Consider the following 66,215-nt stretch of genomic DNA (forward strand, 5'->3'; position numbering starts at 1 on the left):
CTGATGAGGGGTCACTCCACACTCCTTGGGACATCATCACGTCACTAACCACCCTCTCCCACCACTGAAACACCAGGACCAGCCTAAGACAAGTGCAAAAGTGCCTAAAACTCACTTTTTTTGGCAATGGTCACCCCTGTAAACGTGACTGACTACCTCTGTTGGACTTTCTGTACAAAATCCAATTTTCTCTCGGGTAATCGTTTACCAGGCTGTTGTAAACGATTACCAAGGCCTTTTTTCAACACTCTCAGTCATCCATTGCACAACTTGCTCCTTCTACTGATGAGGGGTCACTCCACACTCCTTGGGACATCATCACGTCACTAACCACCCTCTCCCACCACTGAAACACCAGGACCAGCCTAAGACAAGTGCAAAAGTGCCTAAAACTCACTTTTTTTGGCAATGGTCACCCCTGTAAACGTGACTGACTACCTCTGTTGGACTTTCTGTACAAAATCCAATTTTCTCTCGGGTAATCGTTTACTAGGCTGTTGTAAACGATTACCAAGGCCTTTTTTCAACACTCTCAGTCATCCATTGCACAGCTTGCTCCTCCTACTGATGAGGGGTCACTCCACACTCCTTGGGACATCATCACATCACTAACCACCCTCTCCCACCACTGAAACACCTGGACCAGCCTAAGACAAGTGCAAAAGTGCCTAAAACTCACTTTTTTTTCCAATGGTCACCCCTGTTAACCTGACTGACTACCTCAGTTGGACTTTCTGTACAAAATCCAATTTCCTCTCGGGTAATCGTTTACCAGGCTATTGTAAACGATTACCAAGGCCTTTTTTCAACACTCTCAGTCATCCCTTGCACAGCTTGCTCCCCTAACTGATGAGGGGTCACTCCACACTCCTTGGGACATCATCACATCACCCCCCACTCAAATTGTTATTCAAATCAACTGGTTTTGACATTGGTCACCCATGGTACCCAGAATGACCACTCAAACACCAACATCTTACAAACAAGCCTGCAACTTAGGAGACACAAAACTTGACCACATTCTGAAATCCACAAACCCACAACTCATAATAACAATTGTATTCAAAAAATAAAATATGAGACCAATTCAAACAAAAACTCAAATTTTATATCATTGAACTAAATCGGATACATTACACTTTGTTTTCTTAATCTATTTACAATTATTACAATTATCATTTACTTTCCATTAATCAACTAAATACACAAATCACTCATTTTTTATTCTAAGCACTATTGTTCCAGTGTATGGAGTCCTAAGTGCTCTTCCCTTGTAACGCCTTCGTGATCCAACCCTAACATACGTCTTCAAAGGTCGTTCATTTCCGTCAATGTCAGTGGGGGATACAAAACCAGTGTCGGACAATGGTCACCGAACCTTGCCATTCCGCACGATAACAGGAGACGAAAATGGACGGAGACAACACCACGCACACAGAACAATCACAGAGAAAGCAAAGTGAAGCGGCACGAAACGCGACCTTAGACCTTCACGAGAAGAGACCTTCGTTTCCAATGAAACAAACAAAAGGGGTATTTTCGGATTTTCAGTTAAAACAAGAGTTACGGACTTCCATTTCGAAGGTTTTTATAAAATATTATTTTTAAAACAAACCAATCAAACACCGACACGTGACATTGTAAAAAAAGTGTTAACAAAGCGTTGTTGGAATATTGCGGTCCTTATATATATGTTCCAAGAATAAAAACTTAAAGCATATGAGCTCCATGAAAAGTGAATGAAATATGCACCTACTAAAACAAAAGTAGAACAAAGTACAAGAAAGTACTTTTCTAGACTGAAAATAGATAGCTTTTTGGTTTATCTTATTATAGTGAAGGTTGCTCAAAAATATTTGCTACTGAAATAATTGTTACAATGTCCATATTTTCTTCCCATTTCGATAACATATGCTCATGGGTAGAGATAAAGACAAAAATGTTGATAGAATTGCTACCGAAAAATCGTGAGGAGCCATAGAAAACTAAGATACTTATTCGATTACTTAAGCCATTATAGTGAATCATCGAAAATATTTTTGTTAAAAGCAAAATATAAAATTAAAAAAAAAAATCGTTTGTTTTTCAAAATTCTGTAATTTTTCCCCTAAAATTTTCCACAATTTTTGTCTTTGAACTTTTAATTATCTATAATTTTTCTCCATGATTTCTTTTTTGTGATTTAGATCTTTAATTTTTAATTCCCTGTAACTTAGCCAACTTTTCGTTGCTTGAGAAAAATCCATGATACTCATGACTTGTTTTATGTTATTGAAAAAGGATAGCAGCTGTACAAATTAAGTGATAAAAATTAAAAGAAATTAAACAAAAGTTACATATAATTAAAAATTAACTGGTTAAAATTAAAAAAAAAATGCATATTTTATAAAACACAGGAACCAAAATTAAAATGAATAATAGTGAAATGAATAAAATAGTAAAAATCCAGCGCATCAATAACTATTAATTTTTTAAAATAAAAATAAAAATAATACTTTTCATTTATTATTATCAGTTAGGTTTTCACTCTAACTATGACTGTATTTTTCTGTCACAAATAAGGTTTTTTGGGACAGTAGGGACTGCGCCATTGATAGAATTTAGCTTGAATAACACATAGCCATAAAACATAAGCCAACCTAACTTAATCACGTAGCTTTCAAAGCTCAAACCACCTAACTGTATGTGACAACAATTTTCATCACAATATTTAAGGTTGTGGTTGCCATTACTTCCCCCACATGGACATCCATATTCTCACAACTTTTTCATATATCAATCTGGAATCAAATTCCAATCCCTTATTTCCTCATTCATCCTCTTTCCTTTTTTATTTTTTTCAAGTTTCTGCATAAAGTATTTACACGTCTTCAAACGATGTTTTCACTGCTTTCCTCTTGTACCAGGAAAAGAACTATATTCCAATTGATTAAAAAAGACAAAGAGATCAACTGTTTATATCATTAGTGTAACTTTTCTATATAATTAATTGATTCAAAAGCATTGCTTATATAATTGTTTGTTGTAAAAGTAATAAAGTTATTATAGCTTTTTAAAAAATATAAATTTTAAATTTAACTCAATTTTATAAATCAGCTACTAAAATAAATTTATATTTATTTTATTTTTGTTAACATAAAATTTATATAACTCTCAATAAATAAATAAACACACACACACATATATATATATATATATATATATATATATATATATATATATATATATATATATATATATATATATATATAATTATTCAATCTCGTTTCATATTTCTAGAAAGTTATAATCTTTTTCCATAATTGAGACAGATAGAAAGAAACAACGGAAGTAATTAACATATATGTTGTTGGATTAATACATCAGGCTTTCACCAAGAGAGCATAGAGTGCCACCAATAAAAGAGATATTACATCTGTTTTATAATTAACATGTTTTTTTTTTGGATAATCATAAATATGTACTTTATAATTCTATAAAAATATAAATATTTTATTATTTGTATATATTTCAAAGGCATCGATCGATTTTTTTTACCTATTTAAATTTTATATTTATATTGTAACATTTCAATCTTAAAATAAAACGATATGATATTTATAAAATATAACAGATTTGTTATCACTTAAAAATATAACACAGTTTTATACAATAAAATAATCCAAATAATAATTATATACATAAAGAAACTAAACGTAATTACTAGACGAACAAGAAGTAGCATCGTCCTCCACTAGCAATATTTCAACACCGAATCATCATCTACTTCATCAATAAAGTGATCATCAGAGAAGAAAACATACAATACACCAAGAACAACCAAAGAAAACATTAGGGTAAGGTAATGTTGAAAAAAAAACTTCATAAATAATTTCATGCATCACATATTACTTGAATATTAAAACATTTTATAACTCAAACATATAAATATTTGACTCTAAACTAAATTATTTGGATACTATATATGCTTGACATAGACGTTATTGAAAGTATGTACCCATGATAGTATTTATACTCTGCAGAGTTATAAACAAAAGTAACTCGACCTACTACCCATGAGGTTAATCTTCCCCTCCTAAGACTCAAAGGACTAGGGTAAAGACCTCCTGTTATTGTCTCTGCCATCTTATTCATCTTTTTACATGGGTTGAATAGTTGATAAAATATCAAGATACCTATTTACCGAGTTTCATCATCAAACATTCACCATAACTTACTTGAATACAACACATATCCTTCGGGTTTTTCTCACACCACATATATTTCATTCTCACAATCACATATATCATCCAATAAACATTAATATGTATTAACATTATAAATACTATCATAACTACTGAATCATGTGTGAACAACTACCATACATATTTGTTTTTTTTTGTCTCTTAAACTACCATATCCCTCTATCACAATAAGAAAAAAAAAGGGGGCTAATGGATAGTTCTTTTTATGGTTTAAATTTCTCAATGGAACTCCCATTAACTGTTTTAGGGTTATAGAATCTTTTCATCTATTTTTGAACTCAAGGAAAAAGATCAAAGTTTTAAGAAGAGAAATCGTGTTCTCATGATCCAGACATCAAACTTCTTATAAGGAAAGGAAAATATATATTATATTATTAATAATGCTCATAAAATAACAAATAAACACCATTATTTTTAATTTATGTGAAAAAAAATTAACAACCTTCAACAAATAAAATCCCTTATTTTTAATTTATGTGGAAAAAAATTAACAATCTTCTAGGATTGGGCTTGTATATAAGATTTCTTTTATAATAAGAATAAAAATCTTAAATTTCAGTCATTATTAACTAGTTAATTTAGTAATTAATCCGTTTGAAGCCATTCATTCGAGATTTTAAAAATTTAATTCTAATTTAGAACACTCTTATGTGTTATTTGGTATACTCTAATAAATAAAAAAGATAATAATATTTTGACAACATTTTTTTAACAACATTTTAACACTATCTACGTGTCATTCTGCGATTAATTTATGTTAGTGTTTATAATTATTATTATTGATTGTACAATAATTTTGGATCAAACATATAATAATATTTAGACGATGTTAAAATATTGTCATAAAAATATTGATAAAGTATCATTATCGAGTAAAAAAAGCTGTCTTTATAAAAAAAATAGTGGAGCAATAAGACAATGGGGGTTGGTGGCTATTAATAAAAGACACAACAAAGTAACTATAGATAATAGCTCACGTATTTACTTACACTATATTATAGCCTTTTTACTTTCATAAACTCACCGTCAAAGGGGTTGGTTATGTGGGGACAACTCATTCAATTATGTCTCAATAGTTACAATTTCAATCATTTAAAAAGAAAGGTCCTTTTTCATCTCCTTCCCAATATATTTATGGAAAGTATTATAGAAATTTTAAAATAGACGGCTATTTAATGCTAATAATACACTTTTACTTTTTATTAATTTTTAACCTGTATTTTTCAAAAGTAGTACTTGTAGTAAACTTTTATTCATGTTATTAAGTTTTGTTTTTATGTGTGAAAATTTTATCTAATAAAATAGAAGAAAATTATGTGTGCAAAGAAGTGTAGGTTCCCAGCTACCTCTAAGGAGAATAATAAATGTAAGAGCGGCTATAGATCTACACGTCAGGACGGTGCATGAGAATCATAAGAGTATGGGCCAAAGTCAATTCAGGAACAAATTAGTCTTCAAAATACGACTATGGATTTTTCATTTTCTACATTTTACTTTTCAAAAATAATTATTCCGTTTTTTCTAAATTTAATTTTTTCAAGAAATTTTATCTTTTATTTTCAGGAAATTGTTATATTTATTTAATGGGAATTTAGCTTTGATTTTTCTTCTTTTTAGAAAAATCTTTTTAGTAAAAAAGGTTATGTCAAGTAGAATTTAAGAAAATAAATATCAAAATCAAGTATTTAATGAAAAACTTTTATAAGAGGACATTTAAAAATAATTTTATTTATTTTCATTTCTTATTTTTTTAAAAAAATTTAAACAATAAATTATTTAATCTAAATCATTAATATATTGATCAATTAATATAAAGTTGTTTGAAACTTAATTAATAGTTTTCAGTTTGAGTTAGGTATTTTCGTTAACAAAACATCAAACCTAAAATCATAGTTTTTAAGAAGTTTTATTCAAAATAATAAAATTATTGAATAATCTTATAACTTTAACCCTGAATTTTTACTTTTAGCTTCAATTGTAAGCAATTTATCAATTTACAAGTCAAATACTATTCAAAAGATATTGTTTTTCTTGCATTAAATATATAATTTTATTTACTGTAATTTCTATCCTCCCTAAGACATTTAAATTGAATTTTGAATCTTCATGCACTACACTAAATTAAAAAAAAAAAAAGAACAACAAATTAATATGGTTTAACTGCGCCTATATTTTATCTTTCATTAAAATTAAGTCATAATTGAAAGTATTTTTGTAAAACCAATGGTGTGAGATAATCCGAATAGGTTCTTATAAAAAAAATAGTTATTTTTTATGCTTTCACTTAAAATAGAGTCAAATTATATATATATTTTAAAAAAGTGTTGAATATTAAACCTTAAGGTATCGAAGTGTTATATATATATATATAAGATGAAAGTCTAGCAAAGTGGGAACTACTCTTGTGTGGTAATTAAGGTACCCTTTTGAAATGGCTTCCTCTGTGACATCCATGTCTTCTTCTACCATCCTTCTCATTAGCATCTGCACACTGTCCTCAATTCTGTCAGTTCCTTATGCAACAGCATCTGAGGAAGGAAGGACAAGACCCTTTAAGAGGGTTTATGCCTTTGGGGATTCTTTTACTGACACAGGCAACACCAAGAACGCAGAAGGTCCAAGTGGCTTTGGCCATGTCTCAAACTCTCCCTACGGTACCACTTTCTTCAACCATTCCACCAACAGGTACTCAGATGGAAGGCTTGTGATTGACTTCGTGGCCGAAGATCTTTCTCTGCCTTATTTGCCCCCTTACCGGCACCGCAAAGGCAACGACACTTTCGGTGTTAACTTTGCCGTTGCAGGTTCCACAGCCATAAACCACTTGTTCTTTGTCAAGAACAACCTCTCCCTTGACATCACTCCTCAGTCCATCCAAACTCAGATGATATGGTTCAACAGGTACCTGGAAAGCCAGGAATGCGAAGAATCAAAGTGCAAAGACTTCGACGATACTCTATTTTGGTTTGGGGAGATCGGTGTCAACGACTATGCCTACACTCTTGGATCTACCGTCCCAGATGATACCATAAGGAAGCTTGCAATCAGCAGCGTCTCGGGAGCATTACAGGTAATATATTACAGTGGTTTTGGTTTTCTGATTTTTCGTCTTGATGAAGTAAAGTTGTAATTTGCAGGCATTGCTAGAGAAGGGTGCGAAATACCTAGTTGTGCAGGGTTTACCTCTCACTGGTTGTTTGACGTTGTCCATGTATCTGGCTCCTCCTGATGATAGGGATGAGCTTGGGTGTGTGAAAAGTGTGAACAACCAAAGCAACTACCACAACCTTGTGCTGCAAAACAAACTAGAGGAATTTAGGAAACAGTACCCCCAAGCTGTCATACTTTATGCCGATTACTTCAACGCCTACCGCACAGTTATGAAGAATCCGACCAAGTACGGATTCAAAGAAGTGTTCAATGTTTGTTGTGGATCAGGAGAACCACCTTACAACTTCAGTGTGTTTGGCACGTGTGGCACACCTAACGCCACTGCCTGCACAAACCCTTCTCAGTACATAAATTGGGATGGTGTTCACCTGACTGAGGCCATGTATAAAGTTATTTCTAGCATGTTTCTGCAAGGAAACTTCACCCAACCTCCCTTTAATTTTTTGTTGGCAAAAAAAGAGAGGGCGGGGTGAATGCTTCACCCAAGAATAATGTTTGGGATTTGGTTGTCCTAAATGCTTTGATGCATCTGATTATGTATCTATGAGGGAGGGAATATTAGGTTTTATCTGTTTTGCCAAAACTTGTGTCCACTGCATCATATATGAGAAGTTCAAAGAAGTATATGTTATGTCAGTATTTGTATTATCTTCATCTGGGATTCAATTTGTGCTGCTTAGATTAGATATATTCCTTAAGCTATTAAAAATAAAGAATTGCGGAGAATATATAGTTTCGTTTGATGGGTTTAAAAGAATTAAGGAGAAGCCTTTCAGTGCAGTAAAAATTAGAAACAAGAGTGTGAATTGAGCAGCAATAAATAGGAATGGTGAAAGGAATTAAAGATGAAGAATCTAGAATACTATTAATGGACCACATAACACTAAATTCATGCAAGTCTATTTGATGTCTGCACATGCTGGTTGTTCTGGACAGTTATCTCTCCTTCCTTCCTTACCTTTGGGAAAGAAATATAATTAAAAAATTATCATATGAAACCAAACCAGATATCCTAAAAACTTTCAACAACATTTAAAACTAACCTAAGTATACGGTAATAATAATAGTACTACCAAAGCAAAAATGTTTCCTTTGAAATTTTAATATAGTGAAAAACGAAAATCTAATTGCAAAATTAAATTTGCCGATAAAATTAAAATTGCAAAATACATGTCAATTCTTGATTCACTATAATGTCTCATGAGATGATTTTGCTTATATAAAAAAATTCAATGTCTCAATTCATTAGTAAAAATTTCACAATAAAGATATGGTTGATTTGTAAACTTCCCAGGTATGATTCTGTTTACAATCTCTACTTTTTTGTTCAATATTTATAGGAAAACGTTTAGTTATCATAAAATGTTTTTAATTCACACAAAAATTATACTAATGATTATTATTAAACCTAAGATAGAAAAAAGGCCAATTTCATTAAAAAAACTATAAAAAATAACTAACTTAGTTTTTCTTAAATCACACTTAATTATTATTATTACGGTTATATTATAACAACAATAATATCAATAATAGGAAGAATAAGATGAGCAAAAATAACAATGATAATTAATAAAAATACTTTTCTAAACATTTAACTGAACTTCATATTCAGTGTATTTAATGATGTTTGGTAATATCAAACATACATATTTACGAATTAGAAGAGTTGGGAATTGTTTAAAACATTAGTTGTAAGTATTACTCTCCACTTCACACAAGAATCGGTCCAAAAATGGTAGTGGATTTCGTCATCATCATATAAAGTACACATCTGACTTTATTATTTAGTTGTTACTAAGATTTTTCTTTCCTCCCCACTTCACAATCATACCAGAAAAGTATTAAGGGTAGCTTCATTTTTTGTTATATGTATAATTTATATATGATACATTTTTTCTGCATAAATGAACAATAGAATCTTTCATCCATTTGTATCACCGTGGCTTGGCTTTCACCAATCATCATGTGATCTTTTGAATCTCAACTTTTAAAATACAAATGATTATATTAAAAATATATATAAAAATAGAATCAGTATAATACTAAACTTTTAACTCATAAAAATAAGATGATAAACACAATAAGATCAGTTCATGCAGTAGTGCAATAACTGAGTGATGGACACACAATCAATAGATTGTTTGGAAGTAAAAATGACCAAATTGTATAAACAGATGTTTAGCATTTTTGTCTTCAACTAAAATAAGTACTCGTAGTACATAAGGAAAACAGCATCAGGAGTGTATTGGGGAAGATTATTCACAAAGAGATAAAGACGCAACGCATCTTCTCTGTTTATGGTTTGCATATCAATCACATCTCTACTACATGTTAGAACCCACAAATCCCCCGAATTAACTCTCTTTAAGCTTCCCCGGCAAAATGGACAAGATTCTGACCTTGTGTTCCTGCATCATAAAGTCATAAAAGATATACATTAACCGTTAAGAATAGGTTAATTTTGAAGGGGATATGAGGTTATGGTTACCAGTCATTGTAACAATTTATACACATAGCATGGCAGCACTTAGGCAAAACCATTTTGGTGGTGGATTCAAAGCAAATGCCACACTCATGGTCTCTCTCCAACTCATAATCTGAAGCCAGCCTCTTATCGTCCTTACTGGTTATCGTCTCAGTGTTGTCATCATTTTCTTCACCAATGTTAGCTTCTACCAAATCACCATGAAGTCGTTGGAGTGAAGGTAATATAACACCTGCATTTGTAGATTAATGAATGAAACTTAAGCACAAAAATGGAGAACACTTTGAGCGTTAATCGGAAACATATAGTTTAACTTAATGCAAATTTTTATTACATGCAGTAATATACTCAGTACTTACTGTAGAACTCCCTTATGGTTGCTTTCCTTCCACTTGAATACATATCTGACTTTCCGTTAGTGTGCACCTAAAAACAGAAATAAAAATGAGAAAATCGAAGAAAGAAGCCATCAATTCAGCGTAGAAAAAAAAGAAAGGGAGAGATACTAACCTTATACACAAGCACACGGAAAAGATTAAAATGGCTGGAAGGTAGACAGGAGCATGAATAATCCATCCATTGAAAGAAAAACAGAAAAATCGGTGCCAGTTTACTGTATACTAACTTCATTTGAAGGTAATCCTCGCCATTCCCCCTGGGAATGGAAGCTGCCCTGCGAACAATTGAACAATTGAACCCGTATCCTCTGTATGCTCAACCAAATCAACAGAATACGAAATAAAGAAAGAGAGAACTTACAGCACATTGGCATGCTGGATATCAGCCTCAAGTGCCTTGAGGGAATCCATGAAAGAGGGTGGTGAATGAAGTATTTGGTAATATTGCATTGGTGAAGGTATGAACTATATGATCTTAGGGTGGAGAATAAATGGAGTCATAGAACACAGAAAAATGGGATGGAAAATTGTTGGGAGTTGAGCCAGTTGACCAACAAACAGACAGAGAAAAAAGGCCTTTGAAGACGTCAGTGGCGCTTTATTGACCAACACAACCTTTCTATCATTCATTTATTCTATTCAACGTTCCCATTTCCTATCAAAATTCAATTTTTTTTTTCTTTACCTACAATTTTTCGACTAATGAAAATATTTTAAAATAACAAACAATTGCAAAATATAATGTTTTTTAAAATCTTGTGTACAATGTCTGCCCTTTTAGCACTGTATAATGTCCTAACCAGCCTTCACCAGTAAACAAGGAGTCCTTCTTTTCAGCAGAAGAATAAATGTTGCAGTTCAACTACCACCATCATTTTTGTCCCTATATCGTAGGTTCTTTGGAACTTTCTCTTTGGATTAAATCAATATTCTGAAATCGCTGTTTTCCTTTAACAGATCAATCTCTACTTTTTAATTAACAAAATTAATTTAGATCTTAATTTTTAACTTTTAAAAAGTTAATATAATATGACATGACGTGGTACATTTAGATTTTATATAATTTTTAAATTCAAATATCTTCTAATATTTGTATTAAGAAAGAATCCATTTTATAAATTTTACACTGGAGTAATTCCAAGCATAAATTACTTAAACTCATGTGTCATTTCATTCACACAAAGTATTGTCGGTGGTGTGTTTAGTACTGGGAGATGACATGGGAGAATGAGCGGATGAATTTGAGAAGATTTGAAGGTAATTTTTTATTGTTTATTTGAATGAATTTGAAAGTGAATAAAAATGTATTTAGAAGTAAAGTTTATGATAATTAGTAAAGAATTTGACTGATATAACAGATAAAAAAATTATATAATTGTAAAAATTATTATAAAGAGTGAAAAAAAATAAAATTTAATTTTCAAAATTTCATTATTATTATTATTATTATATTATTATTAGTTGGGGATAGTACTGTAAAATACTAACTTTTCTCTCCAAAATCCCCTCTCATATGAGAGATAGGATATTCAATTCATCCTTCAAGTCAATGCATCCGTTTAAGCCCAAATCGTTTCAAACGAACACCGTGATGCTTCGTAAATCCATCTTCTCCTATATGCGGGAATACTAAATGGTTTCAAGTAAACAGAGCATAAATTTTGCAAGAATTTATTTTGTATGTTTCGCCATCACAAACTTTTCACGAAAAGCCCAACACAGGAAGGCCATGGACCCATGTGGGACCCAAAACCCGAGCCCAGTGTACATACTTACACTTGGCAAGCTCAACCCATACCTCTATTCTGCAATGGCTGTCTCTACAATGTTCCACTCTTTTGCGCTACCCTGTCACCTTCGTCTTCCCAAAACCTTCTCATGCGCTTCACCAATGGCTACAACAGCAACGGCATCTCCGCGTGCAATTGGGAGCGATTGCGGCGTTTCAATCAAGGGCCTATTATACCCTGCACTCTCTTGTTCCAACACGCTTTACTTCAAATCAGCGTACAACGTGCAGATCGTAGTGGGCGACGACGAGCCCGAAGATAGAATCGTTTATCGCTTCAAGAAGGAGGTTCTCAAGGCTGGGGTGCTTCAGGAGTGTAGACATAGAAGGTTCTTCGAGAACAAACACGACAAGATCAAAAGGAAAGCTCGCCAAGCTTCTAGAAGAAACCGTAAGAGGTTCACCTTTTTACCTCTAACCCCTCACTTTTCTTTTCCTAAGAAATCAAATTATTTACGTTTATCTGCTCTGATGGATGTCGTGATGTGTCAGGAAGCCGCGGTCGAGAACTTTGGCAGAAAATAAACATGATTCTGAAAAGAAAAAGGATGCTGATGACGATGATGATACTGGTATTGATAATTGGGAACTACCTGAGGTAGATATTCCATACACTTGATGTTCATGTACAGGAACAAACGGAGAACAGAAAATATGACACTCTCTATTAACTACAATGTCAATCCCTCAAATTTTAGGTATTTGATTCCTTGTGTTCTACAGGCCTTGTACAGGGAAGTGACTTTAAATGATAAGTCTTGTATATATGAAAACTGATTACACCTGTTCTTAGTTGGTATGTACCTTTTTTTCAAACTTTACTGGTACCTGACTTGTTTAGACACTGAACATGTTAGTTAATGATGATCAAGACAAATGCAATTTCATATTATTTGATGATGAGTGAGGTAAATTTATACTTAATAGAAGGGAGATTTAACTGTTCATGGAGGCTAACAAAGTGAGCTAACTCCCAAACATGGCGATAATGTAGTTACTAGAACTCACAAATATTTGAATAGCCACTTGACTGTTGGGAGCGTTTGAAGCATGTAAATGTGTGATATAGCTTATATTAGTTTGCACATTAGCGACAGGGGAAAATACAGAAGCATGTAAATGCGTGATATAGCTTGTATTTGTTTGCACGTTTAACTCGTGTCTAGCAGAGTTTGCACATTAGCGACAGGGGAAAATACAGAAGCAACAAATACTTGCTTCTGTCTATAAAACATGCGTTGATATCTCCATCATTAGTTCTCCAAAATTCGTAACCCGGTTTCTGTATTTTTAGTTAAATTTGTAAGCATAAGATTTTTTATTTTTATTTTTACATTCGTGCAGTCAGGGCTGACCCATGTTATTAGCTGGAGATATGCCCTCTCTTACCAGAATGTGTTACATTATTATATGAACATATGTGATTCTTTAGTAACTCTTATAAAGTTTAATTGCATCTCTTGTCCATAAATTACAAAAGTGAAACTGCTGTCATATCTACACCTTGACCTAAAATTGTAAAACATTGAGTTTATTTCACATCTTTCTTATTTTGCACAGTACCTGAAGTAAGGAGTAAAGCTTTTCTGTATAAACAGGAGGCAAGGTTTCTAAGAACGAAGGTTTGTTTTTAGAGAGAAAGAGAACAAAGAGACAATTAGACTCACTCTAGTGTTTCACGAAAGTATCTTTCCACCTCTTTTAAGAAGAGAAAAAAAGACAGATAAAGTTGAAAATTATAAGCAGTACTACCCACAACAACAAAGTCGACAAATTATACTCTACTTATTGTGCTTAACACCTTGCCTTGCCAAGACATAGTTTGTAATTAATTCTATCCACAATTGTTCTAAGAAACTTAAACTTGGGAACACCTTTTTGGAATCCCGAAATACTCTGAATCCGCCAATTAAAGGATTTAAAGTCAAAGTCAATGAAGAAGTGACTTTTATTAACATTAATCCATTGTCTTGAAATCAAATCATACTTGTGTACAAAATGAACAAGGGGAGTTAAAGTTTTCTTATTAATTCTGCAAAAGATGGAAATATCATATGCATAAAGAACATTAGAAAGGAAACAAGTACATATGAAGAATATTGTAGTTTTGAATCAGATATTAAATACCTCTACGAAGAGCTTCCTATGCTGGACAAAATAAAAAAAGGGAAAAAAAAGGTCACCGTTCCTAACCCCTCTTTGACAAGGAAATTTATCCCACCACCATCCAACCATTGAGCCAAATAAAAAGAAAAAAAAAATGAAAAATGATGTTAATCCAGTTACAATAGTACAACGAAAACCAAATTGATTGAGCACCTGGATAAGAAAATCTCAGTTTAAATTGTTAAAAACTTTTTAATATCAATTTTGATAGTCATGTTACCACCATTAGCTTAGGGAGCATGTTAATGACCTTATAAGCAATGCAAATACAATATATAATTTTCTATCTTCCCTAAAACCATTATGCTGAGCACTAATCATTTTACTAGTAATGAAACCTAATCTATTAGCCAATATTTAGTAATAATTTTGAATCAAAAGTTGAAAATCATATTTATAGCACTTAGTATTATAAACTAAAGATAACACTAAGACGGCATGAGTTTGACTATTCTATTCTTATCAAGTTTATCTATCTCGTTTCCATATTCAATGAATATAAAAATTGTCTCATCCCATTCTCATAGGGTATGAAATTTTTGTTTCATTTCCATTCTAATTAGTGAGTGAATATGCCTGTATCTATGTCTATATCTGTATCCACATCCATATCCGCTTTACTATTCTAAATATTAATTAAAAATCTTTTACCAAAAAATAAAAATCACAACAAAGAAAACATTATTATGAAGTAATAAATGTCTAAAGGATACACATATTTTTTTTATCCAATTGTCAAATGCAAACAAATAAATTATAAATGCATAAATTAATAATATCAAATAACAATTAAATAAATCTTAAACAACAATAAAAAAAGAGTAAAAATGATAAAATACTTGTCTTAAAAGTAGATTATCAAACTAAAGATCAAAGAAAAACTCTTACAAGTTTTTTAGATTATTTTATAAATTAAAGACGATAAAGATGAATATAAGAATCAAAACATACATTGAATACAAGTATGAAAATAAATATATAATTATAGGGACATGTAATTTAGAAAAAGAAGAAGATATTATCTATAACCACACAGTATAAAAATTATTCATCCAAATCAAGATAAGTTTAAATAATGAATTTATTTGTCATCCTATCATCAATACAAGACTTTTTAAGAATAAGTTCATGTGTGAAAGACTCCAATCTTATTTGAAAACTTGTACCACAACATTATAAACATCACAACAAGAAGATGATAAAAATTGTCATTAAAACCATCAGGTCCATATACACGACTAACATTAAAACTGAAAACCACACAACTTTAATCTCATTATGTGAAAAGGAAACCATTAAGAAAAAAATTGTCCCGCTAAAAAACTAGACTAGGAACATAAGTAGTAATAAAATTGTTCATGGCATTGGGAGTACTATTATAAGTCAAAGGAGCAACATATAACTCTAGGTGGAATTCAAGAAGGTAATTTTCAATTTCAATTTTGTCTTCTATAAGTTGTCGCTGTTCATCAATCTAGAAATATGATTGAAAGCATACTTACTTTTGCCAATAGATTGAAAAAACTTAGTACTTCCATCTCAGAACCAATGTAACGTAGCTTTTCCTATCCAAAATCCAGCTTGGAAGTCAAATCAATGTTAAGAATTAATGGCTTATTTATTGGCCTGCAAGATGGAGTCAATTGGAATAAAATCGAACACAACCATCTCAGTCTGAATGTTAATAAGAATCTTTTGTTTGATTAAATAAATTTATATTAAATATCACTATAAACTTTCACATTTTAAATTATATTAACATTCAAAACCCATTTATTATTTGATAAGAATTCTTTGTTTAGTCATAGTAAATATATTAAAATAATAATAAAAAACCTGTTAATTATACATTGAGATTTAAATAAGTTTGATTTTGTATTGCGTGAAATATACACAGGACATCGGGATATCATAAGAAACCAATAATGCTTCACAACATTAATTAGTCTGCCTGAGAAGTGCGAGCTTTAAATTATTTAAAAGAAGTTCCAACCATAAAAATATCACTGATAGAATAAAACAACAAGAAATGGTGATTATAATTGCATTTGATTAAAGTATTTTTTATATTAAAATTGTTTGTAAAATAAGTTATATATTTTTCTTATGCTCCAGTGACTTATATTAGAGACATTAGGTTAAAACATTTGGAAGGTTAGCATATGATTAATTTTAACATTCTTTTCAATTTCATACACATTTTTTCTTATGTAAAAGTTCATCTTTTTCATCAAAAGAGAACAATTACTTCCAAATTTTAAAAGAAAAATCTGATTTTAATTATAATTAATTACACATTTAATTAACTATTGAAATAATTCAATTCTCGCAATTGTTTCAAATATTAAATTGAAAAACTCTAGTTGAATTTGTTTAGCTTGGACTAAAATGTTCTTCTAGAAAGATTTAAGCACACTATTACGTTAAAAAGCCACAAATAATTTTTAGAAAAACTATATAATTACGAATACTCCAATAAACAAAGAAGAATGTAATTTATTGAACTATAATATTTGAAATAGAAAAAGTATTTGCTAGTGAATAACAAATCAAAATAAAACTAGTATAGTTAGTTTATTAATTCCTCCATTCTAAACATAATATTTCTATATTTCATTTTTGTTTCATAATAATAATAATATTAACAATTAGGGGTAATTCAAATTGAAAAAGACATAAATGTACTGAAAATTGAGAATATATTTGTATAAAGTTGTGTACACTGATTTTAATAGTTACTATTTTACTATTTTGAAAAGAATGGAGTGTAATTCTGTAGTTTATAATTAATGATTATTATTTTGAATTTAAGAATTAGGTGAATTTAGGAAAGAGGTCCGTGGTGGTAACTTGTAACTTGGGCTACGCATCGTTTTGTTGCGAGCTATATATATCAGACAGAAATAAAGGAAAAGAAGACTGCATTTAGAAAAGTGAGGTGAAGGAAGGAAGCGCAGACGCAAACGGAAAAGCGATATCGGCAGTGATGGAAGGTGAAGAGGGTTCTCAGCAGCCACAGTTGGTCCTCGCCGACAAGCTCTTCCTTCTCCGGCAACCCGATGTGCAGGACATTGACAAGGTTCGCTACAAAGAGGATGTTTTTACTCACGTTAAGGAAAACGGTAACACACTCTCTCTGTCTAATCCGCTTTTTCTATCTTCTTCATCTCGTACATGTTATCACTCTTTTTTTCTGTTCAGATATGGTCCCTTTGTACGAAACCCTAGTCGCCGATTCCGTGTTGGACATGGATCGTGCCCTTTTGGATTCCATGCGAGCTAAAACTGAGGACGAGCTTAACAAGATCGACGAAAAGTGAGTTCCTCTCTCTTCATCCCTCGCTTTCGCTTTACCTACGATGCTTGCGCCGACCCCCGATTTGGAATTTGGGGTTTGAAATTTACTAGGTTAAATTGGGAATGTTCGTGAATCTGAAGGGGGAGTGATGAGGACCGGTACCACTGTAGGGTGTATGACGCTAATATGTTATTTTTATTTTCCAATTACCCTACCGTCTTATTTGTATTTTGGTTTCTGTTATTTCTTGTGCATCTTGCTATTTGTTGGTCTGCACCTTGGTAATGGAATTGAAAGAAGTGAGGTGCGGGATGCCTGACACTGAAGTATTTTTGAAGTTGTGAATCCGTGTTTCTCTTAAGATTCTTGCGACTTAAAGTTTTTTCCTCTAGCAAAGTTTATGGAGTTACTCAATAACGTTTTATGTGGAAACAATTTTTGTGTTGAATTCAATAGGATAAGTTAAGTTACATGACGCATTTGTTGTGGTTTGAGACTTGAGTGGAAAGAATATTTTATCATAATTTTAGTTTTAGAGGTAGGACAAGAAATTAATTGCAAGATAGAGATTGGAGACGACAATCCTTGGAAACCCATGGCTTTCACCGAAGTGGTAATAAATAAAGTATGTGGAATGCAAGTTTAGCAAGATTCAGAATAGCTGTATCTTATAGGTAATTATTTGATAACATACAATACCACAAGCTACTCATTTTAAGTATCTTGGGTACATACCGAGTTATGAGGAGATAGAGGGTGATGTTGATCACCAGATCTAGCAGGGTAGATGAAATGGAGGGATGCTTGGATGTGACTCGTGATAGAAGAGATAGTATTAGGAACACAACCATTGGATAGAATTCCCATTATGTAAAAAAAATGGTAAAGCCTCAGCTTTAGATGGTTTGGGCTTGTTTGGAGAAAATCTGCACGAACAACATTAAGGGGAGCTGACTGGATGGGAGATAGTCCAACAGTAGGTGGTAGGGATATGCTAAAGAAAACTGTAGGTCAAACCTTAAGAGGAACTTAGAGGTAGCTGGTCCGGCTCTGCGCATAGTATAGGAGAGAAATCTATGGCATCATAAGACTAATGTAGTTGACCGTTCCTAATGGAAAAGACTAGATTGTCATTGTTGTTGTATGCATGAAAGTAATGGTTTTTCTTATTCTTATATATTTAAAAGTTTATGTTATAGACCAAGTTACCAAAGGCTTGTGTGGCTATAAATGGCTGGCAAGCCCAAAATATAAATGATACATGTTGGATGGCATAGTAGTGACTGTAATTTAAGCAAGGGAATTGTTTTAATAGATGTAAATTCACTACACAGACATAAAGATGTGTAAATAATGTATTATGTAAGTTTCAAATTTTATTCTGCAGTGTTTCTTTTTCAGTGTTTTTCACTAAGAAAAAGCTGAATGACCATTGTACCCTGTAAAACATAAATTTGAAGGCTGACTGAATTGGAGCTGTCACATTACGATCCTTACCACTTGGCTGTAAAAGGTCACATCTACAGCATTGATTCTCTTAGAGTTGTCTCAATGCATGAAATTTGGCCTACCTCTGCAGCAGTAATGAATGGTCCACATTCCACATGCTTTCTGGGATAGATTGCTCTTGCTTTTCTAGGTTGAAAGTGAAAAGAAAGAAATTACGTTATATCCCCAAAAACTATGATACCAGAGGAATACAAAATGAATAGACTGGGATAGATGTATTCACTCATGCATTTTCCATTTATGTGGGATTCCTTGGAATGCAAACTATGATTTCTGGGGTCTGCTCGATGATTCTTGCAGTCATGATAATACATTTGGGTGCCTCTTTTTAGGATTGCTGATGCTGAGGAAAACTTAGGTGAGAGTGAAGTTCGGGAGGCTCACTTGGCAAAATCCCTGTTTTTCATCCGAATTGGGGATAAGGTATATAACTATTATGACCTGCTTATTTCACTTGTGCTACTTGAATTGAATTTTGGTAACACTTTTTTTATGTACCAGGAGAAAGCCTTGGAGCATCTCAAGATAACAGAAACCAAGACAGTAGCAGTTGGCCAGAAGATGGACCTGGTGTTTTATACTTTGCAGCTTGGTTTCTTTGACATGGATTTTGATCTCATTTCCAAAAGCATTGACAAAGCCAAAAAGTAATTTTTTGAATTCAAACTTGTGCTGTTATGCTCTCTGCCATATTTTCCAGTTAAGAGTTGTTTTTCTAACTCTTTGCAACATGTGGTGGCAGTTTGTTTGAAGAAGGTGGTGATTGGGAAAGGAAGAATAGACTGAAAGTGTACGAAGGCCTGTATTGCATGTCCACTCGAAATTTCAAGAAGGCTGCCAAGTTGTTTTTAGATTCTATTTCAACCTTTACAACATATGAACTCTTTCCTTATGATACCTTCATATTTTATACGGTTTTGACCAGCATCATATCGTTGGATAGAGTTTCCTTAAAGCAAAAGGTATGTTGATTCTTTCTTGATTACACTAATTGTCCTTTTCTTTTTACTGTGTATTATAAATTATTAACAAGTTCATTTGCATCAGGTGGTAGATGCTCCAGAGATCTTGACAGTGATTGGAAAAATCCCATATCTTTCAGAGTTTTTGAACTCCTTGTACGATTGCCGATACAAGTCTTTCTTCTCAGCATTTGGTGAGCAGACATCTGTCAAATCTCAGTAACTTTGAAAGTTTGATGCCTCAGTGGAGACACTTTGACTATGCATGAATTATTTTGCGATATAATTTAAGAATTTGTGGATATCATCCATGTTGAATAAGAACTTCAATGTGCCGATGGATAATCACTTCGTATCTGTTTGGACCCATTATTAATAGTATTGTTTCATTTTTAAATTTATTTCAGCTGGCCTGACCGAGCATATTAAGTTGGACCGCTATCTGCATCCCCACTTCCGATATTACATGAGGGAGGTCAGAACTGTTGTGTACTCCCAATTTTTGGAATCTTACAAAAGTGTGACAATTGAAGCCATGGCCAAAGCTTTTGGAGTGACAGTGGATTTCATTGATCTGTAAGTAAATGCATTTTACAAACCCAATTTTGGTTCAGTACTTGTTTAGTTTTTAGATGCAACGGAAAGTTACTAATTACAGTATGTGCTTCCAGGGAGCTATCCCGTTTTATTGCAGCAGGGAAACTTCACTGTAAGATTGATAAGGTTGCTGGTGTTCTTGAAACTAATCGCCCTGATGCCAAGAATGCCCTTTACCAAGCAACCATTAAGCAAGGAGACTTCCTATTGAATCGGATTCAGAAGTTGTCACGTGTTATAGATCTTTAGGCTATCTCTTGCATTTTAGATTCAAAGTTTATTGGAAAGGCAGGGATAATGACATTTTTAAATCTGAAGGACATCCTGTTGAATTCATTTCACTATGAGGGTGTGAGGCATGATATTTCTGTAGTTCTCATTTGATTTTGGTTCAGTAATGAACAGTCGAATTTACCGAATTTAAAATTGTCAATCAGTTTTCAATTATTTTGGTGATGAATATATTCAATTGTATGACTGGCCGTTTCGGCATGCACCCCAAACGCTTGATCATTTTGCTTGCTTGTAAAGCACACGACCCTTTCATTCCGTTACCCCATTTTTCCCTACTTTTGCTAGGTTGAAACAGGACATTGTACCCTATATTACCAACTCAGTGTGCCGCGAGATAAACAGCACTAGGTAAGCTGCTCTTGTTATCACCGAGTTCCCTTCTGTTTTTTTCTTCTTCTTAATGTTTCCCTACAGATAGAATCAGGTTAAGGCTACCATGCCAGTGCCTTAATTCCTACTACCAAAGTTGGTTATGTGTTCTGAACTATGTAATTCAAGATGATCTTGTTTACTTTTACGATTGCTCTAGAAAAAGTGAAAGTTATTTCGAACGAAAATTGCTTTGGTGAAATTATTAACTCAATAATTTTTTAAAGGTTAATAACAATTTTTTTGGAACTAAATGTAAAGAATTAACTTGAAGGTGTTTTATATATTATAAAAAAATTAATTATTTTCTTAAGAATGAAATGATATTAGCATTTTAGAATGGAGTACCAATAAGATGTGACATTGTTAGCTGATGGTGTATCATTTTAAGTATCTGACTGAAGATTCCAAATTAGGTTTCTTTTTATGGAAAATTAATATTAAGTTTGCACGAGCAGTAGATGCATTAAATAAAGTGAATATTCTGTTTGTTATATGGTGCTTTCGTATCAGTTCATGAAAGAAAACAATTTAAAATTATCTAAGAATCAACAATCTGTGCATAATCAAATGAAAAATGACTGATCACTCATCAAAAGGTGCATCATGAACTTATAAATGAAATATGTACTCTTATCCAATATAAAAACATAGTCATGTTCTAAAACAAGAGTAAAAACATAGTTATGCTATAAAACAAGTATAAAAACATAGTTATGCTATAAAACAAGTAGTTAAGTATAAAAACTAGATGATAATTTAAGATTTCTATTTGATTATACGTTTGGTGATACTATAATTACATTGGATACATTTTCTGAGAATTCTACTCAAATACGAAAAAATCGTAAAAAGACAAAGACAAATTGGGAAAGTCATTGCAAGAGAAACTTGTAAGCTTGCAAAGAATAGTTTTTTAATAAGTCTATAGACACGTAAGACCTACTTGAGAAGATTACGAGGGTTGTATTTCCAAAAGCGAAAATTCTTAATTATTCTATAAACAAAGTGTGCTCTAAGCTTACCTGTAAAACTCTATCTTCCAAATATAGTTGAATGAATATCAAAATTAGTGCTAAATTGTGTGTATCTCTCTTTAAGATATTGAAAGCTAATTAGCGAATCTTATCCAAAATCTATAATAGTGTGTTTTAGTTAAGTTCAAAGAGACTTATTCAAAAGATATTTCCACTTTTATCTGGAAAACAAGTAAAAAACTACTTTGATAGACTTACGAGTAACATGTTAAAATAGTAATATTAGTTCATTTAATTATATCAAAACATATTTGGTTAATTTAGAACTAAATATAGTCTCACCATACAAATGAAATTATATTAAAATCTTGGTGTTTTTATCTCTTGTCTAATTTGTCTTTAAACTTGTTTAAGGATGAATTTATTTTATATCACAGAAATATCAAATGAAGTTTAAATACGGCAAACAGTTTTAATTAACAAAACCCGACATCCCTTCTCAGTTTTTGTTCTTTACAGCACAAACTAATCCATCAGAAGAGGTTTACAAACATAAAGAAATTAATAAAACATAAGAAATAATTAAAAAATGTATATTTTTGTTAAAAATATCTAAAACCATTTTTAAAACAATTTAAAGCAATTTTGAATTCTTTATGTTTGTTTCAGTTCATTGAATTTTCCACTAGGTGAGTGTGTAGAGTGTACATATTTGCTACATCAATCCATCCGATTTATTATAGTTAATTTATAGAAAAAAAACTTAGAAGTGTTACATATTTATTAAGCAAATTAGTACAGAGGTGAGAAATGAAATGAGGAGGAGTAATTATCGAGAAGAGTCAGGTTTCCGACAGCTTTAGCCGTTGTTTTTGAGTGTGACAAAAACCGGGCTTGAAAGCAAGGTATATAAAAAAAAGCGAGTGTTGTTGTATCCATATACTAGTTTTATGGTTTATGAGAGCCACACACTCGACACTGAGTTCGAAAGGCAGCAATATATTTTATTTTATATGCGACATCGTACTCGTGGACGCATACCATGTTACCTCCCGTTCCTGTTCCTATTGCTATTGATATCAACGCTATAAAAGATAAGCTCTCCTTTCAGTTGCGACCTTTGCAACGTTCTTTCCAATTCTGGGTTCGAGCCATTGACATTTACACCGGATACAAGGTCTCTCTTTCTGTCTCTCTCTCTCTCTCTTGTATTCATTAATATGCTTTGTGTTTTCTTCTGTTTTCGCTCCAATTGCAATGTTCATTCATTGTTTAGGTGTTTCAAGTGAGAGTCAATTTCGTCAAAGATGTGCAGAAGCAGGAAGCAATGTGGGAACGACAGCACGAGCTTGCTGCCGATAAGATTTTTGCCTTGTGCTCTGACCTCGGTGGTTTCTTCCTCAAGGTGTCCCACATTTCGAAATCTATTTATTGTTTTTTCTTTCTCATTCCTCTTTTTTCAGTTTTATGTGTTCGGGGTATTTCACTCCTTAATCCTTTTTCTAATCGATTGGGTTTTCATTTATGGAGGGATTTTATTACTTGGCATTTTGGTTTTTGCATGGCCTTATTTTGGTTGATCATCCTATGGACTTGATGTGATGTTGGGTATGTTACAGATTGCCCAAATTATAGGGAAGCCTGATTTGGCTCCGGCTGCATGGGTGAAAAGACTTGTTACGCTGTGTGATAGGGCTCCTCCTACCCCTTTTGATGTGATGAAACTAGTTTTGGAGAACGAGCTGGAACAGGGTATTGATGATGTGTTCGAGAGGTTCGATGTTGAACCCCTAGGTTCTGCTTCCATTGCTCAGGTCGGTTTGAAACTTCTGGCAAGCTATCTTATTTTCATTGCCCTTAATAATTGGCATCATTTTGAATTGTGGTAGTATTCTTTTACCTTCAAGATAAAGTGTTTGTGCATCATTCAACTGATCTATTAGAAAAATCGTTATGGATACCAGTTTATTTTGCTATTGTTGGCTGTGGGAGGATCAGCTGCTGCTACTCAGGTCCCTGGAGGGGTCTGTGACTAGCTAGCTACCCATGGGGATTATAGGTACTTGTGAGGCTTCCCCAAGTGTTTCCAACACCTTAGTTATATCAGAAACATATTGTAACTTGTAAGGTTCAAAGGTTTTGGGGACAGGTGATACTTTGGGAAGGGGTATGCAGTATGCACATGCTTTGCAATGATTTTAGTGAGATTTCCTGTGAAAGTATAAGAAGATAATGTGAGTTCCTTCTGTTATGAGAGAATATTTTAGATTGGATTCATTCGCTGTGTACTGGGTTGCTTGTCTTCTGTGTGATGATTGATCAGTTGACGTGATACCAGGTTTAGCTAGTCCTCTTTGTAAAAGTCAGGTTTCATATGGCTAGCATGATGGTAAGGTGGAACAACAACAATATCAATATCAAAAGATGATTGAATTTGTTTATCCAATTCTAACTTATACTAAAATTTATCGTTTTTTTGCAATTATAATGATTTTTCATTTTTTGTTAAGAAAGAGTCTTTGAGATTGGGAACAGTTTCTAAGAATAAAAGGTCCATAATAACTATTTGAAAATCCCTGCACGATCCTTTATTTCTTACTACAAACAAGTTAATAATCAATAAATACGCTTATAGAAATAACTGTCCTAAACTGCCCCATCCTATGAAATAAAAGTCATAGAAAACTGTCCATAAGAAGTACAAATTAGTTAATATGTTTACAAAAATTACGAATCTATAATGTCCCTCCTAAGAAATAGTAGTTATAGAACTATTAACGCTTATCTGCCACAATAATAACAGGTGGCAGCGGTAACATCCAAACATGCTATAGTATATGCTACCTAAGCATAGTATTATCCACACATGCATAATAATTGACAGCGACACTTTATCCATCATTTGCCATTGCTGATAAACCTTATAAAATAGACACTACCATAGCATTAAGTTTACCACAGCTAGTGACTCTCAAAGTTAGAGTTGGTTCAGTAAGCATCCACTATCCTTGCTTCGGTGTTTATTTACTTTAAGTGAATAATTGATGTTAATCAAGGGTTAATTACGTTGTATGTCCAGGAAATTGAACAACTTTTCCATGTTTGCTATTCTTAAACTATCTTTATTCTTCTACTTATTATTTAAACTTCTATTTCGTTTTGCCAATGCGTTCTGTCTGGTTGGTGGCAGAATAATTTTGAAGAGTAAAAACCTTTTTTGGTATGCATCATCGTATATTTTCAAGTATTGTAAAATCTAAAAATACTTGCTTTGCTTTGCTTCTTGAGGTTCATATTAATGTCCATATCTCATATAAGCCCTCAGAAGGGTGATAGTCAGTAAAAAAGGTGTATTTGCAACAGTCTTGAATTATATATTAGGATTTAGTACCATGTAACTGACAGATGTATTGTGGTCATATACTAGGTTCATAGAGCAAGACTGAAAGGTGATACAAGTGATGTTGTCGTCAAGGTAAATGAATCAAATAAGCCCAATGGATTTGATTAACCAGTAAATCTCTGATTCTGATTTCTTTTTTGTATAATAGGTTCAACATCCAGGAATTCAGGATCTGATGATGACAGATATCCATAACTTGCAAGCGTTTGCACTGTACATGCAAAAGACAGATATCAAATTTGATCTATATTCAGTGACTAAGGAGATGGAAAAACAGGTGGAATTAATTTCTTTGTTAGATTTCTTCTTTAATCTATGTGGATTATTTGAATTCCACATGTTTTCTTCCCCTGTTTTATGGATTTGTTTTTCAATTACAGATTTATGTAGAAGTTCCTATTAAGAATAAAATGTACTGTCTACCTTCATTATTTGTGAAATGTATGACTGATAGGTTTAGGAATTTCGATACAATTTATACTAGAAACATGCAATCAAGTGGTAAGGAAGTTCCCAACATATCTAACCTCTTACCCAATTGTTTTGTGTTTTATAATGAGTTACATTAAATATTTTTTGCCAAGGGCAGGAAGTCATCATTCTTACAGAGGTATCTTCGAGTATGTTGTGATTAAATCTCATAGTGAATCTTTATGAATGTGGTGATTGTATTGCTAGAGTGAACGTTCATTTAATTATTGATTCTTTCCCCCGCTTCCCGCTTCCCCCCCTCCCCCCTTTTGATTATTGATTCTTTCCTTAATTGTGTTACTAAGGTTGAGAGGAAAATAGGTATTTATGCTTTATTTGGCTTTTGTTTGTTTTTTCTACTAATAGTTGCTGAAAAACAACTTGTTATTTCTCTAAAGAAATCTGAACAATGCAGGACTAAAAGTGTTTTATCTATAAAGTATCAAGTTTTGATTGAGAAAACACACTGGCCTACCCCCTTCTACTTCAGTTGATTGTCTTTGAATTCTGTATAAATTTTGTTTCTTTTCTATGCTTATCGCATCATAGTCATGTTAATATTGAGGCTCTTCCTGCAATTAATCATGAAAAGTTCTGAACATCTACCTGTTGATTTGTGACATTTTAGATTGGATATGAATTTGATTTCATGAGGGAGGCTGATGCGATGGTAAAGATAAGAAAGTTCTTGTATGAGAATAACAAAAAGACTCCTGTTTTGGTGCCACGAGTAATACGCGATATGGTTACCAGGTATATTATGTAGTCCAGCATCTTACATAATCTTGATAATATAGTTTAGTAATGGACAATAATGCTTAGCTCCCTATATGTTTTCAGGGAAAAGTGGCAGCTATTTATTCATTTGACTTAATTGTATGGCTGTTTTAGAAATGTTTGTAGTTTCTTAGTTTCTGAAGTCTAAATTTGCATGTTAAATGTCAGTTAGTGCTAGCTTTACTAATTTCTTTGTGTTGTCTAGTGAATTTTTTGGCGAAATGGTTTTGCCAATTGAATAATTTAGGTAACTAGTTTTTTTCGACTAAATATTAAAAGTGGAAACAGTAGAAAAACATGAATGGTGGTACACTGCAAGTTGTGCAGTATCGGGATCTATAATTACGTACCATGCTTCAAGCATTCCATCGATCACTTTTTAGCTTTGTATACCAACCATGGTATGTTATGAAAAGACCCTTTATTGATAAAAGCAAGGTTGAACTGAAAACAATAAAGAAAAAATATCCACTATAGAAAAATATTTTTCCTATATTACACATTCGATCTTGATCATATAGCCAGGAACAGTACGATACTATACACACACACACATATATTTGCTTGGTTAAACTTTTTAAGACGTATTGGTTCATATGCATATTGGTTGTGATGAGCTTTTTAAGTAACGAGGAACTTTTTGGATAGTACAGGAGGGTCCTAGTCATGGAATATATTGATGGGGTTCCAATAATGAACCTTGGTGATGAAATAGCAAAGAGAGGCATAAATCCTCGTGGTAAGGTTGCGGCAGCAGCAAAGCAGTAAGTTCCTGAGCTATATATTCTAAAGCTAGTCTTTTAAACCACACTTCTACGTTCATAGCTTATAAATTCTGACTTATGGCATTTGCTTTTAGCTCTTGTCTATTTTCAGTCATCGAGGTAAATTTATTCATTTGTTCGATGGTGTCTTTGTTTTTACGTTGAAAAAGAAATTTGAGAAGGAAAGTAAAACATGGGGTAAGGACACAATGTTCTCCAAAAGAAAAAGGACAAGCATAAACAAGAATACAATTAAGATTGCAGTACAGTGGTAGTCACACTTAACATGAAAAATGGCCACTCCTCGAATAAATTATGAAAAGAATGTCATATTATAAACCTAATCCTATCCCGTAATGAGTTCAAGAGAGCAACATACCCTTAAAGATGTAAGCATTCAGCTCCAACTAAATGCACCAATGCTCAGTTTGCATGTCTTCTGCCAAAACCTCTATTACAAATTATCAAATCTTTGTCGTTTAGCAACATAGCTGAATAGAACAAATGAAAGTGCCTTGCATTTTTTTTTTTTGCATAAAAACATGTCAATTTTATATGATATCTTTAAACTTCTATTGAAAAAGGGAATACAAAAAAATGTTTAGAACAACCTGGCATTGATTTCCTGCAATTATTTTTTGTTCCATGACCAAGTGTTGTATGTACTATGATGCTTAAATACATCTTATGGTGAAGAATCAATTAACAAATTGTAATACTAAGACAGCTTTGATAAATCTCACTCATTCCACTTTCCACATGTTTGTGGTCCTGCTTTTCTTGGGGGGGTGTAAACAAATGTCAGAACCAGATAACAAGGGGATAGTTAAGTTTCAACGACACATCTTTTTCTGGAAGATTTATAATATAGACGATTTTTATTCATGTAATTTTCGTAAGTGTATTACACTACTAACTTTCTTATAAAAATGCAGGAAAATTCTTCAAAGCTTGACTCTAGCATATGGTCAAATGATTTTAAAAAGTGGATTCTTCCATGCAGATCCTCATCCAGGGAACATCCTGATTTGTAAAGGATCAGAGGCAAGTCATAAAATGTATTTCTTTTCTAATATCTCTTTTTAGTGTTATTTAATCTCTCTTCAGGTGAATCCTACTGTTATTTTAGAGATGTTTTAATCAAGAGGAATTTGATGTGGAAATGACCGTAATAGTGGCTAGAATATTAAAAATTACTTTTCAAAATAGATGCATAAACTAAATTTTCTTTGTTTTATTTTTTTAACTTTTAACCATCCTAATGTTAGTGACTTCCCTCAATTCAGGTTGCCTTGCTAGACTACGGGCAGGTGAAGGATCTCCCGGAACAGTTGAGGCTTGGCTATGCTAATCTAGTTCTTGCAATTGCCAATCGGGACCCATTAAGAGCTGCAGAGAGCTATAGGTACTTAAACTTGTCTTATCCACATAATGCTCTCTTATTTGTTGAAAATCAGAACAGAAGTATATACCTTAGCTAATACTGAGTTATAAACTGCACTGCCAGTGCTGCTGGGAATATATAACGAAATAAAGGGATTAATTGATGTAGAATATAAATATGTTTAAGAAATAAGGAGACTGGAGAGGAGAAAAAATAAATTGAGGTAAAATGTTGGAAAAAAATGAAATATCTATATTACTTAATTCTTCATGGTAACAAACAGATTTGATAACTTTCTGTATTTCCTTCATTATACCTTGACAAGATAAACTGGATGTGGTTCTTTTAAAGTGAGATGTAAGAATGCATTTACCCTTAATTTAAACTAAAATATCTCACAAACTTAACCCACTTTAAGTCAAAGGAGGATGCTTCCTTAATTCGTCACTTTAACGGAGCCAAATCAGACAAACCGTTACTTGAATCTCAATTTGTCTAATATCGAAGGTTCTAACCCTGAATGTATATCAAATCGAGATTGGGTCAAACTAGATAGTAAACACAAATCACAAAGTCTAGTGCCCAAAGTATATGTACCTTGGTATCTTTTCCTAAAGTTGAGTTTTCTTTCCCTTACTTTATCTATCCTATAGATACTAAATTGTTTCACCAGAATGGTTTACTGTTAAAGATGGATTTTTTGAAGGCTTTCAACTTCGTATTTTGATTTGAAACCAGTTACTGCATATGTGCAAATCAAATTATCTGACTGTTTGTTTTACTCTTTTATTTTATAGGGAACTTGGTATAGAAACCTTGAGCAGTTGTGAAAATGGGCTACAAGAATTGTTTAGACTAGCAGAGACAATGTTTGATACAAAATTGCCTCCTGGGGTTGTAATGCTGCAACCTTTCTCAGATGAATCTTCAATTAAAAAAGTTGCTGTTCAGGTATGTTATAGAATCCAATTTACTGTTTCCCATTTCCTGTTCAGTGTACACATGGAAAGCTAAAACCCTGAGATTGAGGTGTTAGTTATGGATAAGAGAAAAAGTTAATCCCGGGAGGACTTGGGTAGAAAACAGAAGAAAGAGGATATTTTTAATGGATTTATATATATGATTTTATTTATTATATTGAGAGAAAGGGAGGGGGGGATCGTGTACAATGATGGAAGTGAGGTTGAAACCTAAGACCTAATGTTTATAACCCCAACCACTAGATCGACCCCAGTGGGTAGGGGGCGTTGAACACAAAGGGAAGAAGCCCAACTTTACCAGAACAAATCTCAGTTTGCTAACTCCCCTCATGACTTCAAATTTCCCAACAATTTAGTATCATATTTTGATTGTTTTGGTTAGTCTGTGTTATGTGTAATGATAATCCGGTACTTTTGAATGTTACAATAACTACAATGTGAAAAGAAGTCTAGTTTCTTTACGTCCGACATTGCTGGTGGAAAACCTCATTTTGAGCAGCTGAAAATATGTTGACACTGAATCAAATTATTAAATAATGTAGTAACTATTGATGCATGTTAGTTAATGATATCTCTAGAGATGGCATAAGCAGGTTATAACTTGCTAATATTTTATGCTGCTAATTTTTATTCACTGAATTTTCGTTTCTTTCTGTCTTTTTACGATAGTCCTTTCCAGAAGAACTTTTTTCTGTACTTCGGACAGTGCATCTACTGAGGGGACTTAGCGTTGGACTTGGAATCAATTATTCTTGTGCAGAACAGTGGAGGCCCTTTGCAGAAGAAGCTTTGTCCCAAGCTGGCAGATTAAAAGGTGGCACTATGACCCTTGCTTAAACAGACTTCTGATTATAGATGGAAATAAACCGTTTACATTGATTTAAACTTTTATAATCTCTTGTTGCATTTCAAAATCCCACGCCTTACATGTTTTTGAGTGCTTTCATTCATTGGTCGCTTTTATGTGTCTATTTCATATTAAGATACCTCTCCATCCTACTAAAGCAGCTGCATCTACTTCACTTGATGTTTTCACAGATAAGAGTGGTAAGAGCAGAGGCAGATAAAATAATTTTTGAAGGGATCAAATAGGAAAATCTATCAATCTAGTTTGTTGATTGATTGACTGGTCACTTCTGCGAAGTTGAAGAAAGGTAAATTTAAACTATCCCTCTTATATAAAGTAAACTAGTTTGACATTGATGACACTCACAGTAAGATTGTGGTGCCTCCTCAAGCAAGTATTCTATTGGAATTTAATGTTTCAGGATTGTACACGTTTCATATAACAGTTGTTACAGTGCCATTATTGAAAGATTAAGAGAGCATCAATAGCCTTTCCACTTAACATACTATTTAGGTGGCAATAAGATCTTGTTTTTGTTGAGAAATAAAGGATACGTTGTGTTGTTCAAATATAACTGTAAAGGTGCTTGGCTAAGGAGCAATGCAGAAAATTCACCTGCATGTCCTCTAAATTGGAGTTGAAGAGCCATGAAGCAATAATGTTGTCGTGGAGAAGTCAAAGCAAATGTGTTGTAGATCCAACAACACGTTCTGGAATAAAACTATCTACAGAATCATATTTTTTTCTCATTAAGAAGTATCATTGAAAAGGATGAGAAAAAAGCATTAAACCAGTATTAATGTAGAGAAGATTGAATTCAATCTCATGACAAATCATAGGAGAAAACCAAAAAGTTATTAAAATCAATGTAAAAGAATACTACTAGTGCTATATTAAGTGAGAAAAGTAAAAGAACACACACATACACACACAACAAAATCGTATAGAATATTCGTTTGTGTAACATATGTATAATAAAATATAATGATAATATAAATAAATTTATATCATAATAATAAAAATTAATAAAATTAACAACAATAAAATATATAACAATATAAATAGTTTTATATTTTAAAAATAAACAAATAATAATATTAATAATAAAAATAAATTTTAAAATATTAATAAATGTTTTATCATATAATGTAGTCATCTTATAATTTCTTTAACTTTTTTATCCTTTATATCAATTAAATCACTAAAAAAAATTATTTTCTTACATTTCTCATTATCTTTAACTTTTTTTTCTCATTATCATTATCGAGTAATCATTCTGAAAAAAATAACAACATATTATTAATCTTGTTTTAAAAAAGTTAATTTTGTAATAATTTTCTAAAACAAACAAGATATGATTCAATTAGAAAGAAAGAAAAAAGAGAGAAGGAGCGATTAAGTGGCTGATGCCGAACTGTTAAACGATGACGAGTAGGTGGGCTAGGGCCCAGCCCAAAAGAGAGCCGGTACTTGGTTGAGTTCTAGAAAAAGAAGAGTGCGGGGTACGATTCCCGCTCTAATTCCGTAATTCAATACAAAAAGGGCGCCAACAAAAATTCTGCTTCTCTCTCTATTTATGCTTTTCTCTGATCTTTTCGTTTCGGAATACCCGACGCGCACAGAACCGAAGCGAAGATAGCATCACAAATGTTCGGCAGAATCAGGGCATCGACTTCGTCACTGGAAACATTAGAGGGTTCTCCTTCCAAGATTCTCAAAGATGACACCTTCTCCATCTACGGTACACACTCTCTCCCTCTCTCTCTTTCAATTCGCTTAAACAAAATTTAGGTTATTGATTTAATTACGCACTCAACACTGTTTGCGTATGTGGCTTGATAATATCTTTTCGATTCAGAGGCTACTCTCATGAAGCTAAAGATTGGTGCGCGACTCGATACAAGTGAGGTTATAGACGATTCTTCAGTTAGTTCACCTTGTGCTAAAGAAGCAAATCAGCCAGATTTTAATCCAGAGAGCACTTCATGTTCCGAGAAAACGATGATGGATACAGAGTCTGATAACTCTTCTCCCAGGGTTAGTGATATTGTTTCTAGTGGGAACTCGGAACTGCGAAGGCAAGTTAATCTTACCATTCTAGATTTCTTTAGAGTGGTGAATACCGGAGATGTGGATGTTTCATCTTCTGCAAAGACAACAACTTCATCGGAGAATGGAAGTTCTGAATGTATCTCGTCAACTTCTGTTGATTATGATTGCAGAAATGAAGTGGTCGGTGTCCAAATTTTGCAAGATTGTGAAATGTCGGATTAGAGTTGTATTTATCATGACCTGGAAGCAATGAAGTGAGCAACACAAATATGTATACCTGCCACTGTTCCATGCAAATTATTTCCAGCTGTTGTATTATATCCCATTCTTCTGTTTACATTCAGGTGTGGACCAGTTTTGTTTCAAGTATAAATGCTAGTTAAAATCTTTTGCCTGTCGCAGTCATTATTCTTGTTCACTGGTTCGACTCACTTTCAGGAGCAAATTTCACTAGATGGTAGATTTTCTATTATTCTTCAATCACATCACCCGTTTAAATCTGACATGACAGAAAAAGAAAATGGCATGGGCTAGAAGAATCCGAGTCCAGCAAAATTTAACAAAATTTAAGCAACAATTAATGTAGTTCTACATTTGAGGCCGAAAACAATTGATACATTATTGAAACTAGAAATGGCATGAATATTGGAACTGGAAATCTGTGATTCATTATTCTCTCAGCCACGGTGCTTGAACGGGGGTCCAATCGCATAATTCGCCTTCCTTGAACCATAGAGCTGAAATACATGGAAACCACAGTTAATCAAGAATCACAAATTCCCCAAACTATTTAAATATTATTTCCAAAAATGATGGTTCTGGCTACTAACATCAGATATTAGTGCCCATACCTACACCAATTGTTGTTTAAAGAATAATTTGGGAGAAGTCAACAAAACATTCACTCTCTTTAAATAAACCAGATTAATTGGTTTGCAAGACATTTTTCAAATGATTAAAACCTTAATAACATATATGGTAGGTCTAAGGCAGCATTTGATTTATTGGCGAACTTGGTAGAAATTCAGAACAACGGGTTCAATTATTGCATAGATCTTCTAATAATGTATTCAATATGCATACAATTGTCTGTAGTTAGGCTAAGCTAACTACTAGAAATATATCATGATTCTACAGTGAACTCTCAAACATTTACAAGTTTACAAGCACAGGGCACAAATAAGTTAAATTGTGTGTGCACTAATTGAAGTTACAAAATTGGATTAATCCATGGTTTCAACCTCATTACACAGTTTTGGACAATGATCTTGCATACTCAGCTCGAATTACTATGCTCTGCAACATATATTGAGATTATAATGCTAATTTGAAGTTTTCAGCGTTTTCTTTTTCCTGTTTTGTTCACTACATAATAATCAAGTGCTGGGCTAAGCACAATATTGCAGTTAGGCCAAAGAATTATGTTTCATATTTTAATACCTTAAATTGCTTTCTTTTGAAGTTGGAATGTTGGATATCAGTTAGGGTGCTATTATTTTATGTTTGGATCCTGTTATATATTTTCTAAATGATTATTTTGTAAGTGTTTGCAAGTCAAGCTTATGATTTGAGTTTGCTAGAGTTCCATGACTTTACCTATATTTTCAATTTAAACAACCTAGTTGGTGGATAATACCACAAAATCACTCCTACAATCACTACTCTTGAAAGATACGGCTTACTGTCATAAAGATTCTACTTTTTTAACCATATGCAGTCCGTAATGTAATCCTTTTACCATTCCGTGGTAAGGCACTTCAATAAAAATATCATTATATTTTTGCAAAGTTCGGGTTCAAAGGGCTATTCCCAAAAAAATGTTCCTTAAAAGTCAAACTTGTCTCCAAAGCAATTTAAAAAAGCCTTTTTGTATATCCATAACACTTCAGCACCCTTCTAAAGTTCAAATCAATGGCTAATTTTTCTGTTTTCTTTCACAAGATGAGAGGCCTTACCTATTTCACGCTTTCCATTTTCGGGACTGTCACTGCCATGAACTACATTCCTGCCAATTCCAACATAATAATCTTATCACTCCTGAATCTTGATACTCAAGTCAACAAGGAACACGCAAGCTCTACAGCCTACCTTGATTCTTGAAGGAGTGAAGAATCTCAAAAGTAAAAGTTGGATGCAAAAGATTAAAGGCCTTACCTTCCTGTTTGAACAGCAAGGTCTCCTCTTATTGTGCCTGGTTCAGCTTGAAGAGGATCAGTAGCCCCTATAAGCTTACGTGCGGATGCCACTACTCCAACACCCTCCCAAGCCTTGCAAACATGGCAAAACGATAAAACAAATTCAGCAAGTTCATTAAAAAATGTAGGTGAATTTGGGGTTCTGCTGGATTGGGTTTATACCATACAAACAACAGGACCAGAAGTAATATAGTCAATGAGCTTGGGGAAGAATGACTTTTGGTTTAGGTCCTTGTAATGCTCCTGGAACCATAAACAGTCACCATAAGCCTTATAAACACAATAAGCACATTAAAACAGACACACGATAGAATCAATATTACTGCAAACACAAGATGTATGTCCATCATATGGTCAAGTATACAATCATTTAAATATGGATGTATCGGGTTATCTAATTGAATGGATGGAACCAGTTTTTCAAGCACTCCATATTGTTGTAGTTCATGCAACTACAATCAAATCAAATATACTGCGTTAACAATTATTAGGAAAGTATTTTATTGTTTAATTTTCTATTGGAATTGTATACGGAAAAATGTGAGTCTAATATACCTTTTAAATGATATCACACTTAGAATGTATCACAATATATTTGGTGTATCTTGAAATGCCTCGGAAGATCTTTTTGATACATTTTATCTTCTTATTGTAAAAGCAGTAATCTCATTTATTTTTCCTTGTTTAATTAGGGAAAAACAATCATCTTTATTGTCCCATTGTGTTCCCCAATGAAGGTACTTCTTCTGGCATGCACCTCTACAAGAGCACATCTCCTATTGCATGCATTACGGAACATGGAGTTGTTTTTGTGTTAATTTATAACAACCTAAAGTTTATAGAAGTGTTATTATTATGTCCTCTGTGTGCCTTTGAATATCATAGAAGAACTTCGGAATATTTTGTGGAATCATTTAGTTCTCTAACAAAGGAAAGGATTTCCTTATTTAATTACAGTTAATTGTATCATCAGTTTGAGTACGACTATCGATTCAATACTTTGTATCATTTCATAGTCATAATTATAATCCATGTCAGTTTGATAGAATATCATTGAGCCTTCTATCTCTCCTTTCCTCCTTTCCTACTTGCACCCTATAATCCCAACAATAGAAAAGAAAAAAAGAAACAATGCACTCAACACATGACATTTACACAAACAAGTACAAACCTCAGCTAACTCTTTAGAGCACTGGAAGAGCTTCAAGCCAGTCAACTTAAACCCCTTCTTCTCAAACCTAGAAATAATTTCTCCGACCTATACCAGTTCAACACAACAAGAAAATTCAGCATTGTGAACAGGGAGCCATAAACAACATTATTCCAAAACACCAATGACCTAAATATAAGCAATATAAAAAACATACAAAAAATTACAAGCTCATTTTCCCCCTTTATTCCTGAAACCAGAAGAAATGAAATTGCAAATAAGAAATCAGGAAGCTTACGAGGCCACGTTGCACGCCGTCGGGCTTCACCATTATGTAAGTCTGGTCAACTTGCTGCTGCACAATAGAACAACTAACAATTAAAGACAGGTTCTGATAAATTAGAGTTAGAAAATTGAAATCGTTGAGAGAGAGAGAGAGAGAGAGAGTGGAAACCAGAGATGCAACTAAGTGGGGAAGGAAAATAGCGGGTTTGGTGGTGGTTCTGGCACGGAGGGTTTTAGCATAGGGCGGAGGGTGATAGGAGAATAGATGGGATTGTGAAGGAAACGGTGTTAGGTATTGGTAACTGACTCGGAATTGAGGAACAGTGCTTCTGGTAATCGTTGATGAGCGCGGAAGAGATGAGACGCAAACCCCACTTCCACACACAACTTCCATCTTCGTCTGCGCCTCACCTCACAAACAGACAAAACTACGGCTAAGAACACAGTTCTTCTCTCTTTCTTCTTTCTTTGGATATGTTCTAAATAAATTTTTATCTTCTTTATACACACAATGGTAATAAAATCCTTCCAATGAAGAAATAAATAAAATGAATTCCCCTGAAACATTTATTTTTATTTATTGTTGTAAGTATGATAGTTATATTTATATCATCTATTTATTCAATCATGTCTTATTAATTGATAATAATGTTATATTTGAAGTTTTTTTTTATCATGTAACTATCAGCAACATAACGAATATTCTTAAACTTCTAAAAGAATTAAAAATAATAATATTTTTATAAAATAAGAGATAACACTGTTATAATTTATATACATTCTCATCCTTTATCCACTAAATTTTATATATTATCAAATTTTTATTAAATCAAGATATATTATTTACATAAAAGGGAAAGCTATTTATAATAGTAAATATATTAATAAATTTTGATTAGGAAAAAAGTCATTATGTAATAATTACTTATATTTTATGTTAAAACACAATAGAGATTAATCTCATGTATAGTTTTTTGTTATATTCAACATGGTATTTAGAGCATTAGATCTTTTGTTCATTGGTCTTGCCATTACAATCGTTGTCGTCGTTAGAGTCGTCGTCACCTGTGTTAGAGTAGTTATCGTCGCTATTTCTGTCACCAAAGTATTAGTTTCAATCGGTGACAACAATTTTTCTCATTTCGACCAAGCAACCACAACGTTGTCAAGATCGCTACCATCAAAATCCAGACATACTTTCACGCATAGTATGATAACGATTTTGAATTTTGGTGGGTGAAGTAAGTAGAGATGTTAAGTCGGTAATTTGATATTTCAAATCTCATTCATTTTTTCTTTTTAAATTGTAATGAGATATATATTTTTTATATAAATAAAAAATATAATCTATATACTAATAATAATTTAAATTTAAACATAAATGTTTTATTTTTTAAACTTTAATTTAATTTGGATGTTGATAAAAGAGTTTATGATAATAAATTATTATATTATATAAATAAAATATTTTTACACAATGTGATATTATTATAATTATAATAACAAGTGAAAAATATAAGTATAGAAAACAAATTGTTGCATATTTTATATAATAAAACTAAATAATTTAGAGTATAATAAGAAGAAAAACATTTGAATATAAGATTTAGAAAATCTTAAGAAGATTTTTTTTTCTAGTTTTATTTTTAATTTACAAGATAATGGTAGCAAAATATACAAAATTATGAAAATCAAAACAGAAATTTATAATTTTAACTAGTAATTTGGTCTTAAACAAAGTTAATGTGGTCTGGTTTGTAAAATTGACATTAACGTCATATTTGTATTTGTTAGATAGATTTAACGTGATCTATTTCATTATAATAACGTGATCTATTTCATTATAATAACATCACATTCATTTGGAAGATAATTATATGTAAGTAAAATAAAAGAGTAATTTCTATATTATATTTTTTTTGGGACTCGATGCCCTATGCGATAGTCTCTTTTTTTTATCAATGTCATCCTCCATACATCTTATAAACTAATCTCAAAAGCTAAAATTAGGTTTATATGTCTATCTTCGACTATGTAGTAGACAAAAGCGAAGATCTTTGGTTTAAGAGAGACTATATCTAAAAGAGGTGGTCTTGATGAAATTATACCACTAAAGAAGAAAATATTAGAAAGATAAAAGAGTTTAAACTCACGTCTGATCCTAACTATATTAACATTGATTTTATAGAAATAACTATTATTTAAACAATACAATAACTCAATTGAATAAAAAAATTATAAAAACAAGAATGAATCATAAACCTTAATATAAAAATTAAGTTACTAATAAAGTTTGTTTTAGATTAATACGAGATCACCTTTCAAACAGCAATAAATTCAATCTATCAAAAAGGAATCTTATTAACTTTATTTAACAAATACTGTCATTCAATTAAGTAAAAAATAAATATATAAAATATAACTAAACTTAAAAAATATTTTTGTTTTCATCTTTTGAATATTATCTTAAAAGTTAAGAAATATTGAAATATTTATTTTTTTCGTTTTTAAATAATAAATTTTTAAAATTACTCAATCCAATTCAAATAATAATAATTTAACATAATGTAGCACTTTTTTTATATTAAAAAAAATATAAAAATACACATATAATAAATTTTACATAAATTTTAGAATAATATGAAGTTTTACTTAGTAAGGGGTTTTAAAATATATATATTTAATCGAAACATACATAAAAACTAATATAATAATAAATTTTGCATGAATTTTAGAATAATATGAAGTTTTGTGGAGTTTTAAAAAAATTTGCATTTAATTAAAACATTCATAAAATAAATGTACTCAAATAGCAATGGTTAATGAAATATGAATTATGGAGTTATCATCAAAACCTACACTATCATTTCCTCATGCACAAAATAGAATCATAATGAAATATGAATTCCCTATGTTCTCATCAAAACCTACATTATAATTTTCTCATGTACAATAGAATCATAAGAATTAAAATAAATACATAAAAATTGAATTATAAATAAAATTTAATAATAAATTATTCTTTAATTTCGTTTAACATTTGTGAATATAATGATTTTTTGTTGATGTATCTAGGTTGTTTACTTAATATTCCATAGTACATGAGAGGTCGATACACCATCTCATGTGTGTGACTTGGTCAATTATAATTGAATAACATCTTATTAAATTATTCAACAAAATATAGCAGTATGCAATAACATTCATTATTTACACATATGCATAATATAGTTTCAAAATCATGGTCTCGTCTAATTTATTGAAAAATCTCAACAAAACAATAAAATAAGCCTTTTGAAATAATCCTTTTAGTGAGAATTTAAACAGGATTAAGTTGAAGCGTTGAAGATTGCAATATCATTTTCCTCCAGAGAAATAACATTTTCTTTAGAGTCAATTTTCTCACTTGAGGAAAATTGCCCAATAGAAATATATTTGTTTTTCTTGGACTGGTTTGAGTGAGAATATATCGCTTAACGAAATTATTAGATTAAAAAGATCAATCTTGTTTTAATTTTCTTTTGAGAAAGAATCTCTCACTTGATAGAAAATACTAAAAAAAACCTAAATTTTTTCAACAACCAACATCGTGGTTTCTAAGCACTACAAATCTATATAACCTATATTTTCAACCATTTTAACACCATTCGTTCTAACAATATTGTATACATGTATTTCAAGTCATAACATCAATATAATACTCCTAACTCAAAAGTGTTATTTTTATTAATCACAATCAAGATAAAGAAAAAAAAAACCACGATATATATAAACCTTTCTTTACATTTTAAGTTCAAAATGAATTCATCAGAATAATTCGTATAGAAATCTACTAAATAAACAAGTGTCGTTTCAAGTGATATTAATTGTTTTATAACAAGTAAAGTAGACTAAGTTATAATCAAAGTCTACACTTTTTAAGTAAAAAAAAATTATGTTTTTTTCTTTAAGTTTTGAATCATTGATAATGTTTAATTCAACAACTAACATTATAATCAAATTTAAGAGTTTGATTCCGAGTAGGAGACATGTAAAAAAAAATTATTACAAATAAATCCATTGTCTCTCAAACTTTAAATGAAGTCAAAACCATAAAAAAGAAAAATTAGAGTTGAGAGAATAAGGAAAAAAATAAATATTCACGGCTTACAAACTCAACTTAATTAAATTTAATCGGGTTAAAATAAAAAAAATAGTTTAATTTAAACTAACTGTACACGTTAGACTCCAAAAATGAACTCAATCAATACAATTACTTCTAACTGCATAATAAAAAGAATCTCATTTACTTAGTGTGTATATGAGCTGAATTTAATAGTAAGCAATTCTTAATAAAAAAAGAACATTAAAAAAAACTACTAAGAGAAATTGTTATGACAACATATAGTAGTAAATAATTTTGACCTTTTAGAATTCTTAGGATAAAATAGTATGAAAATTACAAAATAAAAAATAGAAATGATTATAAATATTGAATTAACATAAAATGAGAATTAAAAATAGTTTTAAATTTATAATTTAGAAGTAGAGCACTAAAAGACTACTACTTGAGTATGTATAGTATATAAAACAAAAATGAAGTACGAGTGTAAATGAAGAAAAAGAAAAACAGCGAGAGAGTACAAAGAAGCTTTCCTGACGCATCTAGTTGCAAATTTTCCAAGTTCTTCTCTCGCCACCGGGAACTCCAAAATTAACGAACTAGTTATCTGCGTAAATTGATTTGGATCAGTGATTGAATCACTCCCTCAAAGGCTTCCAATCTGGGCAGAGTTTATAAACCTGCTTTTGCTTCTTTTCTTCTTTCCAAAGATTTTTCTTTCAAATGACGCCACTATATATAAGGCACAGTGACACGGACAATAGCGTGTTAGTTTCCTAGTAGACGTCAAATTCTATGCTACAATTTCATTGCGCCGAAACGTAGATATCACCTAAGCATTGCTTTATGCAAATTTGGAATTTCATGAACGGATTACACAAAGCATTTAACTGGAATAACTACAAGCTTTTGGAACTGTTTAAACTGATTGGTCGCCACAACAATATATTCCGTCATCCAACAAAATCAATTGTCTGTTTAGTTGTTTTCTACCTTGTTCTTTTCAGGGACACACAACATCAACGCTAGATATTTAATATTATTTGGATTTCTATATAAGTTGCCATTACTACGAAGGTTCTCTCCAGTGAAAATCTTTCGCAACAATGGCTGCGGATATTTCCTTCTAGGGTGAGTTTGGTGGTGAAGATTGGTCTAGTTTTCTATGCTTGTGCCATATGAAAATATGCCTATTTTGTGAGTGAGCATCAGCAAAAATCGTAAGTTTCCTCTGAAATCCCTTTTCCTTGACAATTATAGAAACCATGCATACACACACTTGATGAGTTACGTTGCTCAAAACTGATCAGTGTTCACCAACTTTTTACGAAAACTAACTAATTCAATAGTATCTCTTACCAGCTTTAGCAGTAGCTTCAGAATGAGAGAAAGGGAAGATATCGTCGCATAGTGAAACCATGACGGTGATAGTCATATATACTATGAAAGGGAAAATTATCATTATACTACATATTTATTTTTCTTTATATTTTTTCCTATAACGTGGCTTATCGTAGCAATAACTTTTTCTTTCCAATTTTTTTAATCTGTCATCCTTCCGTACATATTTCTCCACATTTTCAAGATATCAATTATTCATTCATACAATAAGTTGCGACATATAACTAGGGTCTGTCTTTTCGACAATTTTAAAGGTGTTTTGACACTACTATATGGATAAGATAGTAAAAATTGTTTCCTTTGAATATTTTAAAAAAATATTTTTATTATGCTAAAACGAAAACTTTATATATATAATATAAACTCCTATTTATTGTTTAAAATTAATTAATTTTTATATATATTAAGCCTTCTATGTTATATCAATTAAATAATTATAACAATCTTATCCTATCTAGGGATGAGAAATAAATCTAATCTCTATTCTGATTTTAATGAATTTTTTTCGTATTAATAAGGCATACACATTACGTAAGTTTGATATTCAATTTTTTAAATGGGATATATATATATATATATATATATATATATATATATATATATATATATATATATATATATATATATATATATATATATATATATATATATAAGTTGTCTTTATTTTTTGTTTTAAATTATTAAATAGTTTCACTTCGTTAGAATTCTTTTTTTTAAATAGTTTTTCTACTATTTTTTTCAATTATTTGAATAATTTGATATCCATCAAAGTTACTAAAATCACGAAGATGTTTTTTCGTTACCACAATCTTAATTACAATTTTTTCTATGTTGTTTCATAATAGTGTATTGTATTTCACAATATGTAAACTCTAATTATTGAATTATATCTTAAGACATAAATTTAATCATTTGTACTTATTTTTATATTTTTATTTGTTGTTCATTTTTAACATCAGAATGTTTCATTATCAATTTTGAGTATTCAAACGTGTAAGTTTTTAGTTTATTAGCTGCCATAAAGAACTCATTTTCTAATTTCTCTTTGGTTCTTGGTTTTGTTCCATTTCCGCCATACAAATTTTCATCATTTCAACGGTTCAACTCATCTGACATCTACCAAGTTTACTCTAATCCTTCCTAAGCCGACAGTTGCAAAAATAATAGAGGTAGTAGTTGAATGGAATTTAAAATATATTTAATTGTTACTCTTTTATATAATTATTTGATATTTATGCAATTGTTATTCAATACTTTATTTTAAGATTGATGAAATTATATTTCTTGCCTAAACTTTGATATTAAAGAGAAGAAGATATGTTCATCAAAACTTGTATAGATCTAAGTCTCAACAATCTCCTCATTTCTTATTATGAAAACAAAATAGCAAAACAAACAAGTAATTAGAGCACAACAAGCAACATTCATTAGACAATCTCTACCTCTTTTATAATGAGAACAACTTTAGCAAAAATAAACAAGTAACAAGAGATTATGCAAAATATGTATCATTCATTGGATATGCAAATTTGTTTTTAGTACAAATGAATCAAAGTAATTGCAAACACATAGAGACAAAATAATATATAGTAGATATCACAATCACACACAACAAAACAAATTCAAATCATATCTTCTTTGTTTTGATTTCTTTTGTAAAAAATTAATTGATTAGTCGACCAATGTGGGAATAAGTATGAACGTGATATGAGTATATTGGTTACCGAACGAAAATAAGAATGAGAAACACATTTTATTGATATTTATCTAGAGAGATAAATTGTAGAGATTCACCCATGAACTAAAATAAATTCATATAACGATTATATCACCACATTCAACTTAAAATTTGAATTATGTTTCCGGTGTTACTTAATTTTGTTTTGAGTGAATTTCAACTCATACTTAAACTTTTAACAAATTTGACAAAATGAACATAAAAATTTATATGATCAAATTTACACCCACCTCATCATTATTATATATATATATATATATATATATATATATATATATATATATATATATATATATATATAACCTCTTTTATAATTGTCGTGGCCTAAATAGTTGTTTATCACAAGGAAATAATCGTTTTTAAGTTTTTTTATAAATTTAAAAATTATGGTGCTTATTGGATGAATTAGTTCAAAAGTTGATAGATAAAAATTATAAACATTTTTCTAACTCATTCTATTGTATTCTTTTATCGGCAGTTTTGCGTTCGAAAAGTGGTGACCTATCAACCAAAAGAGGTGAGATATCTATCTTGCTTGTATAATTTAATTGATAGAATTGATTTTGATGAAATGGATTTTAATCGTCCAATAATAATATACATGTATATGTAAATTAATTTTGACCTACCTAATTATATTAAAAAAATTTAAAATAATAATTAATTTTGTAACTTTGAAAACGTATACCGTAATAATTCACATGGTTATATTAGTTTTCTCAAGCCAAGATGAGAACATGGTTATTACTTAGAAGCCTTCGATGAACTAAATATGCTAATGAGTCTCTTTTTTTTTTATTAATTAAGATAATAATTGATAATGAGTCTTTCTCTCTACAATATGTTTTCAGCAAGTAATTAAAAACATGAAACTTGCATTAAGAGCCCGGTTTTTTAAGGGAGACAACAAGCCATCTTTGCATTTCAGAAGAAATTAGAAAGTAAATTCCCTAGTTTAAGTAATAAGGGATATATAAATGGCAGTTATCACTATGTAGATTATTTATTAATAAAATTAATAAATTAATTGGACTTTCACAAATATGATTTATTTTAAAAAAATCATTTATATAAACAACTCTTTCTCAAAATTTGTGAAATTTATATTAAAATATTTTTTCATATAATGAACTTATGAAATTTTAACAAAAATATTCTAAAATGTATTTAATGAGACTAATAGATTAGTTACTAATTTATTTCACTAATTAATAAATTACTTTGATCAATATAAAAGAATATGTAATAAGTATGTCAAAATAATTTATTTCAATAGTTTTTTATTTTTATTTTTAAGTTATGAGCTACATCTCTTAGTTTCTAATTGAGAATTTAACAACTTTCAATAAGCTTGCAAGCGTGTAGTTTTCGCTTAGCGCTTTTCATGTGTTTATTTCTGGTTTAATGTCCTTGTGTTGGTTCCGGTTTTTATTAGTTCCTCTAGTGTATTTTTGACATATATAGAAATAAAAGATTTCCCTTCCTGTTTCTTCCTTCTCCATGTTTTCTGTTTTCTTCTTCTTCGCTGATCACGTTTCTCTGCTCATCATTTCTGCAATCTGTTTGGTTTTCTTTTGCCTTCTTCGTGGATTTCAGCTGTGATGTTAGTAAGAAAACTTCTTAGATTTTTCTATCTTTTTGTACTTTTCTTAATCTATTAATTCCACCAGATTTTCCTTTAATACGAAGCAATGGATATTTGTTGTTAAATCGCATTATCAGTAAGCAGGATGATTGATAATAGAAAGAAAGAAAACAGTGGAACAAGCTGACCAAACACGAAGTTGTTTATTTTTCATGTGTTCGATCCCGGGCAACAAGAACACATAATTACTGAAAAAGAAAAATTATTGTGTGTCTGATTCACAAGATGCATGTGAAAAGACATTATTGAATGACACAACAGCTCCATAGAAACTGTTATTTATTGACAAGGAAGAAACTTCAAACTTTCTTGAGCTCAGCATTTCCAGCAAGAAACCGCCACAATAGGCTTGGATTTCCATCCAAGAACCAAACACCCTTTCTCTTCCACCACCGTGTACCCCTCACAGACCTTCCCATTCAGAAGCCATTGCTTCGCCTGAGACACCATCTTAATCGGCGCAGCCTGAAACCCCGCCCTGCTCATCCTCCTCCGCCACTGATCCACTCTCTCGTGTCTCTCCATCCTCAACGGCCCCTCACGGCTCACTATGTTCTTTATCTCCTCAGCGAAGTAAAACTGCTCCATCTTCGCTCTCTTAGTGTCATATTTGGGCAACATGACATCCAACGAGTCGAATATGGCAGAATAATAGTGCAATGATTCCATAAATCTCCCGAGAAAAAAGGGTCCGTTATGACTCGAATCCTGCTCCACCATCACCAACACTTTCGGCCCAAGCCCATGAACCATCTGCAGCACTGAATTCAAAGCCCCTCGGCTTTCCTTCACCACGCAGTGCAGCTGCAGAATGCTGTTCACCGCAAGAACTTCTTCCTCCCTCACTTCTATGTCCTCCGGTTTCAAACTTTCCAAATTCTTTTTCACCACTGAGAATTCAAAATTGATACCCAAATTAGTTGCATAAACCGAGAGTTCGTCGCCGATGGATTGAAGTCTGTCGCAGAGTCCCACCGCCGTGATTCGCAGCCGACGAAGACGTTCGCTGCCGCCATTGGCGAGGCTCCGCATCAGTTCTCTCCATTGGTGTCCGTGTCGTAAACCGAGAGTCATCCCGAAATCCACTACATGGACAAAACTCTCACCCGAAAAGGCTTCCATCACTATAGAATTAGTGACAAAGTGTCCGAACTGGATGTGTGGACACAGCTCGTAAACCAATCTGAATGCTTCCTCCATTTCTTCGGAGGCTGTGTCCATAATGTTCATCATAGGTGGCATCGGGCTCACTGGCCCGGTGGGCTGAATCAGATTCAGCCTCTCAATTAGGCCTTGAACAAAACAAGAGGCAACTCTTTGGAACGAAGATCCGAATACTAAAGCGTTGGCTTTGAGTTCTGATAGTAATATTGAAGCGTGCGATTTGTCTCGACAAGCCACTGCTTCTGCACATGCTATTAGAAGTTGAACCAGCCTCACACCGTCATGACAACCGTCTTCTTCAGCTCCATCACTTTCTGAACTATTTATGTCTTCTGGTGCCTCTTCTTCTGCTTCCGCTGCCAGATATCTTTGTGTGTAAGTCCGTATGTGATCTCTGAAATGAAGCTTTGGTATGCTATCCCTACTCCTATTGCAGTTGTTGGCGTTGGTGTTGAGGAAACTGTGGGAATTGCTCATCAAATTCCCTAACCAGTCAACGGGGATTCCCACCGTTCTCTTCACCCTTTTGTTATCCCTTATGCTTCCGTCACAATAGGGGAGAACTAAGGTACAACTGTTACTCTCCGAAATAGGTTGAAGAGGAAAACAGCTATATTGATCGGTTGCCCATATATCAAACACGTACGATAGATTTTCACCATCGATTTCTCCGTTCAAGGCACCAAACTGAGGAGGGGCCATTTATGCAACCTTTTTCTTTTCTAAAGATATTCAATAACGCACTGAGAGAACCTCCATTCAACTCATGGCTATATATACTACACACTCAGAGCATCGCTCATACGTTAGTTCCTAGTAGACGTGAACTTCTATGTTCTTCGTTAGATACTACATTGAAACTGATCAGCAAAGAAAGCGTATATCAATTAGATTTCTCGGAAACATTGTTTCTCCAAGCCTTTTGGAATTTCGTGAACGGTTTACACTGATTGGTCGCCACACCATTCTATATTCCCTAATTAAATTGCATTATCCATTTCGTCGCTTTCTATGTTGTCCCATTTAGGCATAACACTGTGATATGTACACGGGTAACATAGTATTAACAATATATTTTTTTTTATGATTGTATATTTACTGTAGTGTGAATTGAAACAAAGTTTTCTATGTGCGGCTGTCCAAGTTATTCTCAACTTCCACCGGTTCAGAACTTCAGGGTTATCGATTTTCTCAATCTGCATCATACAAAACACCATTCTTCATAGATGGGATGGCTCTGCTTACAGAAAGGTTTGATTTTCAAACTCGTTGAATCCTTTGAATGAATCCTGATTCAAACATGGCAGAAAAAAGTTGTCAGGAGTTTCCTCTAACAAAAGGGTGACTGATAAATAATATGAATTGTGTTGAAACATAAAGCAGAAGCATATTTTTGCTTAAGTTGCTATGGAAAAGCATTGATGAAGTACTTCAAATATGATTTTTTGCGAATAAAAACTTAATATGTATCCACTTCTACCTCAAAGGAAGAGGAACGATAAATATTATTTCAGTAGTAAAAATACAGCAAATACAAAAGAAGAAATTGATGTGGATTTATTGCACATACTTTTCAATTTAAACTATATATAATTTGAGCTTCTTACACTACTATTACACTCACATTTTAGTGCAATTTTTTTCACTATATCACTGATGCTAACTACTAGTTTTACCATTATTTTACAGACTAAATCTCTAATTTACTCTCTAATTATTTATCAAATTGATTTTTAAATTTAGCAAAGTCATCGTTTCTCAAATTATATATTATTGATCAATCTAGTCTTTAAATATAAAACATTACAAATAAATTTTAATTTTTTAAAAGCATTTAATGGATTTGGTGAGAAAATGACAGCGATTCAAACCTTCATTAATAATTATTATTAACTTTAATTATTTAATTTCATTAATAACTTGTCAAGTTTAACCGATTATTTTGAAAGAGTTGTTTGACAGAAGAAAGAAGATGAATGCACTTGCGAAGAGGCCCAGATGAAAATTAAAGAAGGGTAGTCCCAATGGAGTTAAAGAGGAAAACAGAAAAAGTGGTAAATGGTTGAATTAGTGCTATCAAAATGGGTTGTAACTCGCGAGTTAATTCAACTCATTACGAGTTTGAGCTGGATTGAGTTTTAAAAAAATATAATTTTTTTATATGAACTAGTTTTCAACCCAACTTAGTTAGAACCCAACTCACCGGATTGAACCTGTGGTAAGTCGGGTTGGTTTACCAATCCACCTAATTTAATTTAATTATTTATTATTTTTGTATTTCAATATTATTAGTTAGCATTTTTTTATTATATTGTAGATGGTGATAGAAATAAGATGTTTCAAAAGAGAAAAATATTATAGATTTATCTATTCAAGACTCTAATATTATAAATGGACAAGTGATACAAAAATTATCAATATTGAAAACTTATTTGTTCGCTTTTTGTACATGTTTTTGGATTATGTTTGGATTCTGTAATACTTTTTTATTTTGAATTGTCTTTGTAGTTTAATATAGTGTGACGTTTATTTAGATTTGAATAAAAAAAATATTGTAATTTTTTATTAAAAGAAAACTTATAATTAAATGAGTGAGTGAATCAACCCATTTAACCCACCAACCTGTGGTGGGTCGGACCGACTTTAAATTTTTTCTGCTCTCTAATAAGTGAGTCGGGTTGGGTTGACTCACTAAGTGACCAACCCGTGGTAAGTCGAACAAAATCGAGTCGGATTACCATTTGACAGTTGTACATTGAATGCAAGAAATACATTATATCAAGGAAAACAATGTATGCATATATTATATAAATGGATTAAATACATAAATTCTTTGTTAAAAAAATGATAAATAAGCTGTTAAGAGTTTAACTTTTTTTTTAAATTGAGCTAATATTTATCTTTACATCATTTAATTTTATAAAATATTATTTTTAATCTTTTTAGCTAGGTAAACGAATTGTCAAGTAATCTCATACTAAAATCCCATTAGGCAAGATTGAAAAACTACAAAATTAAAAAAAATCAATTGAAAGATAAAAAGAGCTCCAAAGTTAAAGTACTAAAATTATATTTTAATCTAATCTCTAACTTCTTTTCATAGTATTTGAATATATGATGCACAAAAAGTACAAGGATTAAAATAATGATTTATTTTGCTTATCATATTTGAGAAGAAGAAAAATGTTACTCTTGATGTTGCCTACTTGTGCTATCTAGACGATGAGTTACGAATTTTAATTTTTTTTGTTAAATTTTTTGTATTATTTTTATGTTAGAACCTCTAAAATATACTGATATTGATCTATTAATTTTTTTTAATATATTTTAAATTGTTATTATGGGCTCATAGCCGACCGAACGGTACAGGTGCAAGAGAATTTCTAAGTTACTTTGGGCTCATGGTTGATCGAATGGTAAAGGTGCACCGACCGAACAGACAACGGGCAGGAAAAAGCCTCTCAGCCGTTCGATCCCGACAACTATGGAGCAGAGTTAAGGCACAATAAATGTGATAACAACTACTGTTAAACAATTAAGGTTTGAATTAATGATCATTAAGAGGTAAATTAATTGATCAGATTTCTTTAAACTCTATAAATAAGGATTTAGGTTTAAGGTAAACTCACCTTTTTAAACTGACTACAAAACTATAAGACCTATACATAACATTCCTGACTTGAGCGTCAGAGTGTCTTTTGCAGGTCACCCCCATTCGGTGCTTGGTTACCGGAACTAGGAGAGACAGAACGCTCGGCATGCAGGATTAACAAGACCGATCGGAGCTCAGAGTCAGGAGACCGTTCGACAGAGACTGAAAGACGCTCGGCGGAGATCCTCGTACCATTTCAGCATAAACATAAATTATTAAAATCAGTATAATATTTTAAAGTCTCTTTAAAAAAAAGTACAAAAAAATTAGAAAAAAATGTGAACCAACAACATTTTTACAAATTTGAATTTTTTTTACTATGTTTTTGTGATGTCTTTTTACTATATCTTCAAAATATACTCACTTATACTAATTTTAATGTTTTAAAATATATCAAAAAATAGTACAATATACCAACATCAGCTTATTTTTAATACAAGAGAAGAACAGCAAAAAATAAATAAAAAAATCTAGACTCGATTCTTTTTTATATTTGTAGTGTATCATAACTTTTTTTCATAATCATTTGACAAAAAGTTTGACTCAACACCTTTAGTAAAAAAATCCTTTTTGAGACCTTTAGTTAAGAACATAATGAAAAGATAAATAGATAATGATCCCAAAGCAATTACATTATGCTATTTTTACTTAATAAGATATGACATACTACATTAAATTAGAAACTAAAATATCATTATTGTATTAACTTCAGTTTGATTACTTTTTAATTACCATTCAATCATTAATATTAATACATATAAGTCTATTTGATCACTGATCCAGTTCTAAAATTAATATAACTTACGAATGACATTAGTAAATATTTGTTAACTAAGTCCATCATAATTGTAGCATAGTATTTTAAAAGAAACTGCTTGAAAATTAAATAGCCGGCTTTAACCCCAACTAACGACAGGGAGAAAGAACAAACAAATTAAGGAACAAAACATGGGTTAAAATGAGTCCCGTACGTTGCTTAATGTAACCTTATATTCTAGTTGATCATTGCGTCTAATTATTTAAGAATGGATTATTAGTTTTTATTTTTCATAAAACTCTAATACTTTTTCCCCTCTTGTTTTTCTTAGACGAAGTCGCCACAATGAATATTCTATTCTGCCATAGAAATGCTTCAAACGATAATACTTATTAAAAAGGGAAGAAAAACAGCTAAATATTATAAACAAATTCTAACCACTAAATTAAAGGTAATGCATTAGAAAAAAAAAATGTATTACATAATATTCTTAACGCTCATTGTTATACAATGAAATCATAATACAGAATTTTTTTGTATGGAAATAATCTTCGTCTTTCAGTGTCAAGGAATCTTGGATCTAAATCCAATGTTAGACCTGTCATCTCATCATACATTTGTGTATATATATAATTAGTATTGTGAATCTTGTTCCTAAGCTATGATGTCAACAACATCTTAATATGTATAAAAGGGTACATATAAAATAGACAGAAAATGTTTCTTGGACATCTATATAAACAAAGGAGAAAAATTAATGTATGTAAAAGGTATATGATCCGATAAATAACCCGGATAGATTAAGGATGTTTTATTGTGTCAATTAAATGTTTATTATATTTAGGTGTAAAAAAAAGTAATGATAAAAATAGAAATCCTACTTGATGAACAAAATAAGTGTCCTTTTGCTATTTATGAATGACAAAAAAATGTCATATAAGAAAATATGAAAAAAAGCAATATCAATCTTTGGTGTTTAGTTTTTCACCCTATATACTTTAACTCAATTAATTATAGGAAAAAAACATTTTTCTCTATAAACATCTATTCAAACCGATATTAATAGAAACCGCCAATAATATATGGGTTAATTTTGCCGGCTGATTATGTTTGCAATCATAGATACAGAAACATGTTTAAAGCACCTAAGTTTAAGACTAAATCAATCTATATATATATATATATATATATATACAATTTAACACTGAAAATAAATGTTACTCTCCATAACTGTTATTGGATATGAAAAGTATAAAAATATACATTTGACTACATCATAATGAGTTTTGTTTTCTTGTTTTAGTGCATCGTATTTCTATGTTTTTGTTTCTCGATCGCATGACACTTTCAAGTCTCTTAGCATGCTAACTTAGCATATATCATAAAAAATAGTAATTAAAGAAAATTTTCACAACGAAGTTTGAGGATTGAAAATTAAAGAAACGTGGGAATGTGGTAATACCAAGACTTGAGACCATATGAATACAACGTTATTTTTATTGAGATATTTTCGAACTTGCTGAAATAAGGATTTTGGAAAAATTTTGCCAAGGCTTGCAAACACAAAGAAATTGTCTTTTGCCAAGGAGAACGAATGTGTCTCTGTCTTGTTAGTTTCTCAACTTTGGATATTTTGTCCTTTTAAAGGAGTTAAAACTTGTTAGGAAGATAGTTAACATCTAAAGATGCTTATTCTTATGATTTTTTTTTTCAGGAAAAAGTGAAAGGGTATTATTAATAAATTTTTACACACACTTTTGTATCTTTAAATTTCCTTTTTTATTTGTACATGTACAAATTAATTGTTTCGAATGTGGGGTTGATAATCACAATTAACACTCATTCATACTTTTCTGTCAATCTTCTAATGTTGTCTTAAGTCTCTTTTGCAAAGTTATCCTTAGTTTTATATTTTAACTTTAAGGAGCGAGTAGATACTTGTCAAAGGCATTTTGACACTTAAATCAGTTATATATGTCGTCGCTCGACCTACAGTAACTTAGGATTAAAACCGAGATACCAACATTGTTTGGAGACATTGATCGTTCAGTCAACGTTTTTTTAAAAACATTGATCACTCAGTCAATGATAAGTTGGTCACTCATATGATACATTAATTTTCTTAATAATTAAAATATCTGAGTTGTCAATTGGTGTAAATTAAAAAAAAAAACTTTTTTCAAAATGAAAGAGTATTGAGGGTGAGAGGGCAAAGGATAAACTTACTATGCATAAAAATTGATAGGTTAGCATTGTACCAAAAAAAGGTTGAGGCTACTTCATTTTAGGTCCTTAGGCAAGTGAAGATGACAAAAATCACAAGACAATGGTTTGGTGGAAATTATTTCAGAAAGGACTAATGAAAAGTGTAGAGGGCACCAACATTATTCTGCTCATCTGGCCTACAAAAGAAAATAAAATAAAATTATTTCTTTTGTTATATTTATAACACTTATTTTTAATTTTTCACTCTATATAATTGCTTATCATTATTATTATACTTGGTTTTTTTTATTGGAGGTATGAATCAAATGGTTGGAGAACAGGCTAAAAACTAAAATTTATTATAGTATAAGAAAAAAAATGCTAGTTTACCTTTTTAAACAAATAATTACAAAAATATATTTCGGGTGAAATGTTGGAAAAAATGAGATGAAAGAACAAGTTATTCTCATTTCTAATAAATATTTTAAATTTAATAGTTGTTGAAAAATAACACAATAGATCAACCTAAATTTTATTGTCTTAATTTATTTTATTTTAACAATAAAAATAATTATATTTTCCTTATTTTTTTTGTAAAATCCCACTCTATATATTTGTATAAATTTTAAATAATTAAATTTGTTATGCATTCTAACCTAAACCTATAAAACTACACTACACCCTTGCATAAACACTTTTTTCGGTTAGGAATTACATTAATAAATTAGTCTTATCTTGCAAACTTAAATTCAAAATGACCGTCAATTTGAAAATAGATTAATAAATTTTAAGGTGTAGTAGGATGTATCCCTTTAAATATAATTCCTTTTTAAAATATTGATCATCCTCAGATATATTCAAAAACAAATCCACTCAATGATTCCTTTTTATTAATTAAAACAGTGTTGTCCCACACACTCATGATATATCCAATCCAATAAATGCTGCTATTTTTCTTTTCTCCTTGTTTATCTGCAATATAAGATGCACCATTGGTGAGCCACTGCCACAAGCTCCAACCATTTCTTTGCAATTTGAAACTGAAAACATATAAAACAATTTGAATACTTTTTTAATCCTATAGACAGGATATATAATATCTACTTTTAATCATCAAAAAGTAAATCTTCCTCGTTTAGTCTTTTATGAAAATACTATATATAATTCTTATTTTCATAAATTAAACATAAAAAGACACATTTTTATGAGAACTTAAAGCACATAAATTTGAGTAATATTATACGATGACAAAGTTTTATATTTATTTAATATATAATATAAAGGTAAAACTATTATAAAAATAATATTTTTTTGTATTTTTTTTAGAAAATAAAAAATAAGGAAAAATAATGTCAAATAAATATAAAAATATTACGTATATCAAAAGTATTATATTTTTTAAAAAAAAATAGAAAAAAAAATTAATATCATACAAAATTTTATGTGTGTGAAAGTATCTTTCTTTTGTAAATTCATATAAGAAAGACGACATCTTGAGAGATATTTCTGAAACTTACTAATATATTGAAGAACGGTGCTGAGAAAGAATGAAGACATAAAAGCTATATATATTAATTTTGTAACAAATATACTAATTAATTAACTGAAAAAACCCTTACATGTTATAAACAGGGATACAAAAGAGATAGGAAGTTAAAGGAAGAAGAACTGAACATATCTATATATATATATCTGATAAGATAGAGAAAGAGAAAGAGAAAGAAAATAAGAAGGAAGAAATTGAAAGTGGCATTAATGGATTGTGTGCACTAGGCGTAGGAAGGGGCACAGGCTATGCAAGCAAGAAAGAGAATGGCAGAAGAAGCACCATCCTCTTCCAGATTGGAGCTGCTCCTCTTGAACTTGCCAGCTTTTCCTTTGTTGCACTGAATCTGTTTCTGCAGCTGCTGTTGCTGGTTCTGCCCTTGTTGCTGCATTTGCTTGTTCCTCTTCATTGCTTCTTCCACTTTAGACACCATCCTTTTCTCTTCTGTTATGTTAAAGCAAAGTTGAAATACAAAATAAGGACACACCTCCCCTTTTATAGACTTTTCTGGAACCAAAATGCCCTTGGTAAGTTTTCACTTTGCTATCATTTACCTCAACTGGTATAACATTGGGGGGGCCCTTTACCTTATAAAAATGAAACACCCCAACCAAGAAATGTGTTTTCAATGTACATATATACCCAACTTGTAAACTTTCAATGAACTGTTACTATTCACATATGACTACCACACGTCGCATACAATATTATATCATTGACAGATCCCTAATTTTCACTGTTATGCCAATGTTTGATGGTAAATTTCCTAATCTACATTGCTTCTTCCCTTCCATGTCTGCCTAATTGAGGAAAAAAAAAAGACACCTTAGCCGAAAGAAATTATTCACAAAACAAACATTATAGGTGTATAATGATTGCATAATTACAAATTACGATGAATGGGATTACGTGCAATTCCCAGATAGAACTTAAACCGGGGTTGTCTTTATCATAGTAGCCATCATAATTGAAACGGCATGTGCGTAACTCTTTTAATTTGGCGCATGATCATTGATCATCCTCTTTGGGTGTCGGATTATTGATGATTTAGAATCAAATTAACAATAAGAACGATGTTTTAGGTCATAATTGAAACCAATGATTACACGCAAAAGCTCATACGAAGTTGTCATGGGACAAAGAAAACATGCATACGATTCAAATCTGATCAACTACCATTACACGGCAAAAATTCTATCACTTGAATGTTCCATTTATAAAGGATGGACACGAAAGAGGTCACCGTTTTTCTTCTTTCTTATGATTTGAGAGTATCTATAATTTCCATTTAATATCTAAGTGATTTCTGTCCTGATTTAAGGATAAAGTTAGGTCTGAGTTGGATTCTGGGAGAAAATAATTTTTTATTAGAGTTTATTTGTGTCTGATTCGAATTTCTTAAGCATATTTTGAATGGAGATATTTGGATGAAGAATTGAATATGTTTAAAGTTGAGTTTTTGAGGAGTATGGTTGTTGCGAATTCATGTGCGAAAGCATGTGAGCATGTGGGCGAGTTCTTGTCCTGTTCTAGTCTCATCCACTTCCTTTGGGCCCAATGGTTTTCTTTTGTAACTAATAATAACAACAACAATAACTAGTATGCGGATTTTGTTATGGTCCACTTCTATTTTAGTCGCCTAATAACACAAAATAATCATTAATAGCCATACACTAAACCTTGTCTGTGATGACACAACATTTTACGTATCTCTGGCTTGGTTCATGAATTTACCACTACATCTCCTCTTCATTTCACATGTCCTCCACGTGACCCTTTTCTTTTCCATTACCCACGAACCATAATTAATGTGCTCATGTACGAGTAGCGACACAGACTCTCTGTTTTTTTATTGTGTAATTGATTCTCAATAATCATTCATTTATTATTTATTATAAGTTCTTCTTCTTCTTTTTTGCTTTGACTTGGTCTTTTTTGAAAACGTAACTTCTCTTGTCAATTTATTTTAATACTTATCTAATGTATAACCATAGATAATAATATGCGCAGAGTAAAAATACGTCTATTTTGTTTAGCGTATGTAAATTATTTTTTTTTATTTCTTTTAAACGACAAAATCTTGGTTAAGGTAACTAATCTTTTTTTATTTCTTTCAAACCACAATATCTTTGTTAAGGTAACTAATCTTTTATTAATGCCAAATATTAAAATATGTGGTAGTTCTTTTTTTTTCCAAAAATTATAAAAATGAACAAATTATAAAAAAATTATGGTTAATGGGTAAGTTGTGTAGAGTTGCTCTTGTTCAGGAGATAATTATCTTCATATCTTTGTTTGGTTTGAGTAAATTGATTTGCATTTTGTTACTATTGGAAAAACATTGTTTGTTGATAATAGTGCATTGATGAAGAATCAAGATTGTATGTTGATGGAGGAGTCATGGTGGAAATGGCAAACATATATGATGGACTTGCACCAAAAGTTGACGAAAGTGAAAAAATGTTGTAAGAGGACCTGATGGTAGGATGATTGAAGTAAGATATTTTGTTTTGGGTACCTAGATCCAAGAAGCATCTAAGATTGTTACATATTGTCCAAAAGTTTGATGTAGATATTGAAGAAAATCAAAAGAAAACTCAAGAAGGTGATGAAACTTTTCTAAGAGGTAAACATCATTTGACATTGGTCACTATAATTAATCAAGACCGCAATTGAAACTTATTTCCTTTGACATTTGTTGTAGTGGAAGGTGAAACAAATAAGACTTTGATTTGGTTTTGGGTACTAAATTTACTCACCTTTGCTAACAAATATTTTCATTTTTTTAACTTAATTTTATTTCATTTATTACGTTGTCATAGCTTATAGGTTGAGCAACTCATTTTGAAAAGAAAACATTCCGCAGTGAGATTCTAATTCCCCAAGCGATATCTTTGATCAATAAAATTTTATTACAAAAGTAGCCTCAAGTTTTTAATGGGGTAAAAGGTACGATCACACGACAACAAATCTTCCTGAAGGCATGAACTCAATGTTGAATGGAGTTTGTTCATTATCCATTCCTTCTCTGATTAAGACAATATTTGGAAAGATAAAAGCATGGTTTACTAAACCAGAGTTGAAGGTAGAGTCAATGTTAAGAGTAAGTCATTAGTATCTTGAAAAAATAGTTGCCCTTCTTAAAAAAAAATCAACAACAATTTTGTATTGTGTCATGTGCATTGATATGATCGAGAAAAATTCAGGTGTTTATTCTTTTTCTCACCTACAACTAACCTCATTTATCAATGTTGTTTACAATCTCAAGACCATTAATAAAGCTTATCAAGTCTAATCCATCAATCTAAAAATAAAAATTACTGATCCACTTGTATAAGATTAAATTTCATACCAGATCCTCAAATATGGTGTAAAGCATTAAAAAAACTAACTACTACTCAAATCCATAACAAAATATATCAATCAATTCCAAATAAGTTAAAATAAAATATTCTTACATTTGGAACACAATAAAAAGTCATAAAAAAACATATTCATTTCATCAATAAATTTTACTGTTTGTATTTTTTATTAATTTCTATTATCAAATCAGTTGTTTCCCTCTTTGTATTAATAAATTATTATTTATATATATTATTACATTACAAATCCAATAACATGCTTCTTATTATAATTTATGATGCTAAAATAACTTTATATAACTTAATTATTAATATATTCGGATAAAATATGCCTAACAGGACATACTCAACTAATTCTAATATGTAAAAATACTCATTTTTTAGATAAAAAGTTAAAATCTGTATAGTCACAAATTTTTATTCATGCAAAATTAAATTCCATAACGGGTGATCTCCAACTAGAGTTAAATGAAAGTCGTAATAGATACATCTCCCTATACAACTTTTAATTTAAAGTCGTCTTCCCCTCAACATATAACAACTTCCAATTCCAAAAAAAAAGTTGTATACATCCATCATTACTTATACAATGAAGTTGTTTTCCACAGACGATTTTTAATATGGACAAAAATAAAAATTACATATCATTGAATAAATAAAATTTATACAATGAAAAATAAAATTACTAGAAGTAGGTATACTATAATTTACGACAAGTTGAATATATGTTAATTATGGTTAGTGGATAATCATTTTTCTTTGAATAAACTTTTAGGATTATACATGTAATGAAAGGCTCAATTTATATGTATATCGGTCAATTCCTTGAAATATTGAGAAACTATAATCACTAGATCCAGGTCAAGGATACCTTCCATTCAGTGAATAGATGTTATTTAAATGATATAATCTTATTTTAAAGGTATAATATGGTATTTGCGATAGCTTATATGAAAGTTAATTTTTGGTATAAATTTACTCTTTAAGAAGTTCGTTTTTGTGGTTTTTCTATATAAGTCAAGCACGAGAAAAATAGTATATGATTTTAGCATAAATAAAATGAAAAAAAAATATTTATAATTATTTAAATGCACAAAATTATTACACCTGAAAGTATTTTCAATAGACTCAGAATAAGACTCTTTTTTTAACCAGAAAGTATATTGTAAAAAGGTAAAATCAAAAGCATATGTCCTATTTAAATAAAAATTATATGTAAATACTTATAAGATAAGAAAATAAAATGGTAAAATGAAACAAACTTCTCTCACTAGCTAAAATAAACTAACGTGTTTTAACTTTTAAAAAAGTTAAATAAGAGATTTCTTTATATACATTAAATGTATAAATTAACTTTAGTTTGCGTAAAAGTTGATTAAATTTTAACTTTCTTCTTATAAGTGCTCGTTCATAAATTTCTTAAAAAATGTCCTTTGCAAAAACACGATTGATAGTTAAAAATAAATAAATAATAAACATTATTACTAAAAGAAAAATGACGAAGAGGGAATAGTCTATGAATTCTTACCTTAAGAAAATAAAACAATCAATATATCTTAAATACATTTAGTTATTTTAATCAAATTTTATTAAATTTATTTAATATTTTAAATATATTTTATAATAACAACTTAATATATATTGTTTTGACACGTTTTCTTTCTTTAATATTAATTAAAAAATATGTTTTAAACTTCAAATAAATTTAATAAAATTTAATTAAAAAACACTAAATTCAACAAATTAATCCAAAATTTTTAAGAAAAATTAATTCCAATTTTTACTTAAAATTAAGGAATTAAAAACATATTTAATTTTAAATTTATTAATTTTTATAATTAATGCTTTAAAAGTTGTAAGAATAATTAATATTTTTTTCATTTGTTAATAATATAACACATTAGTTCACGCTTTCATAAAAATTTATGTTCTATTTATACTTTTATCGAAAAATTCGCATTACTTTCAAATTATTTTTAAAATTTTGTATTAAAAAAAGGGGAAAAGAAGTTCTGCATCATTTTCACTTTTAGTATTTTGTATATAGATTTTAAAAAGAATAAGGAACAAATCAAAACAACTTTTTATAAAAAAAAATAAAAATCAAGCAATTGCTTAAATTTGCAACTATATCCCAAATTGAGATGGTTTATTAGTTGAATGTGCAATTTGGTTTTGGAGTATTCTTGATGGATTTATCAAAGTTCAACAGCTAGTCAATGATTAACTAACTTATGATTCTTTGCACTTGGACTATCTAATGACATCATGCATGAATCATTATCTTAACTTTCATCACACCTTAGTTATAGGATTTGCTGTTAAGAATAAGCAACCACCATATATATAATAACAATCTAATCACCAACCAAATCTTTCAAATTTCTATCTACCTTTGGTAGAATCACCCAACACATCACGTGACCAGACATAAAGGAATTTTGGCCACTGTCATTATTACATATTATTACATGTGTTTATGTTTTTTTTTCCTTCTTTTTTTTTAATTATTATATCATTTTTTTAGAGGGTTGAGTTTATTTCACTAGTGGAAATGGAAATTTAATGCATTATTTTTAAAAAAATTATTCTTCAAAGTAGAGACTAGTGTTGTTAGTTATTAAAGAGTAATTGTTTTATATTATTTATTCACGTACAAGAAAAATGATGCGATGAAATGGATTTCTGTAGGTTTTCGTTAAAATTCAATATTAAAATGAAGTTTAGTTTAAATGTATTGGTTTAGTTTCCAAAATTATTGATAAAAATATGTCTCTCCTTTATTTCGTAGATAAAGTGTTGTAATAGATGAAAAGACAAATAAAAAAAACAAAATTTATGAATTTTAAATTTCTTTAAATAGTAATTGTAGAGTGACACACTTTTACATTCATTTAACACCAAGTATAAGGGTAAAATGGTCATAAAAGTGTAAAGTTTTATATTTCTTTTAAGAAAGAATAATGTTACCATGACACACTTTTATATTTATTTGACACATAGTATAAGGATAAAATGGTCATAAAAGTGTAAAGTTTTATATTTTTTTAAAAAAAAAAGAATAAAAAATAAGTAATGATAATGTCAAATGAATGTAAAAAGTTTAGGTGTATCAAAAGAATTATTTTTCTTTTGAAAAGGAAGAGAGTAAAAAGTAAATAAAAGTAGTGTCAGATGAATGTAAAATACTTAAGTTTGTCAAAGAATCATTTTTCTTCTTTAAATTAAATTATCATTGTTAAGTAATTGAAACAAGTATATAATTTTATTACTTAAAATAACGTTTTTCTTTGTTATTGTCATAAACACTCACCGAGAGACACTACTGATTTTGCGACAAAGGAGCATCTTGAAATTGCTCGATCTTAGTTATCATAAGTTTAAGATGTGCATAAAGTGTATTAATACTCAAAAACTTTTATTTATTTTTGTAATAATCTTCTTATGGATCGAGTAAAATTAAATTTAATAATTATTAGTTTTAATGTGCTACCTATACAATTAAATTTAATGACAACATAAACCTATTAGTTGAGTAAATGAATAAGTTAGCTAAATTAATGAATATTTAACCTGTTAATTTTAAATAATCTATATCGATATATAAATTTGGCAAAAACATTGAACATTTGGTTTAGTTTATTTTGAGTAGAAAAAGTTTTTTGTTTTATAGTTTTTGTAGAACTTGATTTCTTGTACAATTTTTAAAACAAGCTTTTTCCAAACACGTACTTATTCTATCCACTTTTGTGATATGAAAAAGAAAACTCGAGTTTAGTGCATACAAAATAATTGAAAAAAATAAAATAAAATCGTATAGTACTCTGATTCTATTCCACCGAAACAATTTAATTGCTAAATGCTAATAACATAATACAGCCAAAAGTTATTGCTATCTATGCTTGCGGTGTTGTCTGCAGTGAAAATGATAAGGCAAACATCTCCAATATCTGATCAGTCTTTATCCCACTGTATGAAAATTTAAAATTAATTACTTTCCTGAAATTTCGAATAATTTCTAAATTTAAATTTGAGAAATTTAAAATAGTTTTAAATTATAAACATTAACCCCTAAACTTTTTATTATAAAAAGTTTTAATTCTAAACCTAGCTTTATATTTAGTTTTTCAAATATTAATATTTTTTATTTGAATAAATTATTTCAACATAATCAAGTATAAAAGTAAAAATTATTGTTTAAAGTTGGCATACATTGACAAAAACTAATCATTATATCTTTTAACAAAAAAATATGATGGGTGTCACCGAAAAAATAGTCTTGCCATAATGAAATTCCTAATGAATATAGCGTGATAATAGTTTTAACTTACATCACTGATTAAGTAATTTCAGCTAGAAAATAACTTATATCAACATTCAATAAAAAACATAACTTAGATCAATAAAAAAAATTACTCTCATTGATGTCAACAAAAAATCTGTCATTCACCAGATAATAGTCATAGTAATGTTAATCAACAAAATCCTAATTAATGTTAGTCGAGAGATAACAGTGACTTACATTTTGATGAACATTGATGTTGGTAAAACCAATTATAAATTTAAACATGTTTGATGTTAACACAAAAATTCTTAATAATAATAATGGTTGAAAGATATTCATGATTAATTTTAATTTTAAAATGAAAGAAATATCAATTGACATAAGTGAAAAAGAAAAAAAACGTTGAATTAATGATTCATCAAACTGAATTGAGTTCACAATTAAAGTAAAGTTAATGAGTCTTGAGAAAACCTAAGTGGACGATATCTAAACTAAGTCAAAGAAAAATATAAAAAGTACCATAAATTTTTAAGGAAAAAACAGAAAGAATTTTAATTTTTTACTATAAAATTTAAAATTTTGTAATTAATTTAATTACTCTCAAACACCATAACAAATTATTTTTAAAATTTTTCTATCTAAATAATATATGTTATTGTAAAAAATAAAAATAAATTATCTTATTAAAAATCTCTATCCAAATACGAAGTAAATATTGAACTTTAAATCTTATAAAATTCATTTTAGTCCGTTAAATCTAGCGTTAAGGAATTAAAATTGTATATTTTTCAATTTTAAGGAACATAGAAAAAACCTTTTCAAATTTAGAGGAGCAAAACAAAAATTGCCCCAAATTTTAGAACGCAAAATGTGATCAAACATTCAAAACAAGAAGCTAATTCCATATAATATTTTGTTTTTAATAATCGTATAAAATATTTTACGTATATATATTTTCAAAGCATGTATGAAATTATTGATTAATTAATTTCTAACGGTGTAGAAAATTTGCAGTGATGAATGACATGAAAGGTTCTCATCAATGAACAATCCGGAAGAGTGCTTAGATTAAAAATCTGAAAGTGGAAATGTCTTGAGAAGTTTTCCAGCACGAAAAACGATTTCAGACACGACATTGACACCCTCCTACAATAACAAACCCAGCTAACTAAAAGCAATCCTTAATTATAATAAGTGGTCTAAAAAACAGTTCTGAAAATGGTAAACTTGATAAACTGAAGGTTTGTCGGCAATGAAAGGGACGAGGACGAAAAGGACGAGGAGGTGAAGCCATAATTCTAGGCACAGAGGGGCCTGGGTTTAAGAAAATGGGATGTTGGGCATTCCACGAACAGCCCCTGTTCATTTTTTGGGTCCCCAAGGACCCTTGCTGCAGGAATTAGTTTGCTCTGTCACTTGCCCAAATTCATTGTTTCTCTTACCTTCAATCCGAATAATGTACGTTATCATTCTTTATCAAAAGAAAAAAAGAAGGAATAATATCTAAAGTTTGGCTAAAGTTTTTAATAGTTGGAGTTTCTTTTCTGGCGCATGAAATTCTTCAGGCAGCTAGGGACACAGGACCTAACCATGTTTAGGTCACAATGCTCCTACTAAATTATAACTACAACTTCAACAAAAGAATTACCTTTTCCCTTATCATTATGATATTTATTAATATGCGTTAATTATTTTTTAAAATTAATTGTATTCTTTTGTGGGAAAAATTATGGCAATTACATAACATCGAAAATGATTGTGTAACGACGAAAATTAAATGACATTAAAGAAATAATTTTTGTTGTTCTTTAAAAAAGTAAATCAATATGTCTAACTAAATAATAATTGGAGGTTGGGGGAAGCCCCCCACACAATGCATTAAGCTTCACCACCAATGTCCTTTGTTTTTTTTCTCCATGTGGCATTGAAATGGTTTTAACGAATGTAGTAAAATTTGGATGAGTAGCTCCTTCTTATAAATAATATCTCATATCATATCAAATTTCATTCGTGGTGTATTATGTCATGATTTTATTAAAAACATGAAATGCACTTGATCCGATAATTTCATTATTTGTCATGTAGTGCAAAAAATGCATGTAAATTAACAAGTCTAGTGATGTCTAAACTTTAAGAATGATAAATTAGTATGATCACTACCAAATTGACATTCCCATGCAACTGGAAACTTTCCATTCCAAATGCAAGCAATTAGTTGACACTAAGAGACCTGGAAAGTTACACGTTACTCCCATTTCTAGTAGTTGGCCATTATATTCTTTGTTAGGCCTCCTTAGGTACTTATCTCCAATATACGAACAAAATTGATACACTTATGCAAGGATGATAAATTTCCTCTTCATTTTGCATTTAGCCTCATTTTGAAGTAGTCATCATATAGTTAATGGTCTTTACAATTCTTAGAAAGGCATACTCCACATGTAAAGCTTTCTGAAAAAGTAAGTTTTTGTTTACACATTATTCTCATAAAACAATTTATCATAATAAGAATAGATACAAATATCGTGAAACAATTAAATTCATGTATCATATTAAAATCTCATTTCATTGTTGTGCAATTAGATGTCATTGAAAGTTTGAATCAAATATTTTATTAAAAAAGTTAACAAAAGAATATGACCAAATAAAAAATATAGACTGATGGAACAATAGAAATGCACTAATAAGAACAATAAGACAAAAAAAAAATTCGGAACAAGAAAAGTTGAAGAAGATTTATGAGATGGAAACTTTGATCATCATTAGAAGTTGAAGAATGTTCTTCATATTTGAGATAAGTTTTACAAAGAATCACTACTTACAAGAGAAAGATATGACTATTTATTATTTAAACCACGTAACAAAGTTTGATGCATCAATATTTTACTCATCTAATTGTCTCTTATTTCTCTTGGAAGCCTTCATTTCCATTATTTCATTTCCCTTTTGCTTCCCCTTCAATTCACTCTTCCTTTTCCTCTTTCTTCAATTATTCACCACCACGCCTTTGTAGTGTTAGATGTAGAGATTGTTGTTTCGAAAGAACATTTGAAGTGGGGATTGTCACATCTCTAAAGCATTCGAGTGGAAAAAATCATTCTGTTTGTGGTGCAAGGTTGATACTATTTGCTTATGATGAAGGATAGGTACAAATCACTCAAGGTGAATAATTGACTCAATAAATAGAAGCATGGGAATATCACTTTTGGATGGTTGTAGTTATTTGTTACACTATTTTATTGTTATTACATTATTTTGTTGAATAATTATACATATATGCTTTGATTTTAGGTACATTTATTATATATTTGTTTTTTCTTTCTATCTTTATCTTCTTCTCATGATGTCATATATCCTATAAACTTATCTTTGGGGTATATGGGATTGAATGTTCACTTCAAGTAATCTTTCATACTCTTTAGCTTCTTTTCTTGTTGTTCTGGTTCTCCAACTAATTGGATGTATCTATTAAAGATATTTTGATCCTCAAGTCAATTTGGTTTCAATCAGTTTAACAATTAATATTACAATAAATACATAGTAAAAGTTTCAACAATCAATGTCATACACTTTTGACTTGTATTTATAGGTTTTTTTATGAACGTTTTATTAAAGTCAATCTAATCAAGATCCAATTATATATATATTAAACATGATTACTAACTTGTTTAGTTTAATAAAATGTCTAACTAGATCTGATTAACATATGTTTCATCTTAAATTAGACAATTGATTTAGTATAATTTGATCGATAAGTACATATAGAGTACACTATTACTTTATTATATTTT

The 66,215-nt window shown here is 30.6% G+C and overlaps 8 protein-coding genes across 11 annotated transcripts; 5 read left to right on the plus strand and 3 right to left on the minus strand.

Annotated features, from left to right (window-relative positions):
- Positions 1–6,618: 6,618 nt before the first annotated feature.
- LOC108334654 (GDSL esterase/lipase At3g48460) lies at positions 6,619–8,051 on the plus strand. The gene is made up of 2 exons (XM_017570553.2): positions 6,619–7,314; positions 7,382–8,051. The coding sequence occupies exons 1-2, from the start codon at positions 6,676–6,678 to the stop codon at positions 7,886–7,888; spliced, it is 1,146 nt and encodes a 381-aa protein (XP_017426042.1). The 5' UTR covers positions 6,619–6,675; the 3' UTR covers positions 7,889–8,051.
- Positions 8,052–9,502: 1,451 nt separating this feature from the next.
- On the minus strand, positions 9,503–10,844 carry LOC108340718 (E3 ubiquitin-protein ligase AIRP2). Of its 2 annotated transcripts, none has more exons than XM_017578259.2 (5): positions 10,660–10,844; positions 10,411–10,573; positions 10,260–10,326; positions 9,904–10,132; positions 9,503–9,823 (listed from the first exon to the last, which is right to left on the minus strand). In XM_017578259.2, the coding sequence occupies exons 1-5, from the start codon at positions 10,746–10,748 to the stop codon at positions 9,613–9,615; spliced, it is 759 nt and encodes a 252-aa protein (XP_017433748.1). In that variant the 5' UTR covers positions 10,749–10,844; the 3' UTR covers positions 9,503–9,612. The 2 variants fall into 2 exon arrangements, with proteins under 2 accessions (XP_017433748.1, XP_052726735.1); XM_052870775.1 differs by having other exon boundaries at positions 10,411–10,568; positions 10,660–10,796.
- Positions 10,845–11,875: 1,031 nt separating this feature from the next.
- On the plus strand, positions 11,876–12,977 carry LOC108340275 (30S ribosomal protein S21, chloroplastic). Of its 2 annotated transcripts, none has more exons than XM_052870779.1 (2): positions 11,876–12,478; positions 12,580–12,717. In XM_052870779.1, exons 1-2 carry the CDS (start codon positions 11,932–11,934, stop codon positions 12,687–12,689), a joined length of 657 nt encoding a protein of 218 aa, XP_052726739.1. In that variant the 5' UTR covers positions 11,876–11,931; the 3' UTR covers positions 12,690–12,717. The 2 variants fall into 2 exon arrangements, with proteins under 2 accessions (XP_052726739.1, XP_017433022.2); XM_017577533.2 differs by having other exon boundaries at positions 11,913–12,485; positions 12,580–12,977.
- A 4,184-nt stretch (positions 12,978–17,161) lies between these two features.
- Positions 17,162–21,038, plus strand: LOC108322246 (26S proteasome non-ATPase regulatory subunit 6 homolog). The gene is made up of 8 exons (XM_017554273.2): positions 17,162–17,375; positions 17,455–17,569; positions 19,393–19,483; positions 19,562–19,707; positions 19,803–20,022; positions 20,108–20,216; positions 20,430–20,598; positions 20,694–21,038. The coding sequence occupies exons 1-8, from the start codon at positions 17,240–17,242 to the stop codon at positions 20,866–20,868; spliced, it is 1,161 nt and encodes a 386-aa protein (XP_017409762.1). The 5' UTR covers positions 17,162–17,239; the 3' UTR covers positions 20,869–21,038.
- Positions 21,039–23,102: 2,064 nt separating this feature from the next.
- LOC108324254 (uncharacterized) lies at positions 23,103–31,433 on the plus strand. The gene is made up of 12 exons (XM_017557155.2): positions 23,103–23,436; positions 23,536–23,664; positions 23,879–24,073; positions 25,687–25,734; positions 25,811–25,939; positions 26,762–26,886; positions 27,564–27,674; positions 28,610–28,718; positions 28,961–29,079; positions 29,856–30,009; positions 30,708–30,852; positions 31,077–31,433. The coding sequence occupies exons 1-12, from the start codon at positions 23,302–23,304 to the stop codon at positions 31,103–31,105; spliced, it is 1,428 nt and encodes a 475-aa protein (XP_017412644.1). The 5' UTR covers positions 23,103–23,301; the 3' UTR covers positions 31,106–31,433.
- A 719-nt stretch (positions 31,434–32,152) lies between these two features.
- LOC108322973 (uncharacterized) lies at positions 32,153–33,342 on the plus strand. Its single transcript, XM_017555294.2, has 2 exons — positions 32,153–32,626; positions 32,744–33,342. The coding sequence occupies exons 1-2, from the start codon at positions 32,533–32,535 to the stop codon at positions 33,157–33,159; spliced, it is 510 nt and encodes a 169-aa protein (XP_017410783.1). The 5' UTR covers positions 32,153–32,532; the 3' UTR covers positions 33,160–33,342.
- A 27-nt stretch (positions 33,343–33,369) lies between these two features.
- LOC108322959 (nucleoside diphosphate kinase 2, chloroplastic) lies at positions 33,370–37,075 on the minus strand. Of its 2 annotated transcripts, none has more exons than XM_017555278.2 (7): positions 36,737–37,075; positions 36,581–36,637; positions 36,304–36,390; positions 35,295–35,375; positions 35,092–35,204; positions 34,893–34,942; positions 33,370–33,674 (listed from the first exon to the last, which is right to left on the minus strand). In XM_017555278.2, exons 1-7 carry the CDS (start codon positions 36,959–36,961, stop codon positions 33,607–33,609), a joined length of 681 nt encoding a protein of 226 aa, XP_017410767.1. In that variant the 5' UTR covers positions 36,962–37,075; the 3' UTR covers positions 33,370–33,606. The 2 variants fall into 2 exon arrangements, with proteins under 2 accessions (XP_017410767.1, XP_017410775.1); XM_017555286.2 differs by having other exon boundaries at positions 36,581–36,634; positions 36,737–37,048.
- An 8,547-nt stretch (positions 37,076–45,622) lies between these two features.
- Positions 45,623–47,444, minus strand: LOC108329277 (GRAS family protein RAD1). Its single transcript, XM_017563422.2, has one exon. It carries the CDS (start codon positions 47,317–47,319, stop codon positions 45,769–45,771), a length of 1,551 nt encoding a protein of 516 aa, XP_017418911.1. The 5' UTR covers positions 47,320–47,444; the 3' UTR covers positions 45,623–45,768.
- Positions 47,445–66,215: the final 18,771 nt, after the last annotated feature.

Source organism: Vigna angularis, chromosome 1, assembly GCF_016808095.1.
Source record: "Vigna angularis cultivar LongXiaoDou No.4 chromosome 1, ASM1680809v1, whole genome shotgun sequence".
NCBI lineage: Eukaryota > Viridiplantae > Streptophyta > Magnoliopsida > Fabales > Fabaceae > Vigna > Vigna angularis.

Bases quoted from the DNA above. Each gene is read 5' to 3' on its own strand.
- LOC108340275 (XM_017577533.2), top strand. From the start codon at position 11,932: ATGGTTTCAAGTAAACAGAGCATAAATTTTGCAAGAATTTATTTTGTA. The intron at 12,486-12,579 runs GTTCACCTTTTT...GTGATGTGTCAG, and splicing joins TCTAGAAGAAACCGTAAGAG to GAAGCCGCGGTCGAGAACTT.
- LOC108340718 (XM_017578259.2), bottom strand. From the start codon at position 10,748: ATGCAATATTACCAAATACTTCATTCACCACCCTCTTTCATGGATTCC. The intron at 10,574-10,659 runs GTAAGTTCTCTC...AATTGTTCGCAG, and splicing joins ATCCAGCATGCCAATGTGCT to GGCAGCTTCCATTCCCAGGG. The intron at 10,133-10,259 runs GTAAGTACTGAG...CTACAAATGCAG, and splicing joins AACCATAAGGGAGTTCTACA to GTGTTATATTACCTTCACTC.
- LOC108324254 (XM_017557155.2), top strand. From the start codon at position 23,302: ATGTTACCTCCCGTTCCTGTTCCTATTGCTATTGATATCAACGCTATA. The intron at 25,735-25,810 runs GTAAATGAATCA...TTTGTATAATAG, and splicing joins CAAGTGATGTTGTCGTCAAG to GTTCAACATCCAGGAATTCA. The intron at 30,853-31,076 runs GTGGCACTATGA...ATGTTTTCACAG, and splicing joins CCAAGCTGGCAGATTAAAAG to ATAAGAGTGGTAAGAGCAGA.
- LOC108322959 (XM_017555278.2), bottom strand. From the start codon at position 36,961: ATGGAAGTTGTGTGTGGAAGTGGGGTTTGCGTCTCATCTCTTCCGCGC. The intron at 34,943-35,091 runs GTAAGGCCTTTA...TGGAATTGGCAG, and splicing joins CTTGCTGTTCAAACAGGAAG to GAATGTAGTTCATGGCAGTG. The intron at 33,675-34,892 runs GTAAGGCCTCTC...CATGTATTTCAG, and splicing joins AAATGGAAAGCGTGAAATAG to CTCTATGGTTCAAGGAAGGC.
- LOC108322246 (XM_017554273.2), top strand. From the start codon at position 17,240: ATGGAAGGTGAAGAGGGTTCTCAGCAGCCACAGTTGGTCCTCGCCGAC. The intron at 17,376-17,454 runs GTAACACACTCT...TTTTCTGTTCAG, and splicing joins TACTCACGTTAAGGAAAACG to ATATGGTCCCTTTGTACGAA. The intron at 20,599-20,693 runs GTAAGTAAATGC...ATGTGCTTCCAG, and splicing joins ACAGTGGATTTCATTGATCT to GGAGCTATCCCGTTTTATTG.
- LOC108329277 (XM_017563422.2), bottom strand. From the start codon at position 47,319: ATGGCCCCTCCTCAGTTTGGTGCCTTGAACGGAGAAATCGATGGTGAA.
- LOC108334654 (XM_017570553.2), top strand. From the start codon at position 6,676: ATGGCTTCCTCTGTGACATCCATGTCTTCTTCTACCATCCTTCTCATT. The intron at 7,315-7,381 runs GTAATATATTAC...TGTAATTTGCAG, and splicing joins GCGTCTCGGGAGCATTACAG to GCATTGCTAGAGAAGGGTGC.
- LOC108322973 (XM_017555294.2), top strand. From the start codon at position 32,533: ATGTTCGGCAGAATCAGGGCATCGACTTCGTCACTGGAAACATTAGAG. The intron at 32,627-32,743 runs GTACACACTCTC...TTTTCGATTCAG, and splicing joins TGACACCTTCTCCATCTACG to AGGCTACTCTCATGAAGCTA.